Genomic DNA, 72,089 nt, shown 5'->3' with positions numbered 1-72,089 from the left:
GAGGGCTTACCTCATTGGTGTTGACCAGAAATTTCAGACTGGTTTATTAAGATTACATTTCTGTAAAGGTTGAAACTGCAATTAAGTCAGGTACTATTAAGTCTAGGTTTGGTATCACGGGCTTTAGCACAAGTGATACCATTTTATGCCTGTGCTTTTCTTTTTAACAGTAATGAATTTATATCTTTTATTTACTCATATGGGTATAGTTAGCCATTTTTGAGTGTCTCATCTTTTCTCTGTTGATTTCAATTGTTGTATATACACATGTATCTGTCACTTTCTTTTTAAAAATTGTATGAGTACAGTTTTATAATGCATTAATTATATCAGCTATGGAAAACCCTCCTTACTGATCTTGTTCTTCTGATTTTCTTGGCTATAGATACACATTTTCTTTACTCTAAAACAGTTTGGATAGCATAGAAATTATTTGTTCCTTAAAAGTTAGATAAAATTTCTCTGTAAAACAAACCATCTGGGACTCAGCTACTTTTTTGAGGAGTAGCTCTTTGACAACTTTCTTCTGTGGTAATTGATGTTATTTTCTAGATTCAATTTGTGTAAATTGTGTTGTCCTATAGAATTATCCATTTCTTCCAAGTTATATTTGCAAAAACTGGCATAAATAGTTTTTTTAATATTCTTTTATTTGCTTCTTCGTTTCTCTGGTGTTATTTATTTTGTATATTGGCACTTTTTCCTTTTGTTCCTCTAAATTTGTTTCATTAGCTATTTACTTTTTAGTTTAATGATGTTTTCTGATTTTTAGGTGTTAATGAATTTATTTTTATTCTTGTTTATTAGTAGATATGTGGTTAAAGCTATGAATTACAGTATGATGGGATTTTATTTGCGACCTACAATTTGACCAAGATTTTTTTTTAAAACCACTCTCTTAAAGAGAAGTTGTAGTCTCTGATTTAACCTTAGAGTTCAATATGTAATAGTTAAATCCATTTTAATTATATCAGCCTATTTATATTTTTCATATTTTTACTTACTTTTTAATCTACTGTGTTTCATGGTTTGAAAAGGTTGGTAATAGTCTATTAATAATGAGTTTCTATCTGATTCTCCTCTCTCCTATAAGGTATGATTTACAAATGTGTATTATCTGTTATCTAGATATTCATAATCAGTATTTTTTTAAATTCTGAATCACACCATTCAGCATTACAAAGTTTCCTTTATTTCTTGTGTAAAGCGTTTTTGTCCTGAATTCAATCCTGCAAAATATTGACCACTGTGTTCTTTTCTTTCTTCTTTCTTTCTCTCTTCTTTTTTTTCTTCTCTCTCCCCCTCTCCTTCCTTCCTTTCTTTTTTTTTTCCACCCCCCCCCATTTTTTTTTTTTTTTCTTTTATGATGAACTTGGTGGGGGGGGTCTCTTTACAGAATAAAAAAAAAAATGCTTTATGAATGGCAAGTTTGTTTTTTTTCAGTAAGTTAGTTTAGCTCTCTGATATTTACTGAGATAACATAACAGTTTGTTACTAATTCTGTTATATTATTTTATAGTATATTTTTAAATTTATGGGTTTTGAAAAAAAATTGTAATGTGTTCTGCTTTCTTAGCTTTGTGTTCTTTTAATTAGAAAGGTTTATATTTCTGTTGTCATTATGACTAAAACTGTATGAAAACCCTTAAATCCTATTATTTTTTAAAACATTATCTATTAATCCCCTCTGAGGAACAATAATAAAATTAATATTTTTCCTCTTCCAATCCATTTTCTACAAGATAATTTTAGCATTATAGAATAACTTACTTAAATTATCCTGTGATTTATCAGTGTTAAATACTATTGTTTTGATCTCAGTAATATTCCATGTTCTTCCTCCTTCAGCTTTCATCTTTTCTTTTTGTTTGTTTTATCATTTCTGCATTGTTAAGGCTTATATTACTTATATTTTATTATAGCAACATAATTATATAGGGATTTATTTCCATAATTAGTTTTGGTGTTTATTCTAGTCCTTGTACTCTCATTTTTCCAACCATCTCTTGAATGACTGTAGTTTAATCTTTTTAGTAAATTCCTGAAGAAGATCCCATGGGAATAAGATTTTGTGTGTTTGCATATGATCAAAACTTTTGAACATTGTCTGTTGCCTTTATAATTAATGAGTTTGGCTGGATTTAAAAATTTCATATATATTTTCTTTTCCCAAGGGTTTCATGGGCATTTTTCCATTCAGTGGAGTAACTAGAAGAGGTCTCCTGAAACCTGTTGTTGGGGAGAAATACCACAACAGAGACTGATTCTCCTCCCCTTCTACTTACAAGCTACTGGAGCTTTTTTGCCTTAATATCGAAAATATTTTTTTTTAAATTTGAAGTCTAATAACTTTACTAGGATGTCTTACTCTTGACTGTCAAAATGAGTTTCTCTGGGGAACTAGATGACCTTTCAATAGGTATTTTATTACAAAAAGTTTTCTTATATTTTATCTTTATATGTTTATTCTTTTCCATTATTTTGGTTTCCTTCCGTGGAGATTCTGCTTACATGTATATAGATCTCCTTTACTTCTCGTTAGATAAGTGTTTCTAATGCTTTTTAAATTTAAAATAGTTTTTCTTCTTGTATCTGTCATCTGTTTACCTTAACTCTGATTTCACTATAGATTTCAATAAATAGCAATTAAATCTCTTGAGCTCTGCCAGCTGATGTTTCTTTTGATTATCTTGGTGTTTCTTCCTTATGCTCTTAATTTTCTGCTTTGTGTATAAACAGATATGATTTCATTTCATTAATTTTTATTCTTGTTTTAATGTATGATCTTAAATTTTATCTGATATTTGGTGGTAGTAGTCCTTTTCTTGAGAGTAGTCCTCATCGGCCATTTGTTTTTCCTGTACCTTTTCTCCTTTCTTTTCATTCATAGTATGTTTGTACAGATTGAGTGATGGTTCCATTTTCTTATTATATCCAAAAGGGGTCAGTTTTTCTGAGAACATAGTTATGAGAGGTTCATCAGAAAGACAGTCATGGTCCAAGTTCTAATTTTAAAAGAATTTTCTTTTTTTGTGTTAGGATTGGAAATGGGAAAGTGTGAAGTTTTCCTTAATATGACTTCCCACTGCTATAGAGGTATGGTGTTCTCTGAAGAGATGGATTTCTGATCTCCTTTGGTTTCTGTTATTTTTTTGTGTATATGTTCATGAGGGATACTGATGAGAAATCAGATAATATTCTGATACCAGTCTGATTTTCATACCTTGCATATAAACATTAATTCTTCTCTAAGAGTGTTAAGAATTTTATTTTTTCTCTTTGAAGTGTCACATTTCCCACTATTTTTTCATTCAAATTATTCAACTGTCTGTAAGCTCTTTTAATTTAAAGGCTTGTAGCTTTTATCAACTCGGAACTTCTCTTCTACCTCTTCTTTAATTTTCATTTTTTGCTCTTTCTATAACTCATATTCTATATGTGTTGATGTTTCTGGATTGTTTCTCCATGTCTTGTCTTTTCCCTTCACATTACGTGAGACACTCTCTCAACATTAACTCCCATATTACTTACTAGTTTTTAACTTTATTCATTATAATAAGATCTTATATTGTTATATTTCCATACTATTTATAATATCCAAGAATGGTGTGTTTATTTTACACAGCAGAACATTCTATTTTATCAGTGTTACAGCACCTTGAATTTTGACCTCATCTGAGGAGTCCAGTTAGAGTTTTAAAAACATTATAACTTTTATCCCTGAATTATCTTATATTTTTGGAGGAGATTTTTTTTCTTTTTCTTTTTTTTTTTTTGGTTCATATTTATGTCCTTTTACATGTTGTTTGTTTTCTTCAAATGTTTATTGATCCTTGGTTGTCTATTAATGTGGAATTCATTATTTAGAGATGTTAACTTTTTTTTGTTCTTCTTGGTCTCTTGGAAGGTATGGGTTGCCTTGGCCTCTGCATTGCTTTTCTCTTAAGTATTTACATAATATTTGTAATGAGCTTCTATTTTCTCTATGTATACTCTAAACATAATTTCTTTAGATCTGCCTTCACTCTCATTTCTCTGATACACAAATTCTGGCTGTAATTTCATGTATTTTTATCATTATTCTCAATGACTTTCGGTCTTCTACAAATTCTTTTAGTTAGTGGTCTACTGAAGGTGCCTTTCTTATATTCTCGTGCAATAATAAAAAAAGAACGGATTTCTTCTTTCTTAGCAAGAAAATATTTTTTTCTTTTCCTTCTCTTCCTTCTTTTTCTTGTTGTCATTTTAAGGTTTTGGGGATATGAAGAAAGGTAAGTGCTTGTTTTCTGTCTTAATCTCTCTAACATTTTAATAACTATTTTTCTTAAGAAACCCTTAAAATATGTGAGATCTGAAGAGTTTAGACAAGATGTTTATCTCTTTATAGCCTATACTTTTGTTAATTATAACTTGTGTTGTACGCTCATATACAGGGAAAAAAATAATGACTTTTGTGTGTATTTGACTACTTGATCTTGTTATTGCTTCCTCCTTGTCATCTCTGAAATCTTGACTTCCTTCTAATCGGTAATTTGAATTTCTATTTTGGGCTCATTTAGGTCTTTCTGTTTTTTTTCCTTGCTTCTAGTTAGCATTCTGTGAAATAACACAGGTTCAACTTCAACACTGAGGTAAAATTCATAGCTTATCAAATATTGTTACCTTCAAAGACAAGAGACACTCCTCAGCATGATATAGAATGACTATTCTTGACTGGTCCCTCCCTCCGTGTTTTTCCAGACTCATCTTTGTATATGTTTTCTTTATCCGGAATTACGTTCATTCTTGAATCCTTTGTCTACTTGGGGAACTTGTCTGCTACCTCATGGTGAAGTCCATCCATCTCTTTCTCTTTAGTGGTTCCAAAACTATTTATACTCAGTTACAGAACTTAACACAGTGTTATATATATATATATATATATATATATATATATATATATATATATATATATATTTTTAAACTGTATCTGCCCTCCTATAGACAGTAATTCCTTATTAGGCAATAATACTCCTAGAACACTATCGGGTATAGAATAACCTAGGTACTTTTTAAATACATGCATGAACTGTGGATTGCCAATATTTATCATCAGTAAGGCTTATAAGTCATTCAATAATTTCTTTGAAATACGAAATTTTATTTTAGAATTTAAATCTATCAGAAATCCTAGAAATTCCTGTTACAAGGAAATAGCTCTCAGAACGGAGGGCGAATTAGGATAGAGGTAGCTCAGATCAAGCTCATCAAGTATGAAGACTGATGCCATGTCATATACCTAGGGAAGTGAAGGGTCCTAGTAGAGTGACATGAGCAGGTTGAAACTAGAGGTACTGAGTTTATATTTAAAGATTTAGACTATTAATTGCTATAACAAACTATTTTAAGATTTTTCTGAAACCGGTGTTCTTAGGAAAACAGTTAAATTTAGTATCCACACTGCTGACCACTAACAGAACTATATAAGATAGCAACAGAATTTCCAAATGTTCCTGTGAGGAAGACTGTGTGCTTTTGTTCAGAATAAATCATAAGGCTAGCAATTGATAATAGAGAAAAGAGGCTTGTCTGCCATGTAACCGGAGTGACTAGTCTTTACACATTGACTGTGAGTGAACCTAATGCCTACTGTGTACGGAAAGCACTCTGCTAGGTGTTCTGAGAGCAGCAGAGGAGATAGAAGCCTGGGTCGCATGCTTAAAGATTATATTTTTGTTAGCCAGCAGACTAGGGCCTAAGAAAGAATGTATTAGTTATCAAAACAATGTATTAGTAAGTACAGAGCAAGACATGAGAAATGGAAAAGTTGAAGTCCTAAAAATGTACAAAACAAGGAATGGTGTAATTTAGATGGAAGAATGACTTCTTGGAGAGGTAAATTTTGATCTGAGTCTTTGAGGGAGAGGATGGACCTAGATAGGCACTGAGGTATCCCAAATGGATAACACCATAGCACAAAACACACAGGGAGAAAGTGAAGGGGCAGAGCAAGTTGTATTTTATGTAAGGCAGGAGATTGATCAGTTGGTTAGCTAAAGAAGTATTTCTAGGACTTAGTAATCAGAAAGCATTATTTTGTCTTATAGCATTTTTTTTTTCTGTACAAAACCACTGGGTAGACAGTATAACAGTTAAAGAGAAGTCATCTGTTTCTACTCTCAAGAAGCCTACATTCCAAATGATTTAGAGTGTGCACACATAGGAAACAGTAGCTGAAACTTGACTGAACTAGTAGATGATCCAGGGAAAAGAGGCAGTAAGGAAAAGTGGTTATGGTTTGAATCTGTAAAATAGAATGAAATAATGCCTGTTTTACAGGGTAGTTAGAATAAAATGAAATAATATGTGTAAAGTGCCTAGCACTTAATAGGCAAATGATATGTGTTTGTTGTCTCGCCCTCCTTCTGTACCTCTCAATTTTAAGGTAACGTGTGCCAAAAAAAGGAGAGATGCTTAAAGGATGTATGGTCAATGAAACTTTTAGAAGATGTGTAGCTTGTCTTGGGCATTGAAAGATTTGTGGCGTTTAGTGAGAGAATATTATAAATAAAGAGGTGGGAATACAGAATGTGCTTTTGAGAGCTCCAAGAAGTTTTTGTTGATGTTGAGTGGGAGAAGAGGTTTGCAAGGCCGGCTTGGTCCTTCTGGCCGGATCCCACCTTGTACACTACATATATTTTGAATGATTGTTTACATGTTGCCGTGTGTCAGAGCCTTTGATAAACAGGAATCAGGAATTGATCAACTTTGAATTCCCCATAGCAAACAGCGTAGTATTTTATACATAGTAAGACCCTCAATACATATTTATTAAATGAGTTAGTAAAACAAATATTTAGGTACATCAGAAACAAGGGCTGTTGAAGATGACATTTTATGCTAATATAGTATCAAATTACGCGGCACAATGTGGGAGAGAATACTGTAGAGTGGAATAGTGGAGTGGCTTGGATATGGCCAGATGCAGTTTTCCCCTGGGCTTATTGGTTTATGTACTTTGTGAACTTGGACGAGTTCTTTCGCAATATGTACTTCTATCTGATGCCATTTCTTTCTTTCTTTTCTTTTTCTTTTTTTTGAATTTTTATAAACATTTTTGAGCCAAACAGAGAATACACCTGGAAGCATGATCTCAACAGATTGAGATAAATGCTTCAGAGAATAACAGTTTGCAGGTGTTTGTTTTTTTAATGCATTTGAGATTAAGGGTGGAATGTAAGGAAGATTACATGAAGGTAAGAGGAAGCAACCTGGGAATGGGATCACAGGATAGTTAAGGTTATGTGCTGTCTTGAGGATGGTTAGGGTTTATTTTAAAGGTGTGTTAGATGCACAAAAATAATGGACAGGGCCTGCTTAAGGCAAAGATAAACCTTTTACTAAAAAGTTATATGCCTGGGCATGACTACCTACCATGACCTACCCAGTTAGGAATTTATGTAACCCTGTGAGGTTACTTTCCATAGAACCCCTTTTTTGTCAATACAGTACCCCCTTTTGGTCACAAATGAATTCGAAGGATGCATTGCTGACCAACCTAGGAAGTGAGACCATTTCTCAGCTGTCCACTCTTCTGGCCTTCTTTTCCTCATCTGTTGAATAGCTAGTACCTACCTCATAAAACTTGTGAAGATTAAATGTAAACTAGCTCGGTGCCTGGCTCATACTGGGTGCTCACATAAATATTATTAATAATCATAATAATCATAACAAGTTATGCTTGTTATTTTTAATTCACATTGAAACCTTGACATGCATATTTTGGGTGGCAAAATTAACCCTTACTCTTTTAAAATATTTAGCAAAAAGCAAAGTAACGGACAGTGCTGTTCTGTAATACTTCAATGTGGACCCTGCTATGTTAAGTTTAAAGCCCTGTTGTCAAAATTTCATTTTTGGAAATAAAGACCTGTGTGACCCAGTCTAAGGAGAATGCATTTTAGTCCCAATTCTCTGCAGTAGGAGCTCAAGGAGTGTTTTTTCAGCACCTGCCTGGGGCTCTTCTGGGCCTTATACAAACTTAATTTCCCTGATCCTTGTAGCATTTCCGTAATTGTTGGCCATGACTTTTTATCCCCATTTTGCAGCCGCTGAGGAAATGAAGGCTCAGGTGACAAGATGAGTGAGTGTGAAAGTCATTTATAATAATGATAGAAAATAATAGACTAAAGTTAAATTTTGAATCAGTATCTACAAAAGCTAGGAAGATAAAGCAGGGTCAATATGAACACTTGGGAAGGATTATTGAAAAATGAGACTCCCTATCTTAAGTGTGAATGTCATCTCATTCGTCTTTCAGCCTGTTAACTATGAAAAGCGTAAGTTTCATTTTTCAAAGGCTGCATTTTACTTTTCGTGATTTTCACTGAAAACTTATGAACTTCAGTATTCTAGTGTTCCAAAGATACGACTTAAGACACTTTAGCAGTTAGTTGTCTGTCAAATGTTTTTAAGCCCTTACAGGGCAGGCATATTGTGCAATAATTACAGACATAAAAATGGACATTATTTTGACTTGAAGGATTCATTTTAGTGTTTAAAAAGCTCTATAGTGTGATTGTAAAATAGCAGCTTTGATTTCCACACACCTGGATTCAAACCTTGGATTCGGCTTTGAGACCCCACTTTATTTCCATTTCATTTATCAAGTTCTGCGTATTCTTTCCCCCTTATTACATTTCAAAGCAAATGTCATTTCTTCCTTGAAGCCTGCCGTGATGTCACCCTCTGATGTGTAGTTTCTTCTATTACCTGGAACACGGCATTTAATCACAATTAAACTCACTTAGCCCACTACTGAATGTGATTTTTCAAAATTTAAAAGCAAATATCTCTATTCCACTATGAGACAATGACCATATCTTGTTCATCAATATCTTCTTACCACCTAACACAGTACCTGGCACAATGTAGGTACTTTGCTTCATGAGTTTGTGAGGGGAATTGCTTTGATTATGGTGGACCTCATTTTTGAGACCAGAGATAACACTTCTTTGTAATATTCAAAGACTAAATTGAGAAAAGAAGAAAGAAAAAGCCAAGTGTTAAAATAATCTTGAAATTATGTAGTTACTGTAGGCTTTGTTATTCTTGGCCTGCTAAAAAGTGACTCAAGGTTAAGCTAGACTCTTTTAGTTCACAAATGAGCACTCCCCTTCCAGTGTTAATAGATTTTTGTTGGTAGTTTTATTTTAAAAGACCATGATGAACCTAACTGAATAAGGATCAAATGAATGCCCCCAACCGAGATCTGTCCATGACTTTTTATATTAAGTGAATTTTCTCCCCCCTGGCTACCATTGTGAGTCACTGTAGGTTTTAAAATTCAAAGTAGTGAACACTAGAGTTTGTAGTGCGTCGTGTTCCTGTTTTTCTTTTTCTTTTTCTTCTTTTTTTTTTTAGGAATATGAGATCACCACGCATGTAAAACACACCCAAGAGTAAAGCAGTAAAGGGAACCCTGTTTAATAGTCTTCTAGATAATGAAGTGGAAAGTTTGTGTCTGAGTTGCTCAGAATCTTCCATTTGCCTTGTGACGACAACAATCATGCTGTAATCTAGAAATTACGAGGCTGTCCTCTCATGCTGAAGGCTTTGGGGTTTCCACGGGTCAAGTTGAAAGAGCACTGAGGAGGTGCTTATTGAAATGTCAGTTCAGGAAGGATTTTATAATGACAAAAACTCAGATTAGCTTTAATATTGCAATACCTTTTTATCATTTTTGAGTGTTTCTTTTAGTCTTTATTTAAACTTTATTGAAAGTTTTCTTGTCAGCAAGCAGTGCTTAGTTGTGACCCTCCTCCAACTGCCTAAAACAGAATACAGTTTTTAGTTATTGTGAGAAAAAAGGCAAAATGGTCATTAAAATTTTGAGATTGCTTTGAGCAGTGATTATTATTTAAATCTTTTTAATGCAATGAAATATGCTAAATTGTACAGATCTGTGCTTTTTAAAAACAAGCATTTGAGACTCATATATTTACAATTATTATTTAGGTTGATTGTTCAGGTAATATTTAACAGGAATATTTAAGTGTGTAACCTCAAGGATAGATGAAAGTTCCATAATGCAAAACTTTTAGCTATTTAGGAAATGAAATGCCTATATGTACATTAGAAATCTTTTATTATAATATGTAAATTTACACTTTTTGTCCAACTCTAACTTCAGGATTATTTTTTGTGCCTCATATAATACATTCCAATTGACTCATATATCAATTTTTTTGAGTAGCATAAGTAAATTTAGTTCATCTGCCTATTTATATACTTTAAATAGACCAGTGTAAACAGATTCTTATCTTCCATATGTTGAAATGTTTTAGTAAAGTAAAGACAAAACTGCCTAGTCAACAAAGATGGCATTGAATTGCACTGTTTTGGAAAAAAAAGTTAAGTGAACTAGATGCCTGTTAATCTGGTTCTTTAAATATCATAAACAAAAGTATCAGAATGTGTTTCCAAGGACAAAGGCGGAGTTTTCCGGGCTTTGATTGGTTGCTGCCTTGTCCTGTCCCACGGCCATCCTTAATTGGCTTTGGGTAGATTGGGATCACATAAGCAGGGTGACATTTATTGCTTTCCTAGTTGTTTCTTTGCACTGAGGCCTGAGATTCCCAAGGAGTAACTGTAAAAGAGTTCTTTCCTTTTGTCTATGATCTACGAGAGGGGATCATTCTAAGAAGAGCAGGCATGAGTTTGAGTGCGAGAAGAGTCACTCTGCCTGCAATAACGCCAATAGTTCTACAGAAGAGGGTATGTGGCTGCTTTTTTTTTTTTCTTTTTCTTCTTTTTTTTTTTTAGGAATATGAGATCACCACGCATGTAAAACACACCCAAGAGTAAAGCAGTAAAGGGAACCCTGTTTAATAGTCATCTAGATAATGAAGTGGAAAGTTTGTGTCTGAGTTGCTCAGAATCTTCCATTTGCCTTGTGACGACAACAATCATGCTGTAATCTAGAAATTACGAGGCTGTCCCCTCATGCTGAAGGCTTTGGGGTTTCCACGGGTCAAGTTGAAAGAGCACTGAGGAGGTGCTTATTGAAATGTCAGTTCAGGAAGGATTTTATAATGACAAAAACTCAGATTAGCTTTAATATTGCAATACCTTTTTATCATTTTTGAGTGTTTCTTTTAGTCTTTATTTAAACTTTATTGAAAGTTTTCTTGTCAGCAAGCAGTGCTTAGTTGTGACCCTCCTCCAACTGCCTAAAACAGAATACAGTTTTTAGTTATTGTGAGAAAAAAGGCAAAATGGTCATTAAAATTTTGAGATTGCTTTGAGCAGTGATTATTATTTAAATATTTCATTAAATGCAATGAAATATGCTAAATTGTACAGATCTGTGCTTTTTAAAAACAAGCATTTGAGACTCATATATTTACAATTATTATTTAGGTTGATTGTTCAGGTAATATTTAATAGGAATATTTAAGTGTGTAACCTCAAGGATAGATGAAAGTTCCATAATGCAAAACTTTTAGCTATTTAGGAAATGAAATGCCTATATGTACATTAGAAATCTTTTATTATAATATGTAAATTTACACTTTTTGTCCAACTCTAACTTCAGGATTATTTTTTGTGCCTCATATAATACATTCCAATTGACTCATATATCAATTTTTTTGAGTAGCATAAGTAAATTTAGTTCATCTGCCTATTTATATACTTTAAATAGACCAGTGTAAACAGATTCTTATCTTCCATATGTTGAAATGTTTTAGTAAAGTAAAGACAAAACTGCCTAGTCAACAAAGATGGCATTGAATTGCACTGTTTTGGAAAAAAAAGTTAAGTGAACTAGATGCCTGTTAATCTGGTTCTTTAAATATCATAAACAAAAGTATCAGAATGTGTTTCCAAGGACAAAGGCGGAGTTTTCCGGGCTTTGATTGGTTGCTGCCTTGTCCTGTCCCACGGCCATCCTTAATTGGCTTTGGGTAGATTGGGATCACATAAGCAGGGTGACATTTATTGCTTTCCTAGTTGTTTCTTTGCACTGAGGCCTGAGATTCCCAAGGAGTAACTGTAAAAGAGTTCTTTCCTTTTGTCTATGATCTACGAGAGGGGATCATTCTAAGAAGAGCAGGCATGAGTTTGAGTGCGAGAAGAGTCACTCTGCCTGCAATAACGCCAATAGTTCTACAGAAGAGGGTATGTGGCTGCTTTTTTTTTTTTCTTTTCTTTTTCTGGCTGTTTTTTCTCCCCCGCCACGTTACTGTGTTTATTAATATATGAGAAACTTTAGTTACATATCCTGAGAGAGGCTGTAATTCATTGAGGCTACAGGTAATTAAAGGATATATTATTGGAATTAGACTAGGGAGAAAAAACATGCTGCGCCAGAACATCTCTGTAGTAAAAAAGCTCCACGTAAAAGCAGTTTGGTCTCGATTTCAGGGCATTGTGATTAAGAGACTGCATTGAAGCTTTTTCTTTCCTCTTTTTTTTGTCCCTCTGCTGTAACTTCAGGCCCCTTTGCCTTTAGTTCATTAGGGAATCTGCTAGCTATTATGTTTTATATTTGTTTACTGAGGAAGTTTTTTTTTTTGTTTTGTTTCACTATAATTTATAACACATCCATCTTCATTGTTGAACGGACTGTATAATTGTTTTACTGTTTAAACATATGGCACCAGTTTATTATCCTCTGGTTTCTACCCATTTCTATTGAGTTTCTCCCAATTTGTTTAAGAAAAACTTTCCATTAAATTTCCCTGTGAAAGGATTTTCTGTTAATTATTAATGTAACCATTTCTGAGTATGAAAATATCTATTAGTTTTTTGTAAAGATTATTTTTATGCCTTACTTGCAGTAGTGTATTTTATAAGATAATAAATACACCGTATAATGGAGCATTTAAGTAAAGCTGAATATACTAAATTTCTCTTGTGAATACACTAAATAACAGCATTATATTGAACTCTTTCAAGAATCAAATCCGTTGCATAGAAAAAGAAAGCACCGAAACATATTTTTGGCAATATTCTTTCTGAGTGGTTTTGGTGACACTAGAAACTGTAATGTTTATTTCCATACCTGACTTTTTTAGTTAACTGTTAGTTAATTATTATTGTATTCCATTAAGTTAAAGGTCATGGTTGAATTTATTTGAAAATGACAACTCTAACAATTAAGGTTTTTTGGTTTGTTTTTTTTAGAAAACGAGTGTCTTTTTTATAGTTTTTAATTTTTCGGTTTTCAGATTTTCTTATTCAGTCCACCATTTATTCACTAGGGACATTTTACTTGGCGTTGGAATAGTATATGGTAATTTTGCCAAGATTTGTCCTTTATCTTTCCTGATGCCTTTCTCTCATGTTAAACAAATTTAATTAAAAATATTTTGCTTTGAGTTTGAATCTTTATTTGGATTTAGACTTAGCAGTGCATTAATAATGACCATATAGGTTTCCTGATTCATTGCGAATGTGAAAAAATATATTAATATGTATCAAATCTATGTTGTTATGTTTGAGTTCTTCTTTATCCAGTTAATATTGCAGTTTAGATTGACCAAGAAATGTTCATCATACGGTGTTTTTGGACAACATGTTGGTCTGATGGAAAGCATACCACCTGGTCTGTTCGTTTACTAGCTGTGTGAGTGACCTTGGGCAAGTCACTTGAACTCTCAGTCATTACTTTCTCACCTGTAAGATAATAGCTGAGAGATTTTCATTAAGTGCTCTCTTCAGCCTCATTTGCATCCATAATTATGTGAATCAAATACTATAGTTTGTGTTTTCATAGTTATAGTAAACCATTTCTTATTTTCTTAGAGTATAAAAAGCTAAAAAATGATGCTATCAGTTTCAAGGACTTTAAGCAATTAGTCTAGGGGAAATTGTTATGAGTAAAACTTGGCTAGAAAATAGCTTCTAGCACTGACTAGTAAGTAGCAAACCAAGGTTATTCTGGAAAGCCGTGATTAGAATTGATGTTAGTTCTGAGCTGCCACTAGACACATCACTGTGATTTCTCTTGGTCTTTTTATAATAAGCTTCTTGCCAGGTTTCTGTTATAATAATTACATAAGTCCAAATTCCCTGAGCCCAAATCTGTGTTATTCCCTAACACTGAGTACACGAATTAAATGTTCATATAATTTAGCACATTATGACTTGCAGAAAGTACTTAGGCCATTTCTTTCACCTGATATTTTGACCGCCAAAGGATCCATCATCTATAATATTGTTCTGAAAATGTTAGTGTCTCTTATTTTTGGAATTGGCTATTTTTCTGACTAAAAAACATCCATCTGCTCTGGCTACACCACGTTTTTTATTTTATTTTCCCCCCCAAATAGGAAATGATTCCACACTTGTAATTAACTTGTCATTTTCTATATGCACCGTTATTCGGTGATCTTACAAATCAGTTACAAACATTTCTTAGAGGATTTTGGGGGCAGCTTCTCATTTTCCCAAGAAGGCAGGTGCTTTTCCCACAGGTTTGACATAAAGTTTGCTCATCCTGAATGAGTAGCTCTTGCAAAATAATTTGCCAACTGGAATCCTAATCATTTGAAATGCTAAGGGTATTTCTGACAATGCTTAGTAGCACTAGGGAGTGCATTTTCCATCAGCTAACATATCTGACCTAAATGGCCGTTAAGAGTCTCCTGAGAGTGGTTAGGAACTTGAATTTTAACTATGGCTGTTAACATGGTATGGATCTTTTTGGGGGACGATCAAATACACTTTGATCTTTGAAGAATAGAGTATTTTGGTAGACTCTCAATCGAGCACATTGGAAATAAATTTTTGGCTTCCTTTAATTTTATGTAGAACTGATTTCCTTGATTCTTAGCGAATCAAGGTTCTAGTGAAGAAGGTTTCATCATATCTTCCAGAAATTATCACTAAAGGTTCTGAATGAATCCTTTATTTCATAGCATTTTTCTCAGATAACTACTAGGTTATTCCTTTTTTTTTTCCCTTCAGATGAGAAGACTGAGTTTCTTGGGGGTGGAGTGACTTATGCAAGGTCACCCAGAAGGTCAATGGCAAAGTTAGAAATAGAATCTAAGTCTTGTGACTTCCAGTGAGTTTCTCCTGGATACGTGTTACTTCCTGAAATTAATATGTTAATGAAATTGCCTTATGGTGTGTATAATTGCCATTCAACTTCTAGTCTGGAATTACCTTAGACAAATCCTTTCATCTTCATCTTTACCCAGCTCCCCATATGCTTTAGTATTGAAAACATTTTATTCAGAAAGCAGTTGTAAGCAACAAAGTGAGTGATTTTGTGTGTGTGTGTGTGTGTGTGTGTGTGAGAGAGAGAGAGAGATTGAGAGAGAGAAAGAGAGAATGAGAGAGAATGAGAGAGAGAGAGAGGGAGAAAGACAATTAATTTATATCCGGAACACTAGATGGTACATTGCATCAAGAAAACATTTTAAGGTCTCAAAAAAATTAACCAAAGACTTAAGCAGGGTAAAGTATAAATGAAGTACAATATAAAATACACATATTTTATTTTTATTAGAAAGGCTACAGGATCATAAGGCCAGATGTCCATATTCTGGTTTTGTGGATAGGAATCTTTCATGCCTCTATCAGATTAACATTGTTTTGCAAATTATGCTTACAAGCATTTCTGCATTCTTTATCCATACTACAGTTACAGAGGTGTTGATAAACACACAAGATCCCAAAGGGTCTTCTGAACTCTCAGAGAAGAAAGGGATAACTTTTAGAATATATTTTTCTTAAGAGTCATATCCTTTTTAAAAATCTCAAATTCATGAGTATAACATGGAGCAATGCCATTTATCAAAAGATTCAATTCCTCTTCTGTACAAGAGAATAGTTTGTTATATTCATTTCCTTCTTCATACACTTAGAATCATTGCTATGTTTTTCAAATTGATTTTTGTGAAAAATGAAATAGATCATATCATTCTTTTGTTCAGAAACTTAAATATGTACAAAATCTGTCCGAACGTATGTAACAGTCAGGGCCTGGATGCACTGTAGTTTCTCTAGCTTCACCCGAAGCCTCCTCTCTGGCATTGTTTTTTTCTCCCTGTGCTCCAGTGTTTGCTGTTTTTCCCTCTGTACTTCAGCTCCCAGTCTTTTGCTCAGTGGTCTATGGATAACTTCAGGCTCCTATTTGCTTTTCCAAAGGTTGTTTATTGTCTGTGCCCCAGCTCAAGCTGTGGTACCATCTTGGAACCTTCTAAGATTCTTTCTCATTTATCTTAATGTTATCTTGATTCAGTATCAGTGGACTTGCCTTTGTTACTCCTTTCTCAATTCAGTAACTCCGGTCATGTGACATCAATTTTATTATTACCTTTTATGAAATTTAAGTCTTATTAACTATCCATAGGTGTGTATCTTATGGTTTCTGGCTTTTCAGATTTGACTTTACGTCTTTTCTGTGTATCTTGTGTATTTTTTATGTATCTTATACTATTTAGTTCTCAAATTTTGTCGCTTTTTGTCTTACAACTGGATTTTAAAACTGTAAGGGAAAGTCTTTTCAGACAAAGTGCTTTGTCAGTTACAGGTTGAATTTCATTTCATGTAACCATAAAACTCAAAAGACAGCGTATTAAACAGGGAAGAGATTTATTTTTCTTTTACTTTACAAGAAGAATCAGTCCAAAGCTAATGTAGCAGCTGCATAACGTCCTGAGGCAACTAAGCTCCTGCTTACTTTCTATTACATCCTTCTTAGTGTGGTTCCCTTTTCCTTTTATGGGAAGATAAATGCAAATCTGCCGTCAGTCATCCTGTTCACATTGCTGGCATACAAATGGGAAAGACCTAGGGCATGCCATCGTTCTGTCAGATGTTCAAGTGCCACCCTGAAATAACCAGGAGCTTCTGCTTACATCTTACTGACCAGGATTGTGTCACGTGGTCAACCCTGGACACAGGGAAGCCAGGAAATGTAGGCCTTGAGCTTGACACACTGCCCTCCTCATCAGAATCAAGATTCATTAGGAGTGGAGAGGGGAAGGGTAGTGCCTGGTGGGCATCTAGCCATCTCTATTACAAGTGCCTTGGACAGAATTGGCATTTGATATATGTTTACCTTGGATTTGTATTAATGCCCTGCCAGATATGAAATATGGTTATGCTGTCTGAACAAATGTATCCCATTACTTGTATGAAGATAGCAGACGGAGTGCTTAGTAGGGAGAGAGCAGGTTTCCTGAGTAAGGGAAGGTAATGGAGATCCACAGGTAGTGCCCTGAGTTCAGGTGGCTGGCAGGCTTGGAAGGTGGTCGTGAGTCTTGTTATTGCCATTTACCCAGAGTTCTCATTCTTGCCAAACCTTGATCTTTCTTCTGCCCTTTTCATCTTTATACAGGGTGACTTATTTGCATATTGACCCAGGAAGGGTACCAAACAGATGAATGGTTTTTGTGTTTTCACAAAATGTTTTCTTTGCTGAGAAGTGAGTTTTCAGGAAGTGCGATGGAGTCGAGATTGTGTGTTTTGGAGCCAGGAAGTCCTGAGTTTAAGCTCAGCTCTGTCACTGACCAGTCTTCTTTTAAACCTTTGTGAGAATCCGTTTTTCTGTCTTGGGGATAATGAGGCTTCCCTACAGAACAGTTGTGAGGGTTAAACTAGATAAATATTTAACAGTACTTGCCATATAGTAGAAGCTCAACAAATGTGAATTCCTTTTTCCCCCCTCATCTGTAAAATGGCATGTTTTGCTAGTTTCACAGTTTAAAATCTCCCAGCTACTATGAATTTAAATTTTTTGTTCCCTGTCCTATTAAGGTGGTTACATAAAAATGTCCATGTAGCAAATGAATCATATAAAAAGTAGTTGTCCTTGATATAATGCAGCCAGGGAGAGAAAGATAATATGCCTTTCAAATCCTTGTTCCCTTTGCTCCCTTTCTATAACTTTGGGTGGATTCTAATTTGAATTTAAATCTAACTATTATATGCTGATAAGTGGTGCTAAGTGATAATAGGGGGGTTAGATTATTTCTCCTTTTACTATCCTAGGGAGTATCCGGCAGGGACTCCTGGGTCATATATTTGAAAGAGGTAAAATTGTGTCTAGTGTTTAGACATTATTTCATTAGACAAAGGTGATGCTACTGGATATAGCTATATGGTGGCAGGGGATATGTCACTTTTGATCATCGCTGGGCTCAGTGCTCAGCACAGGGAAGGTACAGAGTTGATATATAATTACCGTCAGTTCAATAAACACAATTGAAAAAACAAACAAACTCCATCTTGCTGCTATGGACAATTTGGTGTACTCATTGCCCACCCCACACACCAATAAAAATAAAAACAGCTATAATGTGTTCAGCCCTGATTACAAATTCTCATTAATCCTCATAAGAACTGTGCACAGTTGGTGGAGAAACCCAGTTTTGGATGAGGAAAGTGGGGTGTGGAGAAGTTAAGTATCTTATCCAAGACACGCTGCTAATAAATGATGGAGGCAGGACTGAGCTCCAGGCCTGCTCTGCCAGCACAGGAAGCTGCTTCTTACAATCGCATGGGCACACGTATGCCAGCCGCAGAGCTGCCACCACGGCGCAGCGGCACTGCTCTCCTCTCACCTGTAATCTACTCATTGGACAGTCTTGAACCTTTCTGCCAATATGCCTTTTGCTCTCCTTGTTATTTTTCCCTTGTTCACTCAATCTCAAAGACATCGTGACTAAACTGTGTTAGAAGTAGTTAGAGCGCAGTGGGACTGTAGGAGTCTCTTGGGTCTTACTCATAAATGCCTTATTGACTTTCAAACATTTATTATAATAATCTCTAACATTAATTGAGTGCTATCAGTTTGTCAGCATGTGGTCCATTTTACAGTATGAGGAATCTAAGGCTCATAACTGATAAGCCGGTGGTCTGGGTTTGGCTCACAGCGGACTCCAGGGCCCATCACAGCCATGAGCACCTGGATGAATCCCCATGAGAACAGGAACTGGGCCCCATATTATGCTGTAAACTACAGTGCCTGGTTCACGTTTGGCAAGCAAGACAGATTAAAAATAGCCGGCTGATTTAACAGTCTCAGACTCTTACTTGGGGCAGTCTTAGAGCTGGCTTTCCTGGCTGTGCTCCAGCACCCTAAGCCAAATCTAGAAAATACGAATCTCTCTTTGGCAGAAAAGAGAAGCAAGATCTTTGGTAATTTCAGATATTAAACCCTCTGAAAGGATAATGATTTTCTACCCCTGTAGGATATTAAAAATGATTGCTCTTAAGACAGTTCCAAAAGAGAAATTAAAAAACCATTTTGGCAAGAACAGCATTTCAGAAAGTGATTATATCTTCCTAATTGGACATGCATATGTGGACATATACATTCGATTGTGTTTGTGAAAAATATCAGGAATATCATTTCATAGTTTCGGAAGTCAAATTAGTTTGGATGGTTCTATCAAGATTTGAAGAAAAATTTTGACATCAGCATTCTAAATGCCAGGGAGAACCTCCAGCTTCAGATTCCTGCTGAGGTGAGTGAGTGAGTGAGTGAGTGAGTGTGTGTGTGTGTGTTCCTGATTTTATATATATATATACAGCATATGCCAATATTCCTCTTATTGAAGTTTAAGATAGAGGCATGATTTATCTTAACAATTCAAAAAGTTAAGAATATTTAGGAATAGATTTAAACTTTGTTAAAAGCTTGTAATTATATTAAGCAGGACCTCCGTAGGGTTAACTGTTAAAGTTGTAATTTTCAAAACATATTTTACTTTCTCTATTTGCATCCACTGAAAAATAGAGACTCCCTCTGCTGGCTATTTCATATATGCAATTTTTCTGTCAAGTTATGCTGAGAAAAGTGAAATGCAAAGAAAAAAACCCTTTTCTGACATTCAAAAAACGAGGTGCTTTGGGACATATGTGCATTTTTATGTTCTAGTGTTTAGTTATTTAATAGTTTTTTCCAAGATGGTGTATAGAAGCAGCAGCTTAAAGTAGGGTGAAAGTCGGATGAGCAGAGTAGAAAGGGCAGGGTCAGGTAGGAACTCAGAGACAGGCTTCCATGGCTGGCTCTGCCAGTGACCAGCCGGAGATCCTGGGCAAGTCACAGCCTTTCCAGCCTGGGCTTCTTCTTTTGTAAAATCGGAGAATTTTAGTGGATGTTCTCCAAAACCCTTCTGTTAGTATTTTATGATTCTAACAATATTGATTTCATTTCTTTTAAAGGAATATGCTTTATATATGTTTTATACTGATATCAATAAATATTTAGAAAAATGAAGCAAAGGTAAAATTACAAAAATGGATATAACTTATTTGTTCCTAGTATAGTCTTAGGTCTAGAAAGTGATATTTTGTATGCTATTATAAGTTTGTCAAATAATGCCCCCAAATATTCCAGAAAGACTGAACACAGCATATTTATGGCGTCTGTGGCACCTTAAATTACAAGAAGCATAATTATTTTATATGTTTCCAATTAAACTGTGACATACCGTTGACGATGAATTACACCCAAATTTCAGTGAAGTTAAGTGTGAAAAAGTGTGCTTTTAAAAATCAGTGAAATAAGGTAGTTCCTAAAAGTGCTTGAGCCAGCCAGCTCAAGAATCGTGATAAAGTCTGATATGTCCTGGGCTCTAATAAATGTTATTTCCTCTCCTCTTCTCGCTTTTAATCACTTCTTCCTTCCCCCTCCCCCAACTTGTCCTTTCTCACTGTGAAACAATTTTTAACTTTTTTGCTTAGACATGTCTGATGGTTATTTTGGGAATAAATGATTGCTTAAAAACTGAAATGAGATACTGGAATAACACTGTGTCCAACATAAGCATGACCAGTGGCTTTTTTTTTTTTTTTTTGCTTTAAAATATGAATAAGCATTAGCACTTGTGAAGGTTTTTTCACTTCAAAGATGAATTAATCAGCACTGGCATCTTCACAGGAATTGCATAAGTTTTAAAAACACTGAGGCTTCAGAGAACACTCCTTTGATGAAGTCATTGGAAACTGTGGGATTTGTGATGTGACCCTCTTTATTATTCATACTGGATTGAGGTCCTAGGATAACATGTATATATACTTATGTATAGTGAGTGTATATGTGCATCCATGGCTTAGGATATTTTTAAACTTCATTTTCAATGTTTACCTTCTTTTATAAATGAAATTGGAGCTGTTTCTTTTGCCATATTTTTCTACCACATAACAGAGCAAACTGAAAGGGCTTCCAATTTCTCTCTTTGTAAAATTGCACCCCCAGTTGAGTGAGCTTCTTTCTACCCTCAAGGGAGAAAAGAAGCCCTTGGAAGGAGCAGTCTGCAAGAATCTTGGCCTGAGGCAAGAACAGAAAGGGGAAGATCTGAGTAGGGGAGAGAGGAGAAGGGCTTTAAGGAGACTTTGTGGGTCTCCTTTGCCTGCAGACTGTCTTTCTTCTCTTGGTTGGAAGCCTAGACGGGGCATGATTCGGCAGTGTCACTGATCCCAGCTGCCAGGTGTGGCAGTGCTAAACCCCTGCGCTGCCAAGTTTGGGGCACTTCCAGTAGTGAGGCCGTACTGGGCCTCTTTGGCCTGGCCTGATGCTGGCTGGGAAACAAATTAATACATCATAAAACTCTATCTACCCTTGCATTTGAATTTATATCCAGAACTTATGGAAGACCTGTATGGATCCCCAGTAACATAGGTCCTTTAACTCTGAATTGGTTGTCTCTATCCAGGCATGCCCTGTAATTTCCCCATTGAAATGTAATAACATGCAAATGTATACCATTCAGAGTTTTTACAGAAGTGGAGTGGGGGTGATCCATCTTGTGACCTTCAGGGTTGTGGACCAACTGAAAGAGCCTGGGTCCGTGGTGGCCTGATGGAACTGCCTCACCAGCCCCCGAGCTGTCCACTTCTGGTTTCAAATGGGAGAAAAAAATAAATAAACCTCAATTTGGTTAATAAGCCAGTGTAGGGTAGCTTTTCTGTTACTTGTAGCTGAACCTGTTTCTCAATGATTAAGTCACCATGTGGCCATTTATCCTTATTCTCTTATCTCTTTGTAATCATATTCTTGTAAAACAGTCATTTAGAGCTTAATGCTCTATCTTCAACCATTGAAGAAGGTACCCTGTCACTTGTATATCTTAAAAAGGATCCCCTATTGTAGTGGCCCCCTCTCTAGTTGTGTTTATGGAAACCAGTGTTCAGCAGTTCTGGATGCAGATACCTTTCATAGGCACCTGTGATGCCTCACCTGGTCCTCATAACTTAGTCCCTCTGATGTTGGCAAAGTGCGTTGTTTACTGTTCTGTGCACATTTTTTACTGTCAGGCCTTCGTGTCTTTGCTCATAATGGTTGTCCCACACAGGTGTCTTCCTACTTTTTTTTTTTTTAATTCTCATGGAATCCCAGACTTGAAACGTGCCATAGAGGTCTCCTAATCCACCTTTGTTCAGTTCACAAATTTCAGGAAACCTTAACCTATGTTTTCTCTTTGGTTCATGTGTATCACTTCTCCCCTAGAGATTTTCAAACCCTGGGAGGTTTCAGAGCTACTGTTTTGGAATCTGTAACATTGTCTCCTACCAGCTACGCATGATGGTTTCCTTCATCACTAAAAATGTTTCTGATGGCCCACTATGTGCCTGGCCCTGTGCTAACTGCTGGGGGTATGATGGGAAGCAAACGTGGATGTCATCCCTGCTGTCATGCAGCGTTCTGAGTAGTGGAGGCCCGTGCATAGTAATTACAAAGCTGAACATCCACGTACATGGAATAGAGAGCCTGGGCCCACACTGGGAGGGTCATTGAACGCTTCCTTAGTGGTTTATCTGAGGGATGACAAGTAGAAGGTGGAGAAACACTGTCTGAGGCAGCAGGAACAGTATGTGCAAAGTCCTGTGTCTGTCAGGAAAGGATAGAGCCATCTCAGGAAACTGAGGGAAAAAATATATGGTTGGAGTTAGAGAATAAGGAAGGGATTATGGGGAGTAAAGCTGAAAAGGGGGCGTAGGTATATGGAATGGACCTCTTTGTGTCAATCAATTCCTGTAATTCTGATATTGGTGACAATATCTATATTGAGTTAATATCTTATAACTAATCAAGTATGTATTGTCATGCTCCAATCAAATGCGTTGTTGAATATCTCAAAAGAGAATTTGACTCCCTGCTAACTGATTTCTCTAAACTATGTACTATTTTGCTCTTAAGTAAGTATTTGACAGCTAGCAAAATGATACAGGATGGTAATAAAGAAGCAACAGCTTTTCTTGAGCTGTTAGAGTCTTTTGGAACAGCCTTTGTTTTTAAAATATAACATTTTGTTAGAGATTTAGAATAAGTAATAATGAATACATTATTTTCCATTCCCTTCAAGGGAACACATTAAGTTGCTTAATTCAAAATATCTAAGAATGTCTCCTCTTATCGTAGGACACTGTGTTCCTTATTTAGAAGAATGTCCAGGGCTATTTAGAATAGTCCAGGGCTACTCTGACCTCGATATAAAAATATTTCACATGTCTTAAGTACGTTGCCTATCTGTTAAAAATATTAGAGAGGGAAAGCGAGAAGGGGAGGGTGAGGGAGGGGGAAGAAAAAGACTGTTGGGGTGTGCTTATCTTCTGTGTCAAGGTTTCCATTTTAGGAGCACAAATTTAATTTTTAAATTAACTGCATTTAAATACCACATTTAATTCTTATTACTTTTTAATTTACAATAATTTAAACACCACATTTAAATACCAAGATCTTGTGATGAAAAGTATGTAGCTTTTAAACAGAAAAAAAATTTTCATTTATTATATCTGTTAAACATATGTGTTGTTTATATATAGTTAATAGAAAAAAGAACTAATCAGAAACAGTCTCAGAGAGACAGAGAAAAAAACTGAAGGTTGCTAGATGGGAAGGGACTGGATATGAGGGAGAAGGTGAGGGGATTAGAAAGCACAAATTGGTAACCACAATACTGCCACGGGGATATGAAACACAGTTTAGGGAATATAATCAATAATGTTGTAAAGATTATGTAGGGTGTCAGATGGGCACTTGTCTTATTAGGGAGACCACTTCATGGACAGGGTGGATGCCTGATCACTGCAGTGTACACTGGAAGCTAAAGCTGAGTAATACTGAATGGTCACAGGATGTGGAGCACAGCATAAAGAATAGAGTCAATGGAACTGTAACAGTTCTATCAATGTCATCAGGGTGTACAGTTTCAAATGATCTTCTAGATAAATTGATATAGTTAATATTCTCCTTACCCTGTTTTTCACTTTACAAAGTAATCTGTGAATTTGGCCACTGACCTTGAGATACATAATATCCATTTATTAAATAGCATGATAATACACGTATGATCTTCAAATCTCTTTTTCACCTCTCAGTATATGGAGCAAACAGGATACCAGTATTTTGCTCTAATGATTCTTAAGAACAGTTCTGCTATTTGGTTTTTACATGATCACAAAAGTTTTTAACTTAGTTTTAATTGATACTAGTCATGTATCTTTTCTGAAGACTTCTTTTCTTAAATAAGAAGTTTCAGTATAGTCATACTTTTGGCAAGAAGCATAGTCAACTCTCCTAAAGAGTTAAGTCTTAGATTCACATTCCCCTTTTCTTAAATTTTAAGGAGCAATAAATGGAAATAAAATTAGACTTTTAACAAAGGCATCCCATTGGCTAGTGTAAAGATTTTTCATAATTACTGAATTGATCTAAGAGATGACAAGGATTTACTGCCGTGGAATGTCAACCAAAATATAAATTTATCATTCATAGATAAATGTGTATTTTGGACAAATATCAGCATTAAATAGGATTTAAAAAAAAATGAAATGGAGCTCCAAAAAAAGTATTAAGTTTTTCTCTTAGCAGGTGTTATTTATATAAAAAATTAGTACATGTACCTATTCCAAAATTCTAAGTTGGCCTAGCCGTTCTAAAGTTACGTGTCTTGATTCTTGACAACTTATTTCTTTCAAATTTGCAGCAACAGTTTGAAGAAAATAGGCTTTCCTGATTGGTTACCTTTCTTTTTTCATTTTCCCCAACTTTTACCTCTTGCTCTTTTCTTGTCCTCTTCTTGAATTTGGCCTAAGCTTCAGAATGTCTCCAGTTTTTCATTTTCTTAGTCCCTCTGATATAAAAGATAGAGCATGACAAATAAGAGGCATGCTTCTGTCACCCCAGGTGATAGGAGTTTACTGTCAGAAATCCTGGGTAGTGAGAAAGTGCAAGGAGCCTATTCAGCAGCCACCAGGCCATTCCCAATTGCCCCATTTCTTGTGCAGCCCTTCTCGGAGGGCACTGAAATAGTGGATCCTCCTTGTCTCACATGATGGAGCAGCCCCAGGGTTGGCTTTTCTCGTCTTTTCAGGAATGGTTGTCTTCACGTGGCTTTTAGTAGAAGCACCCACTAATGTTTGATCCAGTCATTAACCACATGGATGTGTAGTGGACGGCATCCTTTGGTGCCCCGCCAGTTGTCTAGTACAGACACAAATAATGAAGGTACACATTTCACAACAGTCGCCTACTCAAATGCAGTCATGGGTGTCACTGAGATTGCCAGCAGCTCTCGGAGTCTCAGTGAACCACATGTGTTAACCACAAAATAAATGAACTGAAATAAAAGCTCAATCACATCTGATTTTGACAGTATATTTTTATGACCTTTTTCATATAACTTTATGGCTGCCTCAATGACTTTAAAAACTCAGAACTGCCCACTAGCAGCAACATTGAGTCAATGCTTACCTAGGATTATTTATATGAAGAAAAAGTATATCTGTTGCTCATTGAGAAGAATTTTAATTTCCTGAGTGTAAAAATTAAATTAGTCATATAATCTGTACCAAAATATTTTTAAATTGAAATTTACAAATATGCTTTGAGTGCCTACTATGGTCAAAACACTTTGATCGGCTTTGCAGGATTACAAAGTTCATTCATTCCAAAGATCTTTATTAAGCCATGCACTGCCTTGGGCTAGGTCCCTAGGATTTGATGACAAATGGTGAACAAACAGGTTTTTCTTATAGGAGCTTACTAGTACAGGAGGAACTAGTACTAGTTGAGGAGGAAGACATGCAAATACAAAATAAGAGCAAATAAGAGGGGCACGTTACAAAGCCATGGGCCGTCAGGGAAGACTTTCTGGAAGAAGTGCCATGGAAACTGGGGCCAAGTAATAAGTAGGAATTTGCCAAAGAAAGCATATTGTTGGTGGTTGGGGCATGATTCCAAGCAAAGATACCTCACATGCAACTAAGGAAAAATGGGTTGCAAGTGGTTGTCATTTTTGGCTAGGATCACAGAATGATCTCTTCCATAGGCTAGGATGCTGGAGAGTGTGCATTCTAAGCAGTTTGGACTTTATCCCATGAGGTCCCACTCCCCTGGTTCTCTTCCTACCTCACTTTATCTTTCAGGCTTTCTTGCCTCGCGCTCACTGTTAAATATTGGAATTTCTTAGGTCAGCCCTAGATTCTTTTTTTTTTGTTACTGTTTTTTTTTTTCTCCCTTGTCAGATGTATTCATGTCCATGAGTTTGTTTAGCACTTGTAAGCTTGGTGATTCTGAAGTCAATTCTGTTTTAGGTTCTTCCATCTCTGTCATTACCGTCATGCTTAGCGCTGCGTTTCCTTAGGACTACGCTCCCTCTTTGCTGTTCCTGCCATCCCTGACTCCTCTTAATCCTCAGAACCTGCCAAATTCCTCCTTCAAGTCCCAGGGACTTTGCACAGCTTCTGCTCCCTTAGCCTGAAATGCTCTTGCCTTCTCCTTGCCTAACTCCTACGCACTCCTCCTTTAATTCTTGGCTTAAATATTGCTTTTCCCCAGGTGTCTTTTGGGCCTCTCCTAACCCCTATTTTATAATTTAGTGACTTGCTGTGCTTTTATTGTTTTTAATACTACTTACCTGCTAGACTTGAAGCTCTGTGAAGGTAACAACCATCTCTGTCTGTGATGGCTTTATATTAAATCACTGAGCAAATGACCTGTACCTTACTTGGGGTCTTAATAAACTCAATGAGCTGCTTGAGTTAGGACAATGAGGAGCTAATGAAGAGTTTTAATAACAGAGTGACCTGATTGGATTGGCTATTGGAAAGTTTATTCTGCTGTCGGTATGGAGAATGAGTTGGAGGAGTCCATGGCTAGAACTAGGGAGATAAGTAAGTGGGTGTTACCTCTACAAGCTCATGGCATCAGCACACATATGATAAAAACACAAAGAATTCAAGTGATCCTTGATCCAGGGGCTCAATGACAGTTTCAGAACTCTTTTCGTCTCTTGGCAAGGCTAACTCCATCTGGGCCCCATTTTCCCACAGTCTTTGTCTTTATGAATTGTAGCAGGTTTACCCCACATCTGCCCAGTAGAAAAGAGGTCTCACCCTATGGTTATGTGGACCAATACCAGATTGGTTCTGACTGGCTCTGATCAGGTAATATACCCATCTCTGAAGGACTCATTGTTGCCATGGGGATTCGAGGTGTTGATGGATCAGTCTGGATCACATGTTTTATCGGGAGTCGAGTCAGTGGTACACTGGAAAACTGGCTTAAAAAAAGATTTTTTTTAAAGGCCACTTTTGTAGTATCTGTCAATGTCTTTGGTATATGTACTCTCCCACCATGGCAGATTTCAAGATGCCTGGCTTGCAAAGTTTCTAAATTTTAACAATCAGTCCTTACAAGCTTGTTCCAGCAGCTCCAGCACACCATCTCTAGCTGAAGGTGGAGCAGCCAGAATCACAAAGACTGATGGTGAGGGGAGGGGTGGTGCTCTAAAAAGCAATCAGAGTACTCTTAAAAGAGGGGTAAGTGCCTGGTAGCCAAATTCAATGAGTAAGTTTGCACTGTACCACGTAACATATACTTTTGTTTTACTGATTTTATTTTACTGAAGAATTTTTGAAAGTTCTTATACCATTTCCTTGAAGAACATTTGTAAGGACCATCTAATATTCCATTCTGTGAAAGTACTGTAGTTTACCATTCTTTCCTTGTTGAGTCTTTAGAATGATAGAATTATAGCAATGCTTTGCTGGACATGTCTATGCCTAACGTCATTTTCCACATTTAGGACAGACTTATTAAGATAGTTTGCTTAAGTAGAATTGCTGGGTCAAAGTAAAGAAATTTGATATTTTTGATAAATACTTTCCAATAGGTGTACAAAATAGTTCTCCAATTTATATCACTACCTTCGTTGTAAGAGAGCAACTGTTATTGCACTGTCATTAAGTATAATTTAAAAATGGATAGGACAGAATTGATAAATCATTTTAATTTGCATTTGTTTGAATTGCTAAAGATGTTCAAATGTCATGTTTTTGTAACAGATGTATTATGTTGAATTGTCTTACCATTTCCCACTTTTGGGTGTGTGTGTTGATCTTACTGTTGTAAGATCTTACTATTGTACTATTGTCATGGCAATATATAATGAAACATAATTAATAGTGGAAATTCTAGCAGCAAGCACAGCTTGGTAAATGTTTAGGGGAGTACTGTATGCAAAACTCTAATTGTGTATAAATTAGGGTAACATAACTGCTCTAATAGATAGGTACAAATTCACAGTGAGTTAACATAATAAAAATGTATTTCTTGTTCATGTCAAAGTATCATACGGGGGTTCCTAGTTGGGCACCTTTCCTGTGGTTGTTCAGGGACAAAGACTCATTTTGTTTCATGGCTTTCCTCTCCCGTAGGTTCTTGTACTCATTTCCATTCTTCTCCTAGAGTGAGACATGATTGGCAACAATTTTCTCTCTCCTCTCTCATTTTTACAGATATTAGTGTTGGAAAACATGCTCCCATACTAAGTAGTTGAGAAAGGAAGAAGTTACGGCAATGCCATTCAATTCTTTGAATTCTGTATTTGTTTCCTGTGGCTGTTGTAACAAATTATCACAAACCGGGTGGCTTAAAACAACCAAATATTTATTCTCTCACAATTCTGGAGGCCAGAAGTCTAAAATCAGTATCACTGATTCTTGGGCTGAAACGAAGGTGTCCTCAGGAATGCATTTCCTCCAGAGGCTCTAGGAGAGAATCTGTTCTTTGCCTCTTCCAGCTTCTGGTGGCAGCTCATGCCTTGGCTGTTGGCACCATCACTAAGATCTTTACCTCTATGGTCATGTTGCCTTCTCCTCTTATGTCTGTGTCAAATCTCCCTCTGCTCTCTCTTATAAGAACAGTAGCATTTAGGGCCTACCCAGATAATCCAGGATAATCTCCTCATTTCAAGACCCTTAACTCAATCTACAAAGTCATTTTTTTTAGCCATATAAGGTAACATTCGCAGGTTCCAGGATTTAAGATGTGGATATCTTTTGGGGGCTGTTATTTACCGTACCATAAACTGCTTCGTATTACCATATTTTGCTGTGTATAATGCGCACCCATGTTTTTGGCCCAAACATTCAGGGGGAAAAAATCTTTCATTTTAATTTTTTAATTCAAATTTTTATTTGTTTATATTTAGTACTTGGTTTTTGTATTACAAAAGAATTTTAGCATTTATTTTTTTAACATATTATGGTACAAGAAATTTTATGTAACAAATAATTACAAAACACAAGAACAGATACAAGATATAAGAAATTTTATGTACCAGTAACACATTTACGATATTCATGCATCATAGAAGGCCAAGAACTCTTCGTAGTTGCAAGTTCATCGTAAGTTCAACAAAACTGATTATCTTATTCCAGGGTATTATTTTGCATATGGATATTGTTATAGATTTCTAAGGTTGCACTTTAAACTCATAAGCATAGATAAAAGAATTAAAAACAATTAGATCTGCCCCTGTATAATGCGCACCCTTATTTTTCCCTCACAGATTTAGGCAAAAAAGTGTGCGTTATATATGGCAAAATATGGTATATGTCAAAAAAAACCAAAAAAAAAACACACAAAAAATCTTTTAGTAATAAATCATTAAAGTTATTTTAAGTAATTTGTCAGTGACAGCTGAATTAATTCCGTCTATTTGTTTTGGAAGAATTGAGAATTTTATATCTAGTTGCGGGTCATTCACTTTCTTGCAAAGCTAGCTACGAATATATAAAATGTTCCCTTTGTTTGATGCATAGACAGTTTACACCCCAGAACAATAGCCAAAGTAAGGTTCAGTTCAGATGAGAAGTTTACCTTTGCTTTATGAATTAGCATAAAGGTGATATTGGCAGAAAAGGTGTGTTCTTAGGCGGATCTGTTTTTAAAAGATTCTGAAAAGGGGCTCATTTAGAACTACCTGCGTTTTCTGAGCCCTTCAAAAAGTGTTTCTGTGCTTCCAATTTGAAGACTATTGTCCTAGAATATGTCAGAACCTCAGAGAGAAGCCAGAGTGAAGCCTGTGGAAAAGAATGTTGTAGTTCGACAGTCTCCACAAAGATCTGAACCCCAGCCCATCTTCTCTGACCCCCAGTTGATAGTTGATGAACTACAATCCGTCAGCTGATCTTGACAGCTGAGCCTATACCTGCCAAGAAAACCTGAATTCTGAAAGTATGCTATTCTGAGCAGTGCGACTTACTGCCTCACCCTCCCAAGGGCAGAAAAAGCCCCACCTGTACTTTCTTCATTGCTACTTGTGACTAATTTGATGTCTGTTCATGATAATTCATCTCCTAGAAATATGGTGTTAACTCTCAGTCGATATCTGCCGTACTCCAAACTGTTTCACTTACTTGTGCTTGTCGGAACATAGCTCTTAATTAGTGTAATATATAAAATACAATACTTCATACTCTTACATTTTTCTTTCAGGGAGACTTTTAAACATTTTTTTTTTTGTTATAGTCACTATAATGTATCCTTAACAAATGGCTCGAAGTTCAGCAATAAAAATCTACTCTGTAAATCAAGCAGCAGTTTTCACTGAGACCACTGCAAATTCTATAAAGGAATAAAACACACAAGTCTTTTAATGTAGAGGCTTACAATGGAACATTGAGAATTAATTTGAGCTCCATAATAAATTAAGCTTTTAGACATCAAATAGAAATACATTTCTCCATTACTGTATTTTCTGGAAACCACTGAAATAAAATCAAAGGTGTGAGAATATTGTCTTACAGCTTCATCAACCATGCATTAGACCAAAGCTTACGAGAAAGAAATTTAGTTCTAGAGCTACTTGTGTACTTTTTGTTTTTTCACTCAGATTATATCTTTAAAACAGTAGAAACATTGCAGACACTAACGCTACCCAAATACTAATGTGTAATTGATTTACTGGCTTCCAATTCTTTATTTAACAATGTAACAGGAGCATAACCACTGTTGGTCTTCCTCAGCATAATATATAAAACTGATGTGTTTATTTATGTACATTTAATTTTTGTGGGTCTGTAGGTTATAAATACTCTTGCAATATCTATTCAGTGGTATTAAGTAACTTTCTTCATTTGCATGTTAAAATGAAGGAAAAGAACTAGAGTGGATTTCCCTGCTTAAGTAGGATATGTAGCTGCAGATGCCCTTGTCCATAGAATGAACCACTAACACCTTGACCTGTAAATCTTCTGTGAGTGTCCTTGATACAGTGAACCCGTGGACAAACTATTTGTCAAAACTTTGGTGACCAGCTACTCAGTTCTGTGTATTGTTCAGGAGATACTCTTGACCTTTCTTTGATTGACATAATGAATTTTCAGTGAAAAGAAGTCTAAAAGAGCGGGGGTGGTATCTGTTAGCTTAAAAAATATTTTTGATACAAAAATAATTCAGCTCATTGTAAATAACTGAGAAATAAAGATGTCAAGAAGAAAACAATATTATCCATAATTTTACAACACTGAGATGACATTTATTAGTTTCTCTATTTTAACACACTCTCTAATTATACTATCCATTCACTTTTGTAGACTACCTTCTTTGTGTGTGTACACTAAAAAATACATCCTGAGTATTTTAGTTTTTTTTTCACTTTACAGACTCCACATAAACTAGGAACTCTCCCTGCCTTTCCCTCTTGCCTTCCTCAATTTAGTAAATATTTACTATTTTGTACCAAACCTACTAGAAAAAAAGCACTGCTCTTGTGAGTTTGCATTCTAGTGGGGAGAAAAAAAAAAAGTGACTAAAATGTGTAGTCCCTTAAGTGATGATAAGCACTGTGGAGAAAAAGAAGGCAGGGAAGAGGGACAGAGTCCTAGGGTGGGGATGGGGAGGTGAGGGGGAGATGCACTTCAAGTGGAGGGACCAGAAAAGGCCTCCCAGACGGAGACATTTGAGTAGAGACCTGAAGCCGACAGCAGCAGGCCTTGCAGTGAAATGGAAGATTGTTCTAGACAGAGGCAACAGCAGGTGGAAAGGCCCAGATGAGGCAATGTGCTTATGTTCAGGAAGCAGACAGGAGGCCGATGTGTCTGGAGTGGAGTCAGTAAGGTGGGGTGTAACGGGAGAGTACTTCACAGAGCTGCTGCAGAGCTGGGTCCTGGAGGGTCTCGTAGGTCATGGGGGCGGGGGGACTTGACTATTACACTGAGTCAGAGGAAAAGGGACTGGAGGTCTTTGAGTCAGAGGGCAGTGTGATCTGATTTAGTTTTTCAAGGATACTGCTAAGAAGGCCAGAAGGCAGAGTTTGACCTTTTGGAGTCTTCCTGGATTGATCCTTGCCCATCTCTTACTTCTGCTAGTTGTGCACGCCCTGTTGTACTATCTTCACCCTATAGTCTGCACATTGATAAGGTTTAGTGTTTACAAGGTCCTGAAGCCTTACAGGCAAGAACATTTTGACTTGTGCGATAGAAAACAGTTGAAGGTTTTTGGCACTTTAGTTCACTTTAATGTCCAAGATAAGCTTAGGAAAGTTTCAGAGACGTTCTGTGTTGTTAGTAGATGAGCTGCTACAGTTGCTTCTGATCCATTAAAGCATACTCCAAATTACTAACGTCAGAAGAAGGAGCCCTTGACATTCAAAATATCGTAGGTCTATGGAATCTAAAGTCTGTTTTCAGGGTGATGTTTTCTGTGGCCAAAGAAACTTCAGTCTTCTTAGTGTTTTTACTATGAATGCATGTGTGTGATAGCTAATGTTAATGTGTATCTTATACGTGCAAGGCACTGAGTGAGTGGTTTTACATTAATCTTGGTAGATGCTCTCAGTACTTCGCCTCATAGCAACCCTGCTGCAAGGTATGTTTTTATGCAAGGTATGTTTTTTTTTTTTAATCTCCATCTACATATAGTAATACAAAGACTCAATGATGAAATACCTTGCTCAGAGTCAAATATTGCACAGATCTAAATTCTGTCAGATTCTAAAGTGTATGTGTTTTCCTTGAAAGCCTGTTGGTTTCTCCTCACCCCAATAGATCAGGCAAATGTTCCTGGGATTCTATTGTTGGGTCGTCTCTGTTTAAATTTCCATCTCTATCGCTCTTGCATGTTATAAGTTTGCATTTTGAACCCTCCAGAACATTTTCAGATAAATCTTTGCTAAGGTAGTATTGAAATTATCAGGATCAAACTGACCCAACCTGGTTCACTTTATAGCAGAGCCAGCTATTTATTTTGGCTGAGCAAGAAGGTCACATTGCAAATGACTTGTTCTTGAATTTCTACACGACATAAATAGTAATATGCTATTTGGAACTTTGAATACAATATCAATATTTCATATCCTCTGCCCATAATTATTAATAAAGAATGCTGAGAATTTTAATAGGTGGAATAAATCATCGAAGGCAGCTAAACATCCTGACTTTGTTATGAATCCTTGATTTGTCTCACTGTGGATGATGTTATGATGAGTTTCTAGTTGGACACACAATTTTATAAACATTGAGTGTAAAACATCAGTATATGAACAACTATGTTTCCCCTTGTCTCACGATGTAATAAAAACTTGTTTTATAACTGGTGTGTTTTACTTCACAACCACTGGATGTCACTATAGTTCCCCAGATGGAGTCCTCTGTTTTTATAATCATTGTTAAGAGGAAGGTGGGGGAAAAAAACTTCAGTTTTAAGTCCTCTGGAACTTAATGGGATCTGTGTTTGTCTTGCTCCCATTTTGATCCCTAATTGAAGCCATGGTATGAAGCCATGGCAATTAACACAGTACCTCAAGCGCATACCTCTAGACTCCTCAGCAAGAGGAATTAATTGTATTTTAGTGTCATTGCTGGGGACAGCTGAGATTTCTATTGTGACTATCATTGTGGAGTAGCTTTAATAAGCAAAATGAATGACTGGAGGCTTTTATACCACTTTTATGTGTGCCGCGATACCCACGTGATCTCTCTCAGAAAGAAGCAGTGCACAGCAGCAGTGAAGGGATGCTTCACAGCCACCTGCTTTGAAGCTGCTACTTCACTTTTTTTCTTTTTCTTTTACAACAGAGGCTCAAGTGTTTGTTGTTGTTGTTGTCTGGAGCTGATATGTAGTTGTTCTTTCTGTGCTGTTTGGAATTCACCAGCCGTCAGAGTTGCCATCACCCTCATCGCCAGCAGAAATAACTGTGACGCCTGTAAGACGTGTAGCACTGCACTTCCTTCTCTCCTGAGACTTCTGTCTGCCTGGCCTGAGTTTTGAGGAGACTTGGTGTTCTAGTAGCATGTTAAGGTTGGAGATAAAAAATATGAAGCCAGTAAAGAGTGCTCATAACTAAAGCTGCCTCTTGTCCAGCTGATTTTCCCTTCTTGGTACTCGTCCTTATAGCCGGAGTTCAAGTCTCATCATCTCTCTCCTCGTATTCCGTTAGTCTTACACCTGTTCCCTTGGCCTCTGATTGTACCAAAGTTACCCATCTGCATGCAGGCCAGATTCTCCTTGCATTAGGGTCCAATGTCCTTGGCAAGGCTCGTAGCACCTGTGACGTGAGCCGCCCTCCTATCTCCCGCCCTGTGCCTCACCCCTCCTTCCTCTAATTTATAGATTAGAGAACTGTCTCTCGTTGCCAGCGTACACTGGTTTCTATGCCTTGCTTTGCTTGCTCATGCTGTTAAGATTCCCAGGAAATCCCTTTTCAACCATTTTTACCTGGCTAACTGCTATGCCTCTTCCAAGGATTATTTGGAATTTTAATAAAAAAATGTCAGCAAAGTATAACGACTAGCTGTTTCCTAAAAATACCTATGTAAACAAAGTACGGTGAAAACCCTCAGCTATCCAAGCTGACTGACAGCTGAGCTCGCGACATAATCTAGGGAAATGAGAGAGAGAGGCAGTTGGAGGCATCCCGTGCTCAGCCTTATGAAGTCGAGTTACCCTTTCCATCTGAGAGCAGATAGGGAGACACACCTGCCTCTTCCATATGCCCAGTCCCTGGGCTCAGACTTCTGCGGTTCAGAAGCTGTTCCCTTAGACAATCAAGACACTTGCTGGCACCACCCTTTCTCATATATCCGTTAAGAAATGGCAAATCCCGAAAATAACAGAGCGGTACAGGAAGCACTAGGAGTGAAAGTGATGAATTGTGTCCTGGGAGGTGATGCTCCCACAACTACATGCCATGGATGGGTGTGGGAAACAAGCAGATTTGGACAAGAAATAGGTATAAGACTATTGAAGCAGGACTATTTACTATATAGCAATTAGAAAAATAAAACTTAATGCTATAATAATAGGGGAATGCTATACTTTACAGTATACCCATAGGATGTAAGTTATGCAGCTTTTGTTTATGTTTTGGAGTTCTTCCTTTGATGACTGATGTGGGCAAACGTAAGATTATAATGCTGGTTGAATAAAAGTATATATTTTTCACAAGATTTTGGAAATATGTATGTGTTTTTATATGTTTATAAGTAAACAATATTTTATAAATTTTGTGAAAAATATATACACAGATACTCATATAGACCAGAGAAAAGACAAGAAGGGAATATACTGAAATGTTAAGTGTTATTCCTGATTGACAGGTTTAAAGATGGATTGTGATTATCAGCTGTTTGTGTTTTTCAAATTTTCTGTAATGGAAGTATATTATTTTAGTAATCAGAAAAAAAAAGAAATAAACACAATTTTTAAACTTTTCAAGATATTCTTTTTTTTCAACTTTTAAAGAGATTTTTAAAGACTTAGCTCAGACATCTTCCTGAAGCCCCAGGTTGGGCCAAGCACCTATCTTCTGTGCTGCTATATTAATTTTTGCAACTGTATTCATAGTGATCGTGTTATTACAACTAGACAGTAATTCCATCAGAGCTGGAACTCTGTGTATACGTATGTCTTTGTAACCTAGGATTTAGGACAAATAAATGGTTTTTGAACTAAGCTGTATTCAGTTGTAAGGTATTTATATCAAGCATTCAGAGGATGCAATACAATGTACACAGAAGGAAGAGACTTAGAAAAGAAGCCAAAGAAATCACAGGCCATGTCCAGATGGAAATTTACTCTGAGTCCTTGAAGGATGCATTAGGTAACTTAGAATGTATGGAAGCTGTTTCTAAGCTCTTTAGGTTGAGATAATATATATGCAAATGCTTCATGGAAAAATAGGCTTTCTGTGAATATAGGTTGTGATCATTCAGTCCGAGTTAATATGAGGACGATTTCGATTTGCTGAAGAATGAGCCATTAAGGCCTTTATACCCATCAAGCTGAAGTGTCAAAATTTTCCTCTTAATGGACCTGAGGAGCTGAGTTTGGCGGTGGCAATTTTCTGGGGGATCTTGCTGGTATTAAATAGTTTTCTTAGGTTAAGGAACCTTTTAGAAATTGAGCCCTATTTTATTCCTTGCTTCTCCAGTTTTTGTTTTGCTTGGTCAGAGGTTGCTCATTTTTATCTGAAAATAAGATTGACGAAATGTATGTAGTTTCTACCTAGCGCAGAGAAGTACAAGGACCATTTGTCTCCTGGAGTTTCCTGTAACAAAGGTATACAAAGAATTGTTTTCTGGGTGAATCAGAGGTAAAAGCCACTCTTGTTTCTTCTCTTATCAAGTGATGAGAAGAGTAGGGACTCAGGTTTCTATTTGAGCCCCGTGCCGTACTTTCAGTAGATTCAGCAAAGAAATCCAGGCAGAAGGTCACAGGTGAACACTTTCCATACTGGGAGGATTGAGATTTTTTAAAAGACTTTGAAGTTAAATGAACAGTTTCAGAAGAAACTTTTTTTTTCTCTTTTTTTTCCTTAAAGAGAAAGTTTCTGAAAATTAAGTAGAAAACAGAATTATATGTCATCATCATTATTTGGTAATATTTCATTCTGTAACTGTAAGACTTCACTGATCTGTCAGAAACAAAAAATAAATTTAAAGCAATATGAAACTTGTTTTGTTTCAAAAAAGATTTTTTTTTTTACACTCTTGGAAGCTTCCTTTCCCCTTTTCCTCCTTTTTGGTTACCAAGTTGAAGTGAATTAAGAATGGTCTTTCCTATTTTCCTACCTACATACTGTAGGAGTGGTATTCATCATTGTAATTCACTTTCCATTGCCTAAAGTTTCAAAAATAAAAAAAGATGTATCTTTGAAGTTTTAATGAGATATTTTAATGTAGTATTTTAGATGTATTTATGAAGTTTAAAAAATAAGGTCTTTAAAATAATGATGATGAATCTATGTGAAAGTTACCTGGGGTCATTTCTCAAATGGTAACTCAGAAAGCATCTGGGTAATAGTTTGTAAAACTGTTGTTTTAAAATGTTACAGCAAAGGGCCCCTCATTATGGAATAGATTTGTTTCTCTTTTGATATTTTACAAATACATTATAGGCGTGGCCAGTTAGCTTAGTTGGTTAGAGAGCGGTGCTAATAACACCACCACGGTTGCCGGTTCAATCCCCGCATGGGCCCCGCATGGGTCCCTCCTAAAAAGAAAAAAAAAAAACATTATAAATTTGTAGGATTACTTAGTTGGTTAAAATCTGCTTGGTTTAAGAATGGGACTAAAGAAGAAGAGTCAAGAGAAAGTATTGTAAGCCATCTAGACTAGTAATTTCCTTTGTTTCTGTTTTCCCTTTCTTAGTTCTTGGTTATGATGTCTTATGCCTGGGCCTAGGCAAAACAAAGCTGGTCTCTAGTGACTTTTCACCTCTCCTTTTAGCATTTTTCTTTTCCTCTTAGAGGAAATAATCCATTTAGGCATCTCATATCTTCATGTTGAACCTTCTCCCGATTAAGATCTATATTTACTTAGATATCTGCCTTTAAAAAAACAACAACAGTAATTTTCCGTAAGATGTGATTAACTGATCATCAATATGCCTCTTAGGGTTATTTGGATTATTGTAGCATTAATCCTTTAACCATAATGAGACTTGGTTGGGAGCTGGTATATGACAGTGCATCCAAATTGGGATGGGGATGCATAAATTTAAAAAGATTGCTTTAATATAATACAATTTTAAAAAGCCAGATTCTGTAATAAGAAAGTTTCGTCTCTGTTACCAAGTGAGAATCTGAGGTAAGAACCTGTGGCTGCATTTCATCCTCTGGACTTTGTTTATTTTGTTTTCTTATATGTTATCTGAATTTTCAATATATAGAACCAGAAATCTTCTTTGAAGGCATGGAAAGTATGTCTTTTGCTTTCTTACATACTCTAGTTTCTGCTAGCTTTATTTGAATAAATTTTTCTTCTTAAAATCACCAGCATGTTTCCCTAATGTTAGTACTTACGTTATTTACACAATTGGTATTATAGTTCTGTGAAATTTTCTGTAGATACCATATCCCTTATTTTTCCTTTCTAGATTGATATGCTGAGCTTTATTTGCATATGGTCAGTAAAACCCTGACTAGACTGCTCTACTCTTTGGTGATCACGTATTACTATGCGAGTTCTTTTGTTACACATTTGTCATAGCTGTTCAAATGTGTTTGGTTTTTCTATCCATTTTGTTTTATTTCCTTTTTGGGTGCAGTTCAAATGCATATGATTTGTGTTACTTTCATGTGAGGTTAAAACTGATATAATTGGAAATATTGCCCATTATTTTTTTTTCCCCTTCCACTCAAAATGTGGTTGTTTATTTTCACTTAATTAGCAAATATTTATTTAACACATTTCAAAATAAAGGAATTTGAGGCGATTGAAACATGAGAACTGCAGGAACATGAGAGATTTTAGGTGATACTGAAAGAATGAGCAGGATATAAATAGACTCAGCAGAGGTGCAAGGGACAACCCCCCCACACACCATGCCCCCCACCGCCCTACCCCCTCCCCACCCCCCACCCTGCCTGTGGGAACTGGAGTGAAGGCACAGGCAATGCTGTGCAGAGGGAAGGAGCTCGGACTTGGGGCTGACACGTGACTGCTGTTCAAGTCCTGACATGTTTGTTATTCTGAACTTCAGTTTAATTTTCTGTAAAATGGAGATAAAATGTGCTCATTAGATTATTGTATTAGTTTCCTAAGGCCGCTGTAACAAATTACTACCAATGTGGTGGCTTAAAACAACAGAAATGTAATCTTTAGCCATTCTGGAGGCAAAGTCGAAAACTAATTACACTGGGATGAAATCAAGGAGTTGGCAGGGCCATTCCCTTTCTGAGGGCATTAGCGGGACTCCATTCCTTGCCTCTTCCTGCTTCCGGTGGCTGCCATCATTCCTTGGCTAGTGGCCGCATCACTTGAGTCTCTGCCTATGTGGTCACATTGTCCTCGCCTCTTCTGTCTGTGTCAAATCTCTTTTGTCTCTCTCTTATAAGGATACTAACATTTGGGTTTAGGGCTGACATGGATGATCCAGGATAATTTCTTCATTGCAATATCTTTAAGTTAAAGACATCTAGAAAGGCTTTGCTATATAAGGTAACATCTACAACTTCCAGAGATTAGGAGCTGATGTCTTTGGAGCCATTATTCAGACTACTGCAAATATTATACAGTTTAAATACAGTAATGGAAAAGGTCTCAGATTGAGACTTACAGGGATGTAACTTCTTTTATTTCTGTAACTTGAATTAATTTTGACTCTCAGTCTTGTACCTTCTTAATGACAGACACTTTAATCTGTTCACTTTATGGATTGTTCTCAGTCTTGTTGGGGTACATAATAAAGTCAGGTTCTATAAATGAGTTACATACACGTTTAAAATATTTTCAATTGAAGGATTGGATCTACTTTCACTGTTCCAACATTCTTGTGGGGCATTTAAGTACCAGGTGGGATATTTTTCTAACTCTTGTCCCACTCTTCATGTTCTGGAAACTCTTGCTCCTGTCAAGTTTATTGATTGTACATAAAGCCCTTAAGTCCATTGTCTTCTCTTGGCCCTTCCATGCTCCTTCTTGGGGAGTTGGTACTGTTGCAATGCTCTTTCCCCATATTGGGAGGCTATGGACTCACGTGCCTCGACATTGCACTCAGCTGTTGCTTCTCTACCGTGCTAGTCTTGGGGCTTGTGCGTGAGGCTGAAGGCCTCCTAAGGCTCCAATCTGGTTTGAGCCACACATCACCATTAAACTTACTGCCGTCAGCCCCTCACCCTGAAAGCCTTCTAGTTCTGGAAGGCGGAAGGATCCAGGGTCACTTGGGATCTATACCATCTGCTTACCATCTTGCTCCCTCGCAGTCTTCACTATGCTCTTTCCTCCACTAATCCTTTAACTCCAGCTCCTTTCCCAGAGAATAGAGGGTGGGTCCCTGTCTCAGGCAATGGGGAATTGGCTCAGCATGATTTGTCAAAGATGGATAAAATCTACTTTGAACCTCAAAAGTAAAGAAAATGCATCTGTGTCATTATTTTCCTCTCTGAATAGTGTACCTTGAGGGCAGGACATACGCTGTTTTCTTAGTGGTAAAGAGAGATAATTGGTATGAAGAAACACAGATTGGTAAGACAAATAAGCAAACATCTTGCTTAATACGTTAAGTTTTCTCCCACTGTAGTTGCAAACAATATATAGTTCTTAGCACATAGTATGTTTAATAATGTGAACCTGTGTTTCATAAGCTTGAAAATACCAGATGGGTTTGTTTGAGAAGTAGACAAAAGTAAGGACAGAAAGATTGTTAGGGATACAACTTCCCACTCAATAGCTCAGTGACAGCTGGATCTCTGCCTCCCCCCCCCCCCCCCGCCACACACACACACCTGTGTCTCTCACAGTGCTCTGAACTCATTAATGGCAACACAATTCTTCCAAGAGCTTAGGTGAAGAACCTTGGTGTCATCCTTAGCTACCCTCCCTCTTACATTCCATATCCGATTTGTGAGCAAATCCTGTTGGCTCTACCTTCAGAATATATCCAGATTCTGCCTACTACTTATATGTGGACTGCTACTACTCTAATCCAAGCCACATCGTCTCTCCCCTCATTGATTATAATATTCGACTAAATGGTCTTCCTGCTTCCACCCTTAAGCCTTTTACAATCAGTTCTACACTCAGCAGCCAGTGTGATCCAATGAAAACAGAAGTCAGTTCATGATATTTCTCTGTTCAGAATGACTTGTTATCTAACTCAGAGGAAAAGCCAGATCCTTACTATGGACCGCAGGGCTTTACCCAATCCCCCCTGTGCATCACCATTACTTCTCTAACCCCGTCATCTGGTCCTGTCCCCTTTGCTCACTCAGCTTCAGCCACATTAACCTCATTGCTGTACTTCAAACATACCAGCCTTGCTCTTGCCTCAAGAGCTTTGTTCTTGTTCTCCCTCTGGATAATGTGATTGGTTCATGCCCTCTTCTCTCAGTCTTTGTTCAGACATCACCTTCTCAATGAGACCTTCCCCGGCAAGCTATTGAAAATGGACTCCTTTCCTCTGTGCCCTCCTCTCTCCTTCTTCCCTGTTCTATTTTTCCTCTGTATTTTTTATGGCCACCTTTTAAGATTTACATTTTATTCATTGTCCATGTCTTCCCATTAGAATGAAAGCTCCACGCGGCAGTGATTTTTGTTTTGTAGACTACAAGATTCCAAGCCCCAAGATGAATGTCTGACACATAGTAGGCCTTCAGTAGTGTTTGTCAAGTACATGGATGAATAACTGAATTATACCTGCCAGAATACATAGATTTATCTCATAACAAGTGGGCAGTAAGCAAGCTTTTTGAGCAGGGGTCACACTGATACAAATGTTCTGTGAGGTTTGCTATGATATCAGTGTCCAGGTTGGATGGGAAGAATAAGAAAGTAGAGGTTTGGAGATTAGTTAAGAAAAGATGAAGTTTTAAGTTGGAATGGTGATAGAGGGAATGGTAGGGGCTTGGTTGTATGAAAGATACTCAGAGGAAGAATTCCTGATGCCTGGGGATAAGGAGTGGAGGATATTGGATAGATATAAAGAAAGATGTAATGGAGATAGGAGGATTTAGGAAAAAGCAGTTTGAGAGGGTAAAAGAAAGATAACTTTTTTTTTTTAAATTTTGGTAACATGTACATAACATAACATTTGCCATTTTATCCATCTTTAAGGGTATAATTCACTGGGACTACGTATATGTATATTGTTGTGCAACCACCAACATCCATCTCTAGAAAAGTTTTATCTTCTCATTCTGAAATTGTCAACCCAGTAAACTCCTCGTTTCTTCCTCCCCGCATCCCTGGCACAACCACCATTCTACTTTTTGTCCATGAATCTGTCAATTCTAGGTACCTCATGTAAATGAAATCATACAATATCTGTTCTTTTGTGTCTGTCTTATTTTACATAGCACAATACCTTTAAGGTTCATCTATGTTGTAGCAGGTGTCAGAATTTCATTCCTTTTTAAGGTAAATATTCCATTATGTATCTATACTGCATTGTGTTTATCCATTTATTTGTTGATGGACGTTAGGATGTTTCCACCTTTTTGCTATTGTGAATGATGCTACTATGAACACTGGTGTACAAATATATGTTCCAGCCCCTGCTTTCCCTTCTATTGATTATCCGAGTATACTCAGAAGTGGAATTGCTGGAATTATTTTACATTTTGAGGAACTGCCATACTGACTTTGGTTTTAGGCAAACTGTGTTTGAGGTGGTGGCAAGTGTAGCATTTAGGACTGGAATGTGAGTGAAAGCAACTGTAGCCAAAGACTTCACTTCAAGGAACTTGACAAACATAATGGCTGAAGAGGGGAGCATGAATTAGTTTAGAGAAGGGAAGAATAGAGTTGAGCCAAGGACTGCATCTTAGGAGGGAGAAAGAGCTACAGGAGCTAGTCAATGAGACAGAAAAAGAGCAGTCGGAGTTAGGAACAGAACCTGGAGTGTTGATACACACTTAGCTCAAACTCATCCATATTCATTGAGCACGCTCACAAAAACCTCCTTTCAGATGAATAAGGCTCTATTTAAGTATGACATTACTTTCAAGGGTTTGGGTGTTACAGGTCACAGATCACTACTGAGTGTTGAATTTCTGAGACACAAATACTTTTTAAAAGGTCCTAGAAGCACCTAAAACAAGCAGAGGATTTCTGTATTCCTTATTTGGCTGTTTTGTGTTAGTAATTTCAGTTACTTTTCGTTAACTTTTTATTGCAGTATGACATTCCTTAAGAAAAGTGAACAAACCATATGTGGACAGTGTGATGAATTCTCACATATTGAATATACCCGAGTATCCAAAAACCAGATTAACAGAATATTTCCCATACCCAGTAGTTCCCTTCATACCCCCGCTCACTTACCCACTATCCCTATTACCTTGATTTCCAATACCATAGATTTATTTTAATTGTTTTGAATCTTATATAGGTGGAATCATGTAGCATGTACTCTTTATGTGTGAATTCTTTCATTTAATATTATGTTTGTAAAATTCATCCGTACAATTGCATGTTGTTGTAGAATATATTCCCTGTGTGCTTTTACATAATTTATATATTCATTCTTATGTTGATAGGCATTTGGGTAGTTTCCACTTTGGGGCTATTATGAATAGTACTGCTATGAATGTCACAGTTTCTTATTAAATAGGTATTTTGCATGTTATGGTCACCTCTTTAAAGTTGTCATTGCTTACTTCATTTAAGTGCCTTCCCACCCTACCTAATTATTGTTAATAAAAAATGTATTTGCCTGAACATTAGTTTCAAAAGTATAAAGTGCCACAAGAAATTAGGTTTCTTAAAAAATTGTTTATACTTGCATTAATATTTCCTTTCATAGCATTTATTTTAATTTTTGTCAACTATACAAATTATTTATCTTAAATGCATATTGAACCTTTCAGAATTTTTAATCTCTTCATGGGCCGAATTGTTCAACCTTGAGGCAAATATTTTAATTTTGTCACCATGACGAGGTGGAGAAAAAGAATAGCTCTGATAATTGTTAATGCAGATTTGTTATCAAACTTATAATTTACATGTAAATATCTATCTATATGTGTGTGTGTGTGTGTGTGTGTAGATAGATAGATAGATATTTGTCTACATACCTGTCTTATCTTGTCATCCATCCATCCATCCATCCACCCACCCATCCACCCATCCGTTGAAGTTCTCACTGAAACATTCTTTACAGAAAGAACAATAGAAGACCATGAGCTCGTGATTGAAGTGCTATCTAACTGGGGAATGGAAGAAGAAAATAAGCTATACTTTAGAAAAAATTATGCCAAATATGAATTCTTTAAAAACCCAATGGTAAGTGAAATCCCCATTAAGAGTTATGAAAAATAAATGAATTAGTTAAATTTTATTTTATGGGAAGAAAGGAGTCACTATAAATAAAACAGAATTCCCTATGTGGTAAATTGTAGGTAAGAATTCTGTTCCTTTAAAATTAGTCACAATTTGTTCTTACTGTAACAATGATTAGTCAACATTATCACAGAAGTTCAGATACACAGTTTTGGGTAACTATTGCTTCTTCTTGCTTTTTAAGGAAAAAAATACATTTGATATAGGGAATGAACTATTAGATATCCGCAAGCCGGTTCCAAAATATGATAGTTTAACAGAATTTAGGAAATTTAGATAAGAAAATTTCTAAATTAAAAACAGATTCATCATTGTTAGGAATATTATAATTTATCCAGAAATTTAAGGTTGACATGAGTCTTGCTGTTCCAAATCATTTTGTTTTCAGTGCAATAATTATTGAGCTAAGTAGAAATGAGATAAAGAGCAATGCATTGTCTAGTAAATATTATTTTCACTGTAGTTCTCTTTAAACAAAAATAAATGTTACATCACATTCTAATGAAGACTAGGGATCTGGAGAAGTCACAATAGCTTCTGGGCTCATTATTTTAAACTGTTTTTGTCTCTGCAGCTGTAGCATATTTTTATACTAAGTTATGGATAATTAGATTGAAGTGATCCTTTATGAAAAATATATGATACTCACCATAATAGAATATTTTCAAACCCTGAAAGACCTCTTATGTTCTCTTTTATTTGAACCTATTAGTAGAAACATAATGGGATGATCTTTGATAAAGAAAATAAGAGTCCTAATAAAAATTAAATAGAATTTGAAGGGAAACTGTTTTCTTATTGTAAATCTTTATTAAAAGCAAGAATTTAAAAGTCATAAAGACATATGGGTTAGTGCTTGTTTTTGGTTTTATCTTTTTCTTTTTTAATGTAAACAAGGTTGTATGTTCATTTTGTAGACCTAGAGCAGTGGTTCTCAACTGGGGGTGGGAGGTGGCGATTAGACAATGTCTGGTGACGTTTTTAGTTGTCATAACTGGGGGTAGGGAGGGCTGCTAGTGAGGAAGGCCAGGGGTGCAGCTAAACATCCTACAATGCACAGGACAGCCCCCCACAACACAGTATTATCTGAGCAAATGTTAATAGTAATAGAACTGCTGTTGAAAATCCCTGTCCTGGAGGAAGTATAGTAGAATATATTTTCCCAAGCTTGTCTGATCATAAAAATTACCTGGGGGAGGGAGAGGGGCCGGGACCTACCTGGACCTACTGAATCAGACACTTCAGGAACGAGGCCTAGGAATTCCTATTTCAGACAAACTCTGAGTGAATTTTATGGTTAAATAAGTTTGGAAAAGTCATAGGTGGAAAGGACTGTTAGCGACCTGGCCCTAATTTAAATCCTGGCTCCTCTACACTGGGCTGTGACCTTGAGTATATCCTTTCCTTCTATGAGCCTTGACTTTATAAAATTGACTTGATGGTCCTTTAGTACCTGCTAGAGTGGTTGCAGGACACAGGGAAGAGATATGGGAGCAAGCACACCGTCAACCTAAGGACAATGTTTTGTAACTTGAGGTACGTGGATCTCTCTGCTCCAGCATCATCTACTAAGGGTGTTTGGGGCACTTTGGGCCCTACTCTTAGCTCCTCATTAAGATACCTGAAGGCAGAGTCCAGGGAGTGGCATTTTTAAAAGGACTTGGGGTGAATTTTCAACACACTGATTTAAAGAACGTTTGTTTTATATTGCTGTAAATAGTTTAATCTTTTTCTAGCTTGGGTTTTGGGATAATGTAACCTGTATCTTTTTGTCAGTATTTTTTTCCAGAGCATATGCTGTCTTTTGCAACTGAAACCAATGGTGAAATATCCCCCACACAGATTTTGCAGGTAAAATATATTTTCATTAAAATATGTAAGTAGTAATACAATAAAGGGAAACTTTAAGGTCCATATTTAGAAATGCCCAGATTTTGAAATGTTATGCCTTTAATGATTAATTTTTTCTGGAGGTGAAACTAAACAGAAAAGAGCAAAATGTGGATAAAGAATTCCCTAAATCAGTAAGGCCCCCTAACAATATTATTCTTCCCAGTTTTGGTCAACTGTCAAAGGGTTTTAAACATTTAAAAAATGTGCATCATGAAAGGAAACTTTGCAGAGCTTTTCTCTGTGATGTGTTTAAAGATATGTTAGTCTTTTGAAAAATCCAAATTCCCAGTTAATTTAGACATTTTACTAACATATGTTTAATATTAACTTTTGTGATAAGTGTCCTCAATGCTGTTTGTGATGAAATATCTATAATTAAATGAAAGAAAAAGATATAGAATATATTTCATGCACTAACATTTGTAATAGCTATGATGGAAATATTGGACTAGAATTGTGAAATATCTTAGCTGAATTAAGAGTTCGGATTGTTTAATTAAAAATCTCCTTACTTTTGCATTTATTGGGCTCATTTTTTCCAAACTAGCAGTAACTTTAGGTGATCCTTTTCCAAGACATTTCTATTAAAATAAAAGAATTTCAGTTATTTTACCTTATTTTTGATAGATTAACAGATTTCACATCAGAAGCTCTATAGATGTTACCAGGTTTATGTTGAATAATATCTTTGTAATGGTTGCTGTTTGAGCTAAGTCCCAGGCATTCCCAAACCCACTCAATTATTCTTTAATGAAGAAAACTTTTACTACTTTCATTATAGATACTATTTTAAATATATTGGTACTTAAATATATTGGTAAATATGTTGGGTGTCAGAGATTCGTTTGCTGTGCGCTTTTTAATAGGTTATATTTCACATTTGCACTTGAAAATACTTTAAAAATATAATTAGTCTCAAGAGATTTTTCTAAAAGCTACTTATAAGCTTACCGGGTTTTCACAAATACCCCATCGGAATATTAGGGTGAATGGCAGCAGCAGCAGGGCGTCAGCACCCCAACTCTTCTTGCACCCTGTCCTTCTCAATGCCTCCCCACTGAATTAGGATAGGGTGGTGGATTGCAGTTTTTCTTCCATCTCCTTCTCCAAATTCTCCTATAATGCAGTTATATTACTTTAATGTTAAATTATAAAAACAAGAAAAACGAGAGCTTTGGAATCACATAGTCCTGCGTGTGCCCTTGACCTCTTCTCTCCACTGAGGCAATGTTTCCAGTTTTTAAAACATTTCTTCTTTTTCTAGTGCGACCTCTGTGACTCCCTTTTTAAAAATTTAATTGGTTTGGTTTAATAACTTGGAAAGCACTCAAACTAAGAAACCTACTTGCCTGTTTTGCATGCCAATTAATTAATATCTGTGGCTCATTAAATTAAAGTTGTTTTTAGTAATTTACTTAAAAAACATAAATATCTCCTATCAGCATTTCCCTGAGTAGCCTTTTAAATATGTACATTGTTTTAGCTAATAATTTCTCTTACCTTCGGTTTTTCCATTTTGTATTTGTTTATTCATAGGGATTTCTCGTTTCCTCTTTTAATGAGATGCTAATGCATTTCTACTGTCTTATTAAGGATGCTTAGCACAGCCACTCAGCTAGAGCCATTCCTTTTCATTCTCGTTTTCCTGACCAACACTTGTCTCAGTTAATTATTACTGTGTAACAAACTATTCCAAACGTTAATGGCTTGTGTATGCATACCTACGTATACAGTTACGTAGGCAAACGTGCAGCTGTCCATGCACACATACATAACCACTCAGACCTGTAATTCCCACAGTGCTCAGCACTATTCACTCTGTATCTGTGTAGTCTAGTTGATGTAGCCTCTGCCATATGGTGTGTGTTTTGTAAGTGTTGATGTTTTATGTAATGCATTGATTTCTTTCAAGTAAAACTACTTTTGAGAATTTTCATGAGGTTATTTTAATTCTCTTTTCATGCATCTGTTGGCAGTGACAACTCTGTTGATTCTTTACGGGTAATTTGTCATTTTTCTCTGGCTGTTTTCCAAATATTGTTATAATCGTTGGTGTTCAGTAATTTCCCTGCCACATCTGTAGGTACATTCAAATATATTCTGATAAAACTGGCTTGTTTTTCAACAGATGCATTACATCTTCAAATTCTTGCTTTTCATTTATGCTGGAGATGTTCATCTGTTATTTATTTCTCATTCTCATTATTTGATCCTTTAAATATTCAGTAGGATTAGCTGTCTTGGCTATTCATGTCTCCAGGTGCCCCTTTGCTGTGGCTGCCTAACTCCAATCTCTACTTGTATCTTCACATGACTTGCTCCTTTTTCTCTCTGTACCACGTGTAACAATTGTCATTGGATTTAGGTCCCAGCCACATAATCGTAAATGATCTCATCTTTATATTAAGTTAACTTAATTATATCTACAAAGACCCATTTTCCAAATCATGTCATAATCACAGTTTTTGGGGGTTGGGACGTGAACACATCTTTTGGGGGGCTATCATTCAACTCAATATAGGAAGCAAGTGAAAAATTTTGAGCAAGAGAGTGTAAGATTAGTATGGCCATAGTGAGCTTAAAAAATCAAGTAGAGAGAGTGAGGAGAAGGGAGCAAGGGAGGCAGAGAGGAAGGAGGGTGGTGGGGGAGAGACAGAGAGAGAGAGAGAGAGAGAGAGAGAGAAATAGAGAAATGAGAAGCACAGATGATAATTAGATAATTGCAGTAATCCAGGATGGAGGTGATGGACTCTAACATGGGATGAGCAGTGAAGGGAGAAGAATGTGATAGATGCCAGATTAAATGGCAAATGCCCAGATTTGGTTGCCTGAGTGATATGAAAGAGGAGGAAGCATTTAAAAATGTTTTAGAGAAAGAAATGAAGAAACAGAAAATGATTTAATAAACAGGAACAGGAGGTTTGCTAGAAGGCCATTATTTTGGAAATAAGATACTAGTGATCTTAGTTCTAGATATACGGGTATGGTGTCTAGGTGAAGCATCCAAATAGAAATGCTCAGAACATAGTTGATGATGGGGACCAGGTATTTGGGTCGTGGTCCTAACAGGACCTAACAGAAGCCACAAAGGAGTAATAGTTGACTCTTTTCCATATGTTTCTCAAGGGTTCTTGCATAGTTTCCTCCTTTCCCTCATACAGTTTTCCTTTCTTGCTGTTTGTGCACCCATATGTGCATATATATGTGTGTGTTTTCTTGATTTGTAAGTGATGGAATGGGGCTTTACTAATTTAGTAACCCATGCTTTACAGACATCTTTTATTTTTAAGTGTATATTGTTTGACAGCTAGTGTTTTATCATATGGATGCATTTAACTAATTTTTCATGAACATTCATTTTTCAAATTTAGTATCATAAATAACGGTAGTATAAATAATTATCCATTTTTGTAACTAAGGTTTTAGACTTTTTCTTGATGACTTTAATGAGCGTGCTCTTTTCCCAATGTTCCTAATGTATGAAATTATGTATGAAGTTGTTTTTGAACAAACGTGTTCGGGATCATTTTCCTTTTAAAGTCAGAGAGAAATAGTTTCTACATTCAGTAATCAGGCTTATCTCACAGTTTTTTCAGTAATTCTTCGCTTGAATATATGATAATGTCTCTTTAATTCCTAAATTCTTACTTCATCAACAGTTTTCTCATTGAAATCAACTGCCCTTTCTATTTTTACTTCCCCCTTCACTTCCTTTCCCTCCTTACCCATTATACAACACAGCTCTTCTTCTTCTACTAGATCCATGCTTTTATCCATGCGATGGTCTTCCCCTTGGCTACAAAATTCTAAGCATCAGATCTCTATTTTTCAGTCCCAGACCTTGCTCTTTTCGACACAGGGTCTTACTTTGCTGTGTGCATTAGCATACAATATTCTTTTCTTTAGCCTGTGCCTAATGAGCTCATATTCCATAGTTTATACATGAAAATGATTTTAAAAGAACTTGGAGGTAGTAGATAGCCTTAAAAATTATGACTGATACAAATTATATAGGTTACCTGATGTCTAATATTGACATTTCTACCAAGGAGACCATTTCCTGTCCTTTTTCTGTGAGAAGGTTCTCAATTTATTTTACTTTCTAAAGATGTAGGCTGCATGGGAATTAGATAACCAGTGCTATAAGCCTTGGAGATGGGACTGTGGCTTGTACTTACAGAGAAACCTCTTAGTACCTGCCCTCCTCCTCCCCCCCCCCCCCATGTACACATGGGCATGCTAAGGTTTGCCATCTCAGCCTTGTAGTCTTACAGTGTCGTAAGCCTTGGTATGTCTGCAGTAATGGAACAAAAATCAATCAAGAGAGGAAACTTACATGCCTCTGTGGCCTTCCAGTGTTTCTCGAGCTGCCTTTTTCTGACATTCAAATGACTCATCTACATTCACTTCTACAGGACTAGAAGACAGGGATGGTTTTATTCCATCTTCACAGAAATCAGACATGTTTTCTAGCAAATCACTTTCTCTCTAGGAATAAACTTTAAAGGCCATGCCAAGAAGAGTACCTTTTTCCTGTCTCCTCCCTTGTTCTGTGGGCCCTAGACTGGGTCTCTTAGCAATTTTCTTTTCTGTCGTATTCTCCCATGGAGTTGGGAGCTATAGTCATTCATTAGATTGAGATGCTGAAGAACAGGGACACACGGAGAAACAGTGACATACATAGAAATTCTCTCTCTGCCTATCTTCAGGGGCCAAATACCCTACTGGTAAATGACTGAAATTTCTTTGGATTTGAATTTGAATCAGTTGCTGAAATTGCTGAATGTTCTTTTTCTGTCTTTCTCCCTTCCTTCCTTCCTTCCTTCCTTCCTTCCTTCCTTCCTTCCTTCCTTCCTTCCTTCCTTCCTTCCTTTTAGAGTACTGCTTCTCAAATTTCAATGCACATAAATCACTTGAGAGCTTCGGAAAATGCAGCTTTTGATTCAGTAGGTCTGGAGTAGGCCCTGAAAATTTGCATTTCTAAAAAGCTTCTGGGTGATGCCAGTTGGGAACCACACTACTGGTAGCAACGTTTTAAAGAACAAATGTATTTTGGTCAGTTTTGATTATACCTTCAACCCCGGAATTAAGCCCTTCTCCAAGTTATTAACCTATCACAGAATAATATGACCCATTGATTTCCCATGACCAGTTCTAAATCTCATGGATTTTCCAGAGAAGAAATAGCTGTTCATGACTCCACTTTGCCTTGAAAATCAGACATATCTCACTGCCAGGTAATTTCCCTGAATTCATCGGTGCAGGCTTCCTTCTTTTTGTAAAGAAGATAGTCATGCGGCCTCTCTCATTGCTTGCTGTGGAGTGTTGGGCAGTACACAGACTTGAGGGATGGTCGTTTCTGAACGAAGCAGGAATCATCCACTGTTTCTCCTTCTGTTTCTCTAACTGCTGCAGAAGTTTAATCCACCTTCCTCCCTTTATTGAACTACCATTATTTGAAGCCCAGACAAGGAAAACATTTTAAAAAACCATTCTTTCTGTCTTCTCTCCCTCAGAATCCTTGAAATGGTGGTTAAAGGGAATGATTTTGGAATGGGAAGGTGTATTGTTTTTTGTTGGAAGTTAAATTATAAACAAGTTGCCACTTCTCAAATAATGTTGCATCAAGCTCCTGGTTATTTAAGGATATAGTGACTTAGTTTTTCTTCTCCTTTTGTTTCTGTGACATTATTTGCAATAATTTTTGCCGAGGTATAAATTATGTAATATAATAGAAATACAAAAGAGATAGTGCAAAATATGTACCAATGTCAACACTTGCATATATTTTCTTTTTAAGGAACCACGGCATTTGCAGTTTTTCAGCGAATTTGGCAGTAGTGATATTTATGTGTCATTGGCAGGCAAAAAAAAACATGGAGCACCAACTAACTGTGGATTCTGCTTTAAGGTACAGGCTTAATATTTTGATAGATGAATAAAGCAAGCCTCAGCCTTTTAGGTAAGCTTGAGTTTTTTTTAAATTTCTTTTAAAAAGAGACAGCTTTCTCTTACATATATGGGAGAATTTTAGTGGCTTTTATTTCAACAGGTGTTACCTTCAAGATATGCATTAACGATAAACAATGTGCTGTGGCCTTCTAGCCTAACAAAGCGCGAGGGCCCCGAGACCTGAAAATGCTCTGTGCAGAAGAAGAGCACAGTAGGACGTGCTGGGTGACCGCCATTAGATTGCTTAAGGTAATCCTGCTGTAGTTGTGCATTTTGATTAAACGCTGGGAGTACCATCAAGGTTTGAAAATAGCTGTATTTTAAAATGCGGAGACTCACTATGAATCTGTGTGGGTATGTGAGAAAGAGGAAAATTAACTGCCACCCAGTGTGTATATTTTATTTTATCTAAAAGATAAACATTTGTGGAGCTGATTGGAATAACCTAATAGCATTCATCTTTTGTGTGTGGAATAAGTATTCCATTTTTAGAAATGTCCTGATATTTATTTTTTGTAAGACTATTAATACATATCCAGTATCACTGAAACTTCTGTACACAACTTAGTCTACATTTTAAAAACATCGCCATCAATCCAATACAAAGTACATTTTAAGATGTGCCCACCTGGATATGTTTAGCACAGTTGTTTTATGTTTCATCGATGCGTTGTATAAATTGCTTTCCAGTTTAACTCAAATTATTATATAAAGTTTGCTATAGATATGTTATTAAAACATCTACCTTTGTGCTAAGTAGAAATTGTAGCTTTCATAAATGTAATTTCTTGGCAAGCATTTTGATGGGAGTAGAATGTTATAAAGATAGATAGGGAAGAGAGACACAAAACTATTTTCTTCCAGAATGTGTAGAAATCATATTTATTTTTGAAACTTGGATGCTAGCAAATTTAACACAACTTTACATTTATAATTATGAGAATTATCAGTCATTCCCTTTTGAAGAAGGACAGAATAATCAGAATCACATTAGTTGTCATACAGGTTTGGAACAAAGTTTTAATTTCTATTAATTTTCTTTTAAATTAAGGTGAAATATACATGGCATAAAATGAACCAAATTAGTTATTTTTACTGTGAACACTTCAGTGGCCTGTCGTGCATTCAGAATGTTGCACAACCACCACCTCTAGCTCCAAAACGTTTTCTTCATTTCAAAAGGAAACCGTACCCATTAAACAGTTACTCCCAGCCCCAGGCAACCACTAATTTTCATAATCCCTATGAATTTACCTATTTGGACATTTCATAGAAATGCAGTCATATAATAGATGACCTTTTGTGTCCAGCTTCTTTTACTTTGCGTAATGTCTTGTGGTTCATCCTCAGTCTAGCATGTATTAGTAGTATATTATTCCTTTTATGGCTAAATTATATTCCAGTGTATGTATATGTATGTTAAATAAACTATTTATTTATTGTTGATGGATATTTGGGTTGTTTCTATCTTTTGATTATTAGGAATACAGTAGAGATAATACTTTGAGGTCTTCAGTTTTCTCTCCCCTTCCATCAGAACTCTGAAAATCAGGCTAGGCTGGTAGACAAGATGCTTTCCAACCTTGTTAGCTAAGTCTTCCTCTCTTCAAACTTGGGCTCAAATCAGACACCCAACACAGAAGCAGGTGGTAAGACCACTCCTTTAATCAGTCTTTCAGTGACTCCAACACACCACTGATTTTACTAGGATACTCCATTATTTTTTTGTGTCTAATTAGAAAGAAAAGAATTATGCCAATAAAATTATGATATGATGCTTTCATAATACTGACACTTTTTATTTTCATTTAAATGGTTATTTTAGATTTATTTAGACCTATTGACCTGGATTTTCATCATCTATCAATTTTGTACACACACATACAAACACACACACACATGAAAATATATATGTGAAATAAATTAGTTGAGATATCTTTAAAACTTCTTCATATTATAAGTCTGACTTTTCTGAATCATTTTCATCTCAGATCAATGATAGCTATATTTTTGACAGAACTTCCAGCTCTGTGCCATCAAGAATTTTGGAGAGGCTGAACCTCTCAGAGAAATGCCTGCCGTGGTCTGTGGGGTTTTCTTTCTAAGTACTAACAGCTCTTTTGCAAGGTTTGATGCTAATGATTTCTTTATCCCACTAACTTCAGGCAATGACAAGTCACTTGGACCTCAGTGAATATAAGATGCAATAGATTAAAAGACAAATTTATAGATGTTAAAATCGGAAAAGAAATGTGTCTAAGAATTGATGAAATATACCAAAAGCTTTCTTTGGTCCTTCCATATACAGAATGATTAGTTTCTGTAAGATTGTCCTCTTCTTACTTTTTTCTCTCATCTGACTCTTCTGAAAGCCACTTTCAAGTCATAAATGCCCAGTTTAGAGATGCTATGTTATACTAATTTTCTACAGCTGCTGTAACACATTTACTACCACAGTAGTGGCTTAAAACAAGACAAATTTGTTATCTTGTACCTCTGTCATTTAGAAGGCTGAAATGGGTCTTAATTGGCCTAAAAACAGTGTCATCAAAGCTGCGTTCTCTTTTTGAGGATCTAGGGAAAATCCTTTTCTTTTCCCTTTCCAACCTTAGAGACTGCCCAGATTCCTTGGCTAATGGCCCCTTCCTTCATTGTCAAAGCCAGCAGTGTCGGCTGAGTCCTTTTCATATTGCCGTATCTCTGTTCTCTCTCTTTTGGCTCCCCCTTCCACTTATTAGGACCCCTTGTGATTACATTGGAACCACCTAGATAATCCAGGATAATCACCTTATTTCAAGGTCATCTGATTAGCACTCGTAATTCCATGTACCATGTTTCCCTGAAAATAAGACCGGGTCTTATATTAATTTTTGCTCCATTAGGGCTTATTTCCAGGGGGTGTCTTATTTTTTTCCTGTCCAATAATCTGCATTTATTCAAATACAATCATGTCATCTTCTGGAGCATCGTCATAACGTACTAAATGCGTCCGTCTGGCTGAGATCTTAACTGGGGCTTGTTTTGGGGGTAGGTCTTATTTTCAGGGAAACACGGTATAACCTAATGCTCCTTTGCCACATAGCCTAAATCATAGGTTCCAGGGATTATAATGTGGAATCTGTGGGGGCCATTATTCTGCTATCATATTGGCATTCCCTCTTTGTTTCAGTTATAACAAAGCCTTTTCCAGATGAAGCCTGAGAGGGAGGCAAGCATCAGTGAGGACCTTTATCCTGAGCCAGTGAGAAACCACTGAAGGGTTTCAAACAGGAAAGAGATATGATCTGTTTTACACTTTAAAATATCCAGATAGAGGAATTGTGGACTTGCCAGCCTGGACACATTGGAGGCACTCTAATAGGGGAGTGAATTGGTTTCCTCTGGCAGCTTGTTGTCCGTGGGGCACCTGTGGGATGCTCCTGGCTGGTGAGCTCAGCTGGGTGTTGGAGGTAACTTGCGATTGTCTCCTTTGGTTGTCTGTTATGTTGTTTCCAGAGTGTATCATTGCACAGTAAGCCCTCACTTAACATTCACCTCATGTGCACGTCTTCGGGATGTGGGAGGAAACAGGAGTATCCAGAGAAAACCCACGCGGACATGGGGAGAACATGCAACTCTACATAGAGAGTGGGCCTGGCCAGGAATCAATTTTTTATTTTTTTTTCATCAACATTATAACAAAATGACATTATTCGAGGACCTGCTGTACTTAGCAGGGAGGAGCAGGGAAGAATTAGTCTACGTTATGTTGGCTGGAACAGAACTGTCCCTCATTTTTATTATATACTACTTGTTAGAGATAGCCTTCCCAAGAATTTGGCCTCTTGTTTCCCTTTTATTTCATAAACACATAAAAACTCTTCATGTAACATCAGATGGAGATAGTTCTGTTCTCTTTGTAGAAATTCCAGTTACATATAGAATCATAGAAATCTGAGACTTAGAAAAGCGATTTGCTCATGTATGGTGTTCCCTTTCCTTCCCTTAGAACTCTGCTAGCTTCACTCTAACATATTTTGGTCCCTTAATCGGCCCCTCCATAGGGGCAGGGAAATGTTAAGGTGACCCATGCCCTACCCCTCGGCCAGAGTTAAATGCCTACCAAAGACCTCCAACAGCACAGAAGCAACTACCTAGCACCACAGATACCAGGGACAATATATCTTTGAAGAAAAGTCTTATTAGTTGGTAGCAGGCTTTTCACTGCAGATCTATAAAAGGTGGCCAAGCAGCATGTTCTTTGTGAAAGTGTTGGAGGTTATTGTATATTCTCCAAAATTAGCTTGACTAGGAATTAAGCTCATCTGTCTTGTTTTCAGAATTATTGTAGGCTTAGAGTTCATTTAAAATAAATTTTATTAGGTCTCATTAATGCCAATCAAACCTTAAATTAAAAAATAATTTTTAGAAGTTGAGAAATAATTGGATAAAGAAGTCAACATAGAGAATTTTAAATGAGTGTGGGTTTATATTCATGTTAAAAGCAAAATCTTGAAAACAGTGACTGTCCTTGTCCCCCCACCTCTGATTTTCTGCCTTTTTCTTACCAAATACATCCACTTTGCTGGAATTGCTTTTAAGGAAATGGTCTTTAGTAGAGAAACAGTTCTGTTGGAATGTTCAAATGGTATTCATCTGAAGGGTAAGATTGAATTCTGTGGTGTCTCTCCAATTTCTTTTATATAGGACCTACTTTTAAGTTCATTATGGCTCCATGAAATGGAGAGAATTGTAAAGTATCCCCCTGCCCCCCCCAAAAAAAAGCCTGTCTGTCCCATTGATCTCCTCTCCTCTCCTCTCCTCTCCTCTCCTCTCCTCTCCTCTCCTCTCCTCTCCTCTCCTCTCCTCTCCTCTCCTCTCCTTCCCTCCCTTCCCTCCCTTGCCCCCTCCTCTTTTTCCTTCCCTTCCCTTCCCTTCCCTTCCCTTCCCTTCCCTTCCCTTCCCTTCCCTTCCCTTCCCCTCCCCCGCCGCCCCTCCCTTCCCCTCCCCTTCCCTTTCCTAACAAAGTGACTTCAATCTAAGTGGGTTATCTTCCAGTTTCAGATGGAGACCCCTACAAGATAAGTTTGGTCATGGCAGTTGGCATTGTTAATGTTTCTCAAACTGATAATCCAGTATTACTATAATCGAAACCCATTTTCCAGTTGCAGCCTGGCAGCCCAAGTCTAATGATGCTACCTCCTGAAAGTGCAGGCGCCACAGTTCTTCTGACTGTCAGTTACGTTGCATTTGGTGACCCATTGTCTGAAATCATCCTAATTCCCCACTAGTTTGGTTTCCCTGAATTTAAAGCCAAGCATTAAGCAGTGCTGGAAGAGTATTGTTACCAGAATCTTTAACATAGAGCCAAGTTTATGGATTTACCAAAAATACAATGTAAGTCATCAATCAGTCATTGTAGAGTTTTAGTGAATTTTACCTGGTTTTGCTTAGGATGTGTATAAGGTTTGCAGAGTCCTGGTACCATTAAGCCTGGCACCTTCCCAAGTGAGCTATCTGGTTGCTAGGTGATATACCACTCCAAATGGTTTTGGTGCTATTGGTGCAAAGAATAACGAATAGAAATGTCAGTTCCAGATCTTTATACTGGTGAGCTAGACCTGAAGTGTGGGTCCAAGTGAAAAACACTGTCTTTTTAAATGTTTCATTTTAAGTCACTAAAGTTTACTTTCACAATTTTGGTTGCTTGTTTTAAGGAATGCTTATAATTTTTATTTTTTACATTGATGATGTATAATTAATGAGTTGATTTTCATAAATTATCTGTGTAGTAAAAGTGATAGGAATGTGTTTTTATTTATTCTGCAGTATGGCATGCAGCTGTACCAGAATTACATGCATCCATATCAAGGTAGAAGTGGCTGCAGTTCTCAGAGTATATCACCTATGGTATGGATTGAATTTTTCAACCTATATTCTATTTTATATTTCCATTATATTAATTTGCAATTGCATTACGTTATAAATGAATATTATAATGCATTTATATTCTTTTGGTTAAGTAAAATAACTCTTTGTCACCATCCTACCATAATGTTATATTGAATTATTTGTTCTTGGATTGTATATGATTGCAGTCTATGTGATAAAATCACAGCAGTAGAGTGTACATGAAGTATTCAGTTAAAATAGTTATGTTAAAGATATTTTTTAAACATTTGAAAGAATTACGTGAGCCAGTCTGTCTCATTACAACATTTGAAGATTAGATCTTAGTAATATAATTTATAGAATATTTTCTGTGGGATTGTAGCTGCTTTCTTCATTATTGATTTTGATTACGGGCTTATTTATTTAATTTAATATTAATTCTGGGATTGTCACAGCCTAATATAAAGATGCCAGTGGTTTGGAATTTTAAAAGCTAGACTATACGCGTGCGAGCTCTTTTGCATTTGGGCTTTCTAACAATAAAATTTTGAAAGTTCCAGGTCCTTGAAAAGCAAACTGCTCTCCAGGAAATCCCAAAACTTCCAGCTGAAGTATAGGTTGTGCATTACATTACAGTCCAGCCCAGCTTCTCAGATGTATCCTAAATGCAACCTGGATATTTATTTGCAGACACACACACATCTTTTTCCTTCTTTAGGACCTAATTTTAATTTTCTGTGCATTAACACAAGACATTTATTTCTTAACTTAAAGTTTATGTTCTGCCATTTTTGGTTGTGTTCTTAATATTGAGTATATTGGGAATTCAGATGTATGTGCCTGTGTTGCAAATCAGCTAAGGTGCTGCCTTTCCACTTAGGTTAAATATATGCTCTTCGTGTATGGGACCAAGGAAGGTGCATTTCCCCCCATGTAATGTAGCAGATGAAATGCTCAGTCCTAGGAATGAGGCATGAAATAAAGTTGATTATGAAGCCTGATAGACTAATATGGAAAAAGAACTCCAATTTTATACTTATGTTGCTTTAAATATAAGTTATGGAAGAGTAATTTTTCATCTTTGTATCATTACGTTTAAGCCCTAAAATAAGAAACAGCAATGTAATGAATTTTTATAAAATCAATCACTTTAAGGTGAGTATTTTTATAATTTGTCAGCTTATCCTTATCTTTCAATCCATATGTATATAAAGAATAATGAATGTTATTATCTTAATCCTTTGCTAAGTCATTCTAAATTTCTTTTAGAGTCTAAAGTTATTAGGCTGAGCATGTAAATAGCAGCCACGCATTTGGAGGCGATTATTGCTTAGTGTTCTCTTAATAATAGGAAAAATTGTCAAAAACAAAGTACTTTTTACTTTCATCACTGTCATTAGCATACAGGTATGGTATTATTCTCGCCTCTTTCCAATGACAGTGATACTACTGTTGATCACTATGCATATGACCATTTGGTTAGTGTAGCTTTTCAACACCGTGTATAGGAAAAGATGTTCTTTGAGTGAATCTGGTTGGGTTGAAGGAGAAGGGCTTTAGATGCCTGTGTGGTGAGGACCTATGTGTCCCATATGGCAGTTTTCACGATCAGAGAAAATAGCATTTGATAATTTTAGTTCCACTCTTCTCCATTTACATGAAAGAAACTAAGAAGTTTGGGGAGGTATTTGCATTTAGTTCGGTGTCTATACAGAATCCAACTTTTCTAGATTATCATGGAAGAATCGGTGTCCTGTGTAATGGATACCAGTTCCCTTCACCTGCCTCTGCTGGTTTTCATCCTGGCACTGTTTTCAGTGAGCAACATGGAAAATTTAGTGTATTTTAGTTATGTTTTTAAAGGAACAATGTTATCATCTCATCCAGGGATACATTTTGAGAAGTGAAATAAGAAAAAAATTCTCATACCATAATGAACATCATAGCTATCTATAGTATATAATAGGCGCCCATATCAGCCTTTGAAATGAGAATCATGAGCAGATATTTCAGGAAGCCAAATATAGTTGGTCCTTTTCAGGGCTAACAAAGGATTCATTTAAAGGAGCATCTGTTAATATGGTTGTGGCTGGAGTGAGGGGATGGGAAAAAGAAGTCTACACAGTTCTTATTCTTTCTTACTTTTTAAAAAATGCTGGAATATAAAGCTCTTTTTAATTAAAGTATAGTTGACATACAATATTATATTAGTTCCAGGTGTACAACATAGTGCTTTTATATACCTTACAATGTAATTACCATGAGAAGTCTGGTAACCATCTGTCACTGTACAAAGTTATTACAATATTGATTGTAATCCCTATGCTGTACATTACATCCCCATGACTTACTTATGTTGTAAGTACAGTTTTGTACCTCTTATTCCCCTGCACCTTTTTTGCCCATCCCCTTACCACCCAACCCTCTGGCAACTAATCAGTTTGTTCTCTGTATCTATGAGTCTGTTTGTTTTGTTTGTTCATTGGTTTAGTTTTTAAGATTCCACATATAAGTGAAATGATACAGTATTTGTCTTTTTCAGACTTATTTCACTTAGCATTATACCCTCTAGGTTCATCCATGTTGTCACAAATGGTAAGATTTCATTCTTTTTTATGGCTGAGATTCTTCCTCGCGTTTGACCCTGAGTGAGATGTTCCAAACTGCAGTTTCTTCCCTGTACCCCCGCATTATTATGGTACATGACAGAACCCTAGATAAATTCTATCTGTTACTGCCTTTACCATAAGCTGTCTGTGTGACCTTGGTTGAGTCACTGGTGTCCTGCAGTGTAAACTATGGGAGACAGTTGCCTAATCTCTAGAATCAATTACATCTCTGATGTCCTGTGGCCCTATATAAAGCAGATGAAAACAATATCTGAGGAAATTCTGTGTCCTCTTGCTAAGGACTGCACTGCAGGTTTATCTAGATGTTTAAATGGGGTGACAGTGTATGGCTACTAGTTGCCACCAGCTAACTTCCTGAAAACCATTTATGTCCATTAAGAGTGACTGTGTCTGATCTCAGTGTGACCTTGATAATCCAGGGTGTACCCCGGCCTTTTCTTTCTTAAAAAAAGAGGCATGCCCTTAAAATTATGGACCTTTTTTTAGGGCTTGCCCTGTTTATTCCACCAGAAGAAAGAGCTAGAAAAAGGGACAAATATTTGAAAAATACACTGATTCTGAATGTTATCAACATTGCTTTTCTATGTGAAAGAAACTGAGCTGAAAAATGACCTTTTGAGTTCAAGTCTGATTTTTTCTTCACTTCCATTTCTTTGTCCACCAAAGGTAAACTATTAATTTTTCATCCACCACCTGCCATTCAGTAGAAAATATTTGCTATATTCCCGTGTTTTCCTCTAGTGTAGTTAATATAGCAAATGAAAATACTCATTTGTATTGTAGACTCCCTACTTATGTCAAGTAATTGTGGAATATGGATCTTGTTTTACATTCAGCCTGTCATATTGTAGGAAAACAAAAAGAATAAGAACAACTGGTTATATTTATTATTCTTTCCTAACAGTATTTTTATGTTATCAGGACCTTGAGATTACAGAACCCATCTTGGCATGTGAAGTAGAGATATTATAAGGATAAAGCTATCATTGTGATTGAGATTAGTTACTCTGCGGTTTGGGCAGGTAGAGGCTTTTCATTAATGTTGGCAAAGCAAAAGTATATCCGACTGGTCCACAGCCCGGCACAGAAGATCACGGGGTGAGAAGGGCAAAGTAAGGTGTGACAGCAAATAGAGATTACAGAGACAGCATCTGTCTGGAAAGAGCAGCTGTCAGTTATAAAGGCTCCTGTAACAAATGAAAGATTGCACGCTGGATCTCTAGAAATAAAGATGAACCGAAATAAGATGGTGGGCTACTACAGCATGGTTTGAAGAGGAAATAACATGCTAATAAAGTGCCATGTGTGATGCAGTGATAAATGAATCCTCCCTACCCCCCAGTTTTTGTGTGTGGACATTTTATTTCAAGAACACGTGTGATTATAGTTTGTTAGACCAAGCAGACTATGGCTGAGTCCATGTGGAGAGATACAAAATGGTCTTAAGCCACGAGTCTCCAGGTGCACATTGGCTCCTCCTTTTCCATTAGATCCCTTGTTTTTGTTTTGCTCCTCTGTCAACGAGTGGAGAATAACTGTTAAACATTGTCCATGCTGTTTTTGAATAATTTTTCTTTTGGAGAGTTTTAATTCTTAAAAACTGAGTGACACTCTTGACTGGATATTTTGACAATTTTCTTTTTTTTTTTTTAAGATGGATGACTTGGGATGGCATACTTTTCAAAAGATGGTTGTGAAGTAGAGCTAGAGCCCTAAACAAACAGAAAGTAAAAATAAAATCTAGGTTTTCAATATTTTATTCTCACGTTCAGAAAATATGTATACAAAAAGTAATTGGCAAAATTAATTAACAAAAAAAGTTATTTAATATTGTTTGTTTAAAAATATCTTGTTTTTAGATCAGTTCTTCCTTCGTCATTGACTTGTTTTGCAGCTCTCATTTTGCCATGTTCATCTTCACAAAATGAAAGAAATATTTAAAGGGGTGGCCGGATGGCTCAGTTGGTTAGAGCGCGTGCTCTCAACAACAAGGTTGCCGGTTCAATTCCCGCATGGGATGGTGGGCTGCGCCCCCTGCAACTAAAGATTGAAAACGGTGACTGGACTTGAAGCTGAGCTGCGCCCTCCACAACTAAATTGAAGGACAACTACTTGGAGCTCATAGACCCTAGAGAAACACACTGTCCCCCAATACTCCAATAAAATTTAAGAAATATATATTTATATACTAAATCATAGAAAGTTTAATAATATGAAGTTATCTGAATTACTTCACAAAATTTGATTTTTCTAAGTAAGATGAAAGTGGAAGTGATAAACTTTTGAAATACATATTATAGTTCTGTTATAAAGTGAGTACTACTTCTTTTGAAAGAAGTGATGTAAGTCAGTTTATTATAGCTTTAGTGTGTCTTGAATCTTAATAAATAGTTGCTTCATAATAGGTAGATTTGACTACCTATTATTTAAATGATAATTGATTGATCTCAAATCATAATAGGGAGCTGAGTTCAGAAGTAATGGATCTTGTTAGTCATAGAAAGTGCTAAGAATTCCATTCTAAATTCGCATTTTCCTGTTTTACCAGAGAATATAAAGAGGGTTGTTTTAGGATAAAGACATGCTTACCTTGAAAGCTTTTAATCCCTCTATTCAACACTTAATTTAGTGACCTTAATTAATAACTATGTCACTTATTATTGAAAATATTTTGTAGCCCCATTTTACCTTGAATGTGTTTATTTTTAACTTGAATTTCCTGCTAGCCACCTTTGGAACTACATCCTAGTGTAGAAACATATTGCCAGTAAAGCACTGAAAGATAACTTCAAATACATTTTCATGGTAAAAAAATGTGTGTGTGTGTTTTTTTTTTTTCCCAGAGAAGTATATCAGAGAATTCCCTGGTAGCAATGGATTTCTCAGGCCAGAAAAGCAGAGTTATAGAAAATCCCACGGAAGCCCTTTCAGTTGCAGTTGAAGAAGGACTCGCTTGGAGGGTACAGATAGGTTCATGTTCCTCAGAAATATTTATTATTTACATCTGTTTCACCCAGATAGTTGAAATTTGTTTTACCCTTCCTCGTTCAGAAAAAGGGATGCTTACGCCTGGGCAATCACGGTAGTCCTACTGCGTCTTCACAGAGCTCTGCCACCAACATGGGTATGTCTGCATCTTCACTGTGACCGATGGCTGGATAGATATGCATTTCGGTGTACTCATTGAGGGGTTATGGTGGAAAGTCGTATAATGAAAATTGTGGTCATTTCATGCACAGCTTTGTATCCCTCCATTCATTTCTTCAGCTATCCACCGGTCCCAACCATGGTTTCACCACAAAATTTCTAGAGATGAAGCTCAGAGATTGATTATTCAGCATGGACTCGTAGATGGGTAAGTTTGATTTTCAGTGTTAGTGATTTTGATTTCTCTTGTAGTCAGTGATTACTTATTCAACAACACCAAGAGTTTTGACTTTGGCTTACTAAAACAGAAGTGACTTTGTCCTATAAGGATGGTTGCCAGTTTATCCTAGCAGTATCTGTAGAGTACCTGTTACATAATATATGCTTAGTATTTGTGCATAAATTAACAGAGAACTGAACAGGAAGCTCTGCTCTTAACCAGTGATCACTAATATTACCCATTCTGTGCCAATATTAGCATCTCAGATATTAATTGATGGGGAAAAAAGATGAACTTAATCTTTGGGTGTCAGCATTTTGACTTGAAAATATAATATGATTTCAAAGTATGGTTTGTGTGTTGACATCTTACGTGTTATATTTTTTTAAAGTTTGATTCAGGGTGTGTTAAGTAAAAAGCTGTTTGTTATATATTTAACTATTTGTCTTATTTTTTTCTTTCTGGTCACATTCCGATTTTCTTTTCTATTAATTTTAACAGCTTAAAGTAACATAAACCTATGAACAGAGTACTTCATGACTGTTTTTCATGTTATCTTTTAGTAGGGTACCATGGAAGATATAGGAGAAATATAAAATAAATTATGAACGATTTATAATTGAAAGAATTTTCTTTTTCTCCAAGTACTCATTATTTCAGGTACTTCCTGTAATACCTGCTAAATTCTCTTTCCAAATGCAATACACATTAAGGAGGTTGTATTGAGGTTTGGATGAGAAACGAAACCAACATCGATTTAAACAAGGGGTGACAGAATCTTATATTTTCAAGGGTTTAAGATGAGGACAGGATTTCAAGGTGATTTAATACTGACATTTGGATAAAAATGCATCTTCACATGGAATATTATTAATAGCAAGTCAGAATTTCTCTAGGCTCTAAATAAGAAAAAAGATTTTAATGTGCTTTTCTGCGTGGAGCACAGTCTTTTTAGATATAAATTTGAACGATCAGCAGAATTACAATCTGATGAGACCAAGGAAAGAAATAAACGACAAAGAATTGTTAAAATGTTTTGGAGGTTTATAATTTCCCTTATTCCTGAGCCCGGTTTATGTAAACTGAATGAAATACTTGTATAAAGAATGACGGTATCTTTATTTTTTAATGTTTTAATTAAAAATTGTTTTTTGGTATTTCTGGGGAAACGTGATGATACCAAGCAGTCCACTAGGTGGTAGTGGTGATTTACTCGGGAGCCAGGAGAGAATTACAGTTTGATTTACCAGTGAAACTCCCTTTTGTTCCATCTCCCTGTGATGTAATGTTGGAATCTCACACAGCATAAATGAAATGGATAATCTCATCCAACATCTGTGATGTCTCAAATTTGGCTGCCTGTTTGCCCAGGCGCAATGAGATTAGTATTGGAGTCACCAGTGGGGACTGTGTGCACTGTTTGCCAACAATTAATACAAAGCTGGTTTTGCACTGGATTGCTAGTGAGTAAGAATACACGCCTGGCAGCATTTTTCTCTTAGGCCATGAGGCCATGGCTTGTTTCTCTAGCCTGACATTACAGAGGCTTTTCTGCTGCATTCTTCAAGGTTAAAGTACATGTTGTTTGGGTGTTTCTTTTACTTAAAACATTTTGCTCAAACATTTAATAAATTATTTCAGGATTGATTTTTTTTTTTAAAGACTATATTCATTTCTCACTTGCTCTTGTGTATGTACCAGTAGGAACCAGAAACAAATGAAAAAAGGGGATCTAGTCAGTGTAGAAGAGGTAGTTAAAAAATGATTCCTTTCTACATAATATTTTCTTTCAGGGCCTAACATGACCCAGAAGTTAAAATAACAAAATGCTAATGACCTGTTCTCTGTATTAAATATGTGAATACCCAATTTCCCAGTGAAAAAGGACACTGTACTAATTATTAATGCCAGCATAATATTACATTGGTTATTGTGAGCTAACAATCTGACAAATGGGCTCTGTGTTTATCCTATGAAAATTAAATTAGCACTGATGACAGTTTTATAAGATAATGTTATACCATCAAGTTTGCCACGCTAGATAATCCCATCATTGAATACATAGTAAAGGAAAACTTTGGCTATATTTAATTTTATACTTTTTGGACTTGTTATATGCTGTATTTCTGTGAAAACCATGAGTAAATGTAGAAACACATCACAATTCTTTCTCTTTCTTTAGAGTTTTCTTGGTACGGGATAGTCAGAGTAACCCCAAAACTTTCGTACTGTCAATGAGTCATGCACAAAAAATAAAGCACTTTCAAATTATACCAGTAAGTAATTTGTGATTTCACATTCATGTATTAGAGATGATCTTAATGCATAAGGTTTTGGAAACTTGGGTTTTCTTTAGTTCTTTTATTAAATATAATTTGGGACTTTGTACTTTGACTATAGTTAAGTTTGGCAGAAATGGTTTTGTGAGTCTGAATTAATATAAGAAATACAGGAATTGTAAAAATTAAATTTTCTTTTTCCCATGAAATATGATTTAGCAATATTGTGTAGACCCCATGCCACCTATTGTTAAAAGGCCACTAAAGATTCTTTTTCCTGAACTCTACTAGCAATTCTTTAAAAACCATTATTTTAAAGCCCTTTCTTCTTTCTTGTCCTAAAAATGTGTTTTTGTTTTTGTTTTTGTTTTTTATAGTTTTGTTTTCAATCATTGTGGATAGATATACAGGTGCTACAGAACTGTATATCATTTTAACTATTCTGAGCACATTTAAAATTTTTTTTGTAATTGTGCTTCTGGGTGGCACAGCTTGTTTTGGATTTTTGTTTCTTCTGTTGCTGATTTGTGTGTGTGTGTGTGTGTGTGTGTGTGTGTGGTGTACACTTGCACGTACATATGTATGTATACATATGATCTGTGTACTAGAACCAGATAGTGTGGAATAGAGAATCAGTCTACTTTCAGGAAAGTGTTACATGAGATTGCTAAATTGCTAGTGTTTACTTTTGAATGGGATGTTTTTGGAATTACCCAAAGTCCATATGCAGTATCTTCCCTGCTTCATTGATTATGTGAGCGATGTCCCTGGCAAGTATGAATTGGTTAATACCAGAAGATCTCACTGCCCCCCTCCAAAAGGCAACTATCATTCCATTAACATAATGTTTGATTGCTTCAGAATCAATTTACTGATGTAAATATTGTGAATATTCATTTTTAATATGCTAAGTGATCCTGGTAGGGAGACAACATTTAGAAATGGAAATTAATGTCTGTAAGTGGGAGCATTAAAACCTTTTGTTTACCATTACACTGAATCGTGTAGAATTCTCACTGTATGTTGATTCAAACTATTCATGCTATTCTAATTACAGAACACTGTAAAAATTAGAAGTAGACAAAGTAGAGCCATATTGATTATTCTAGGATCATCTGATACTTCTTTTAAATGCAAAGTGAAGTGACAAAAATGAAGCAGACATGCCAAAACATTCTTTTCACTATCCTTTAGTTTATAAACCTGTCATATAAAGACACAGTATGCAATGGAATATGATTGTCCTTATGAGTATTTTGCCCTTCTTACCAGCTTGTTATTTTTCCTCTTGCAGGTGGAAGATGATGGTGAAATGTTCCATACCCTGGACGATGGCCACACGAGATTTACAGATCTGATCCAGCTGGTGGAGTTTTATCAACTCAATAAAGGCGTTCTTCCTTGCAAGTTGAAACATTATTGTGCTAGAATTGCACTTTAGCCAAACCAGAAGTGACTTGTTAAACTGTTGAAGAAAAAGGCCTCAAGAAAAAAAAAAAAAACAGAAAAAGACCATAAATAAGAGTGAAAATATTGCCATGGTGAAAAGAATCTATTTCACCTCCAAGTTACAAAAAATAGTTTGTGCATTACAAATAAGCAAAGAATTGGATTGACATAATATTCATCATTTAAAATTCATTAGTTAAAATTAAACCTCAGAAAAAAAATGATTTGTTGTGTTCTTGTGTGATTTTCTTCAAATGTATGTATTTTAAACATCTTTCTGTCCTTACCATAGCAGCATTAGATTTCTCAACTACAAAATATGGGGGAAAAGTTGGGTTTCAGAATGAATTATTTGAGCACTGAATTTAAATTATACTACTTTTTTTATAACTTAAGAAGTATGAAAAAAACTTGAGTTATCAATGAAAAGAAGCTACCCATAACCTGTTAAAACTAAAAACTATTTTGAATGATATATTTTTGAGTCTATTATAACCTTGAAATCAAATCATATTTTTAAGTAGCAACTTAAAATTGTTTTGAAGTATATTGATTTTTTTCAGGATGATTTTTTTTGAAATTATTGAATGATTAATTATACTATGATATTTACACTGGTATTGTATCCATTAGTGACACAGTTTTCATTGTATTTTTTTAATTCATTCAGTGATTGACTGGAATTCTCCAGTCATGTGTCCCTTTAAGGCACGAATATTTTGAGAAATATGTCGTTAGGTGATTTCATCATTGTGTGAACATCACAGAGCAAACTTAAACAAACCTAGGTTGTGCCACCTATTACACACCACAGCTATATGGTATAGCCTGTTGCTCCTAGGCTCCAAGCCTGGGCAACATGTTACTGTACTGAATACTATACACGTTTGTAACACGCTATGACACTAATGACAGCTACAATGTCACTAGGCGATAGGAATTGTTCAGCTCCATTATAATCTCATGGGACCATTGTCATATATGCAAACCATTACTGACTTAAAGGTCATTTTGTGGTATATGATTGTATTTGTTTTTAAGAAAATGATCAAAATATAGAGGGGATTTATATAATTTGCATATGCTTTCTCGTGGCATATAATCTATGACAATGTTACATTGTCACCATAATATTTCACATTTGTTTCCATGCTGTAACTTTATGAAGATTCCTTTGATCCTTGTTAATAGTACTAAATCATTAACCTGATCAAAATGAATACAATCAAAGATTCAAAATCTGTTAAGATCCTAATAGGTAAATTTGTGCTATTTTTGCCTACCCCCTTTTCAGTTTCTTACCTAGTCAACAGCAATATAGAAGCCAAAGATTTTGGAAACCTGAAACACTGACTTTGTTACCTCCTCTGTGAGATCATCTGGGAAGCTTTTGTTGGGTGTCCATGATTCTGTTTTTCCCACTTTTTTGTGGGAAGGATATCCATTTTTCTAAAGAAAAAAAGAAAAGAGAAGAGAAAACATTTAATGTGTATAAATTTTAAGTTGTAGATATTAAAATCCTACAAAATATTGCCCATCTCCTCTAATTGATCCTTATAACAACATTGTGGGAAAGTTAGGAAGATTTTTTTAAAAAACAATATTTCAAAACCACACTTTATTTAAAATTTTTTTTCAGGTAGTTTTTAATTACTTTCATGTATACAAAACAATATAGTGATTAGAGATTTATATACCTCACAAAGTGATAACCACAGTGGTGAGTCTTACCCACTTGACAATGTAGTTATTACAATATTATTGACTATTTCCTGTGCTGCACTTTATATCCTTGTGACTATTTTTTTTTATATTCAGTATTATTTTAATTTCAGGTGTACAGCATAGTGGTTAGACATTTATATAAGTTATGAAGTGATCCCCTTAAGTAGACGAGTACCCACCTAGCACTATGCGTAGTTACTACCATATTATTGATTATATTCCCTATGCTTTACATCCCATTGACTATTTTGTAACTCCTAATTTGTATTTCTCAATCCCTTCACCTTTTTCACCTATCACCATCTATCATCCCTATAGATCTAGTACCCATTTAACACCATACATAGTTATTACAGTATTATTGACTATATTCCTTATGCTATATCCTACATCCCTAGGACTACCATGTAACAACCATTTGTACTTCTTAATCCCTTCCCCTTTTCACCTCCCCACCCCCTCCCTTCTGGCACCCATCAAAGTGTTCTTTGTATCTATGAATTTCTGTTTAGTTGGTTTATTTTGTTCTTTAGAATCCACTTATTGGCAAAATCATATGACATTTGTCTTTCACTGTCTGATTTAATACACAGCACAATATCTTCTAGGTCCATCCATGTTATCACAGATGGCAAGATTTCATTCTTTTTAATGGCTGAGTAGTGTTCCATTGTATATATGTACCACTTATGCTTTGTCTATTTATCCATAGGTGGACACCCAGCTTGCCATATTCATTTCTTAGGGATTGTAAATAATGCTGCAATGAGTGTATGGATGAACACATCACCTTAAAGTAGCATTTTGGGTTTCTTTGGATAAATACACAGAAATGGGACTACTAGGGTCCTCCTTTGTCTCTTTTAATAGCCTTTGTTTTAAAGCCTATTTTGTCTGGTATAAGTATTGCTACTTCAGGTTTTTTTTTTTTTTTTTTTTTTAAACTTTCCATTTTCATGAAATAACCTTTTCCATCTCTTTCAGTGTGTATGTGTTTTTGGATCTGAAGTGAGTAGGCAACATATGTATGAATCTTGTTTTCTTATCTATTCAGCCACCCTGTGTCTTTTGATTGGAGCATTTAATCCATTTGTGTTGAATGTAATAGTTGATATGTAGTTATTGCCATTTTATTCATATTTTAAATTTTTTGTCTTTAATAAGTACCTCTACGAGTGCTTGTAATACTGAGTTGGCGGTGATGAACTCCTTTAGCTTTTTCTTGTCTGGGAAGCTCTTTATCTGTCCTTTGATTCTAAATGATAACACTGCTGGGTAGAGTAAACTTTGTTGTAGGTCCTTACTCTTCATCACTTTGAATAGTTCCTGCCAATCCCTTCTGATCTGCAAAGTTTATGTTGAGAAATCAGCTGCCAGTCTTATGGGAACTCCCTCATAGGTAACTAACTGCTTTCCCCTTGCTGCTTTTAAGATTCTGTTTCTGTCTTTAACTTTTGGCATTTTAATTATAATGTATTTTGATATCACCTTTTTGGGTTCATCTTGTTTGGGACTCTGTGCTTCCTGGGCTTGAATATCCATTTCCATCACCAGATTAGGCAGTTTTCTGTCATTATTTCTTCAAATAGGTTTTCAGTTTCTTGCTCACTCTTTTCTTCTGTTATCCCTATGATGCAAATGTTGTTATGCATGATATTGTCCCAGAGGCCCCTTAAAGTATCTTCATTTTTTTTGGATTCTTCTTTCTTTTTGCTCTTCCAATTGGGTGTTTTCTGCTACTTTCAAATCATTGATTCGATCCCCTGTATCATCTAGTCTGCTGATGATTCCTTTAAGTGCATTCTTCATTTCAGTTATGTATTCTTTATTTCTGACTGGTTGTTTTTTTCTGTTTTCTATCTCCATTTTTATGTTTCCTGTATCTTTGTTGAAGTTCTCCCAGAGATCGTTGAGCATCCTTGCAACCAGTAGTTGGAACCTTGGGTCTGGTAGATTGCTTGTCTCCATTTTGTTTAATTCTTTTTCTGGAGCTTTGTTCTGTTATTTATTTGGGACATGTTTCTTTGTCTCCCAATTTTGGATGCCTCCCTATGTTTGTTGCTATATATTAGGCAGGGCTTTTTTTATCTCCAAGTATTAGTAGAATAGCCTTATGTAGTAAGTGTCCTGTGGGGCCAGGTGGCACAGTCTCCCTGGTCACCAGAGCCACGTACTTCATGTGTGTCCCTTGTGTGGGTTGTGTGTGTCCTCCTGTTATGGTTATGCCTCGGTTGCTGTTTGCTCGTTAGTGGGAACGGTTGACCCTAGGGTTCATTGGTCATTACTGTAGTGAAGAGGCTGTTGTGGAGGGGCTGACCCCATGGAGCATGATTTGCTTTAGCAGGGCTCTGGTGCCTGTCCGTTGGGTCTGTTGTCTTTGGAGGCAGCCAGGTGATGCTCCAGCTCAGT

General features: G+C 36.2%; 1 protein-coding gene across 1 annotated transcript; it reads left to right on the top strand.

Annotated features, from left to right (window-relative positions):
* The first annotated feature begins 11,983 nt into the window (after positions 1-11,983).
* GRB14 (growth factor receptor bound protein 14) lies at positions 11,984-68,179 on the top strand. The gene is made up of 12 exons (XM_074329175.1): positions 11,984-12,159; positions 44,305-44,457; positions 46,291-46,397; positions 48,384-48,408; positions 52,208-52,318; positions 52,513-52,608; positions 58,168-58,248; positions 63,704-63,820; positions 63,912-63,984; positions 64,128-64,215; positions 66,410-66,503; positions 67,801-68,179. The coding sequence occupies exons 1-12, from the start codon at positions 12,097-12,099 to the stop codon at positions 67,945-67,947; spliced, it is 1,155 nt and encodes a 384-aa protein (XP_074185276.1). The 5' UTR covers positions 11,984-12,096; the 3' UTR covers positions 67,948-68,179.
* The last annotated feature ends 3,910 nt before the right edge of the window (positions 68,180-72,089 follow it).

This window comes from Rhinolophus sinicus, linkage group LG01 (genome assembly GCF_036562045.2).
Source record: "Rhinolophus sinicus isolate RSC01 linkage group LG01, ASM3656204v1, whole genome shotgun sequence".
Taxonomy (NCBI): Eukaryota; Metazoa; Chordata; class Mammalia; order Chiroptera; family Rhinolophidae; genus Rhinolophus; species Rhinolophus sinicus.
Note: the sequence above shows the minus strand (reverse complement) of the source record. Positions and strands in the feature narration are given on the sequence as shown.

What these genes read in the sequence shown, in the direction of transcription:
- GRB14 (XM_074329175.1), top strand. Translation starts at nt 12,097, where the DNA reads ATGAGTTTGAGTGCGAGAAGAGTCACTCTGCCTGCAATAACGCCAATA. An exon ending in CAATAGTTCTACAGAAGAGG is followed by an intron (nt 12,160 to 44,304) that starts GTATGTGGCTGC and finishes ATCCACCCATCC; the next exon opens with GTTGAAGTTCTCACTGAAAC. An exon ending in CCGCCATTAGATTGCTTAAG is followed by an intron (nt 52,609 to 58,167) that starts GTAATCCTGCTG and finishes TTTATTCTGCAG; the next exon opens with TATGGCATGCAGCTGTACCA.